The sequence below is a fragment of the Aegilops tauschii genome, chromosome 3 (assembly GCF_002575655.3).
Source record: "Aegilops tauschii subsp. strangulata cultivar AL8/78 chromosome 3, Aet v6.0, whole genome shotgun sequence".
Classification (NCBI taxonomy): Eukaryota; Viridiplantae; Streptophyta; class Magnoliopsida; order Poales; family Poaceae; genus Aegilops; species Aegilops tauschii.
In genome coordinates, this window is record NC_053037.3 from 546,684,621 (window position 1) to 546,756,709 (window position 72,089).

General features: G+C 46.5%; 1 protein-coding gene, 1 long non-coding RNA gene and 1 pseudogene across 3 annotated transcripts; 1 reads left to right on the plus strand and 2 right to left on the minus strand.

Moving 5' to 3' along the window:
• The window catches only part of LOC141020655 (uncharacterized), a 6,911-nt pseudogene extending 5,843 nt beyond the window's left edge, over positions 1 to 1,068 (plus strand).
• A 31,120-nt stretch (positions 1,069 to 32,188) lies between these two features.
• LOC141042501 (uncharacterized) lies at positions 32,189 to 32,878 on the minus strand. The gene is made up of 3 exons (XR_012205574.1): positions 32,854 to 32,878; positions 32,491 to 32,762; positions 32,189 to 32,414 (listed from the first exon to the last, which is right to left on the minus strand). It is a non-coding gene; the product is annotated as an uncharacterized lncRNA (long non-coding RNA).
• Positions 32,879 to 32,933: 55 nt separating this feature from the next.
• LOC109774189 (L10-interacting MYB domain-containing protein) lies at positions 32,934 to 35,161 on the minus strand. Of its 2 annotated transcripts, XM_040404662.2 has the most exons (4): positions 34,863 to 35,161; positions 34,168 to 34,483; positions 33,536 to 34,080; positions 32,934 to 33,262 (listed from the first exon to the last, which is right to left on the minus strand). In XM_040404662.2, the coding sequence occupies exons 2-4, from the start codon at positions 34,468 to 34,470 to the stop codon at positions 33,151 to 33,153; spliced, it is 960 nt and encodes a 319-aa protein (XP_040260596.1). In that variant the 5' UTR covers positions 34,471 to 34,483; positions 34,863 to 35,161; the 3' UTR covers positions 32,934 to 33,150. The 2 variants fall into 2 exon arrangements, with proteins under 2 accessions (XP_040260596.1, XP_020188491.2); XM_020332902.3 differs by lacking the exon at positions 32,934 to 33,262 and having other exon boundaries at positions 33,354 to 34,080; positions 34,863 to 35,158.
• Between the last annotated feature and the right edge of the window lie 36,928 nt (positions 35,162 to 72,089).

Here is a 72,089-nt window from a genome sequence, read left to right on the forward strand (position 1 = left end):
AAGTTTGCCTCGTATGGAAACAACTGCATGGTGCGGAAGCTTATTTCGCCACATTGATTATCTTCCGTTAAAATGTAGAATTAGTTTCCTAAGATAAGTTTTGCTTCCTAAAATCATGGATCTGTTCCCTCGAATCACGTGATCAGTGCACAGTTATTAGTATCCTTTAACGGACGAGACTTCCTTTAACCACGCAAGGCTATGCATAGTTATTAGCGTGGGGATCATTTCCTATCCAACAAACCATGCGTGGCCACTAGCAGATTGGACGGCTACTATTCTTCTAATCCTACGGTCTTCGACTGGTCTGATGGAAAGCAATTAGCAGTAGTCTGATCCCTAGTGCTGCCCGGTAAGTATCTATCTCGCTGCATGCACCTGCCGATTAGTTGAGCCAAAAAAGGAGTATGTATCACCTGAAGATTAGGAAATTGGAGAGATACGCGGACCAATAAGTATGTTTCCAGAGTAAATCGCTAGTTAACTGCTGGAATAATTAAGCGGGTCCCACGGAGAGAGCGGGCGAGGGAGTTCAATTTGTTGGCGCCGCTTTTCCGTGCCATCAACTCGTCCTCGCGTTGGCAAGAATCGTACTGGTCAGTCGTGGGCACGTGGGGCGAGCCAAAATTTTGGTTGCCATCCAAACGCTCGCCAATTTTCGTGGGCTTGCCAAATTTTTGGTATGGTTGCTATTGGTTGCAATCTAAACACACCCCTAGAAACCTCGCAACACCTTTTCTGGCAGTTCCCCTTTTCATCAGCAGTCTGGCAAGAACTGCTCAAGGAAATGGATGCAACTCCATGCACCCCTCAAACTGGCAGCACAAGAGCAAAGCGGTGAAAATCATAGCAGAGATGATTAACGGAGCAAGACCCGAGCACAAGAAGGGAGTCAGAACAATGATCATTTTGGTGCTGGGCGACATTTGGCAGCAGCGAAATGAGTGCACCTTCAGACACAAGGTTGCAAACCTGACCGAAGCAATGGCGAGCATCAGAAGGACTTTTGAATTGTGGCGCCAAGCAGGAGCAACCCACCTAGAGCACCCATTCCGGGACCCTCCCTGAGAGAGCAGCTTGCTGTTTCTAGCCCCGGCTAGTTTTTTGGCTTCTCTTTTTTCTTTTTTTTTCCTCCTTGATGGCTAAATCAAACACCACCTTATGTTTTCCCGCCTGCTTCCTGCTTTGAAATCAATATATGCCAGCCATCAGCTGGTCCGTTCAAAAAAAAAGTTAAATAAAATTCAGGCACCTGACACATATAGGTGCTCCCAAGAAGAACTCACATGCCACAGCCTCACATGTGATTCAAGATCGACTTGGAAAAAAAGAAACCTGCAAATGGCATGCCTATGTTAGGACTTGGTGAGAGTTATGGAGAGGAAATGGTGATTCCGTGTTGCGTTTTTTGTGATTTTTTTTGACATGCGGCGGACTTGATGATGTTTGTCTTGTCAAATGACATACAACCCTGCATATGCTTTCCTTACGTGCTTCTCTTGTTAGCGGGAACCATTGTATGTTTATGGCCTTCTCGTTCTCGACATAAAACTGAGTACTTGGATGTTGCTTTTAAGCGGCATACTTGCTTCTCGTGAGCATTATTTTTTGCCGATAATTGTAAGGGCCAATAGCTCCTGTGCGACGTTTTTCATGCGAATTGAAAGGAGTGCGACGTTGTTGGAATGAATGGCTGTGATGCGATGTTTTAGAAGCAAACAATAGCTCCAATGCAACATGGTTCTGCTTAACCATGAAATGAAAAACACGAGGGGTTAGCGATTCGAGTTATGACACGCGGGCCCTAGCAGTTACTCGCATGCGGGTGGGACCCACAACTTATCCACGCAAGCATGCCCGTGCTCATCAGCGTGCCCCGACCCAAGCCAGCCACGAGCCCGAGCCAGCCCACCCCCCCCCCCCACGCCCTCCATTGCTTGCCCTGCCCCTTTCCTTTCCCACCTTCTTCTTCCTCTGCTCTGGCAACGAAGCGCGCCGCCGGCGAGTGATGTCTAGCTCGACTTCGGCCTCCCGCCAATCATGGACGCAGTACGGTCCACTGCCGTTGACAAGATGCCCCGATTGCCCGCGCATGGAGCCTCTGAAGCGTTTGACTTGTGTGAGGGAAGAAAATGGCAATCGTGGGCGCGAGTTTGTGAAATGCTTGAGCAAGCCACAGCCGGGGCAGGTTAGATCTGTGTTCTTGACCAATCCTATGGTATAATTTCTCCCGATTTCTTTCTTTTTTTCCTCGAATTAGGGCGGTGGATCTGGGTGGTGGATCTAGGATTCATGCGCCGCCGGCCCCCTGTTTTTCAGGTTCTGAAGAAATGTGGGCATTTTGAGTGGCTCGATGACTATGTTGAAAGGTTGAAATTGGAGGGATCAACCGGAACCCAAGAGCTCAATTTTGGGGGGCGGCTTGCCGTGGAACAAGCCCCCAATTTGGCGGACAGAGCCGATCCGATGATGCACAGTGCAGAACTGAAGTGTGAATTGAAGAAAATTGGCAAGCAACTAAAGCATCTGATCGATTTGAAGCAGCAAGCAAATATGATGGCTGGAGCATTTTATGGTTGTGTCATTGCTATGGGTTTATTTTACTTGATGTTCATCAATCGCTAGAATTTGTTAGAGTTTCAGTTAGTGTGTCAACTAGTTTCAGGGGTGCCCAGTAGTTTGAGTTAGCCAGGGATCATTTGCTAGATGAATTTGAATTAGTGTGAAGCAAAACTTGCTTGAATTATTGTAATGATATTCTCAGGGGCCCTATTCAGTGTTCATGCTCCGTTTCCTCTGTTTTTGTTCTTCAGTTAACAGAGTACACACCCAAATTCAGTTTCTAGTAAAAAACAAAACTGGGCTGCCGAATAGATGTTGGGCTGTGAGAAAATGGGCCCTGAGAAAATAACCATGGCCAAGACCAGCCCACCCGCGTAGGGGCACCAGCCCACCTCTAACTTCGGCAAATAAAATGGGGCCCAATAAAATGTTACTTGTTTTTATTTTGGCCTTTTTCTTGCACTAAATTTTGTGATGGATCATTTTTTGATGCACTAAAACTAAATGTTAATTGTTTTTATGCATGTCTACGGTTCCATGAACTAAATGAGTTGCATGCTTGCATGAAGTGCCCGAAGTAAATTAGTTTGCATTTCCTAGTTGCACCCATGTCCATAGTGGATTTGCATGGGGAAATCCTAGTTGCATGTCCATGGTTTGGCCAATATTTTGAAGATGGTGTGTGTGGTGATTGGGGTGTAGCAACCCATGCCCGTAGCAACCCATAGCAATACACGAATAATAAGCAAGAACAACCCATAGCAATCCACAAATAATAACACGAAACACACAATATATATAGTAGCATAATGATTATATGGAAGCATAACGATTGCAACCCATAGTTCCACGATAGCCTTACAACTTAAAGTACTAATAAAACTTAATAATTGCAGCATAACGATTACAACTTAAAAAAACTAATACGATAGATCTATAGCAAGCTAGATAGATCGGGGGGCACCAAACGCGGGTTCTTCTTCGGGTTCTTCTTCTCCTCCTCCTCCAGGCCACCTCGCTCCTCCGGGTGCCGCCCTTCACTCCTCCCCGTTGTTGATGGGGTACGGGAGCGTGTGCATAAAGCCGTTGTTGGGGAAGATGCCGTTGAAGTCAGTGAAGATATTGTAGGTTGTGAAAGCTATGAACTCACAACCAACCCAATACGCTCGCCCGAGGAGATGGAAAGCATCGAAAGGGTTAGTGAACGTGGCGAGGAGCCCAACCACAACGCCGTTGTGGTTGACCTCCTCAAGATGGTACATCCGAGGAGAGCCGCGGGGGAGGTGGCGGAAGCCGGCCGCAAGGAAGAACTCCATTAACTCCCTTGCGCCCCTCCACCTCGAGATCGCCCAAACCCTAAGGGTTCTCTCTACATACACTCCGTCCGGGTAGAGCCTTTCCGGCACGGTTGGGGGGAAGCGGTAGGTGGGGCCGTTGTACTGCATGGTGGCGGGGTGGCTCGAGGGCTCGATCGGGTTTGATGGAGAAGAAGGAAGAAGGAGGGCAGAGGAGGCAGAGGATGGGGTGTGGATGAGGAGGGAGAGGAAGACGATAGTGCCCGGCTTAAATAGCCCAAGTGCGACGTGGTTTCACCCCGTAGAATTAATGGGCGGGCGGCGTTTGGTGGCGCCCCATGAAAGTGTGTACACGAGCGTGGGAAACGGGCTGCGATCCTTCTGTGCAACCGGTCGCGGGTCAAGGGGGACGGGCTCACGGACGCGTCTGTGCCGTCATGGGTCAAGGGGACACGCCTGTGCCGTCATGGGTCAAGGGGACACGCCTGTGCCGTCATGGGTCAAGGGGACACGCCTGCATGAAGTTCTCTGCGTGTGCCGCCCGTGCATTCATGCTGTAGCCCATTAATTTGCACATCTTGCTAGGGCCTGGCTAGAGGGCAACGTTTGGTCGATGGGAGACGTGACAATGGACGCCTTCATTTGCCCATCTTGTAACGGGCAGCACGCCGTTTGAACTGGGCATCGATACCCACATCGATACCCCATGCCAGTATTGCGTCCTCAAAGAGGAGCACGCCATGTACAGCACGCAATGCAACGTTGGATTTTTGGTTGTCTTCATCGGGCTGCTGCGTTGTGGCCGGGCGCATGCTTTCATGCGACGATGCATCAATTGTAATGGTAGGCATGTGACAGGTTACTGCGTCGACAGGGGTGGCGGAGCAGGGCTACGTCGAGGGCATGCATGCAACGCACGGGTGCAGTTCTGCGGGTGGGCATGCATGCTGCGGGTAGGCACGAGCACGCATGCAACGATGGAAAGGGCACTGCGTAGGCTTGGTCCATGCACCGCGTCAACTCTTGCCGTTGGATTCAAATGAACGGTCCTGATGCCGCAACGAGAGAGGCTGATCCAAACCCCACTGATTCAACCAATCAGCGCGTCTCATGCGGATCGATGCACATTGTAGCTAACCCTAGCGCCTGATCTCAACCGTCCACGCACAACGATCGACGACCCGGTAGTGTGCGGGGTTTTGAGAGGGGTTTTGATGGGTTTTGACTGATTAGGGTTGAGCATAACTAATTCAAAAAAAATCAAAAAAATATAAAACTTGCGCACATAGTCTTATTATGTCGTATAGTAACGAGAAAAAAATATAAATATGGTTTACATACATTTTTACGAAAAATCCTTCACAAAATTTTCATTCCTCGAACAATGTAGTATGGAGTTCAAGGGAGAGAGTAGTGGGCACCCGAGAGTAGGTGGGGTTTTGAAAATGAAAAGTGTGAAAACCTCACCAAAACTTCATTTTGGATTGACTAAGAAAGATCTTAACTTACTTTTCTCATTTTCATGTTTTAAACTTGTTTTATATATAATTTTCTATTAAACCTTGTTTTTTCAAAAAAAATAAAATAATAGAAAATTAATTCAATAAATAGTGAGACTTTAGATTTACACTATATAGGTAGAATAGATGTGTAGAAAAATTATTTGGCTGGTTTAGACAAGGTGCCAAAAAAACTTGCTTAAATATGAGGCCGTTTATCCTACCTTTGGAGGTCATTTGAGACACACTTTTCATGACTATGAGTTCAACTTACCAAAAGGGCTCGGAATGATCAGCAAGCAAACATATTTCAGTTGAGGTACTTTAGATAGCATTAAAACATCAATACCCCATTCCTAATTCAAATTTGAGTCCAAATTTGAATTTAAATTTGAATTTTATTTGGCTGGTTTAGACAAGATACCAACAAACAAGTTCGAATAGAAATACGGGGATACATAGTGACTACCAGTACGCACCAAGTTACAAATATTATTACATGCCCCAAATTTTCAAACTGTTCTCTGTTCTACCTCTTCCTACCACGTCGCGTGCCCTTCTTCGCCTTAGCACTTCTTGTTTTTGATTCTACTACACACACAAGTTCACTGATCATCTTGGTTTTCTTCACTGGTCTTTTCAACACCTCGCCAGCACCCTCGTGATCAGTGTCTTCAGTCTCAATGTTGACAGCAGTTTCAGTTTCTTCGGTGTGTACCCCAACATGGGTTTCTTCAGTCTGAACCTCGACACGCTTAGGTTCAGTTTCTTCGGTGTGTACCTCAACATGGGTTTCTTCAGTCTGAACCTCGACACGCTCAGGTTCAGTTTCAACCTCGAGAGCAGTTTCTTCAGTCTGAATGTTGACTGCAGCATGATTTTCTTCAGTCTGCTCAGGCTCAGGCACACTTCTTTTCTTTCTACCGCCATTGACTCTTGCTTTTTTTGTTGGCCAACATTGTTCAACAACAAGGGGCTGACTTACTCGCTTCCTCCTGGCCACTGGGAAAATGTTATAGATATAGTAATTGGAAGAAAGCACCAAATCAAAACATAAAAAAATACACAAGAACATACTTTGGCTTATCAGGAGTGTAACGGCATTTGACAGATCCCACTCTGTGCCCAAGTTCCTGGCACAACTTGCATCTGTTTTTGTTACCTTTTTGGGCCCTTTTTGGCTTTCCATCTTTCTTTCCCTTCTTACTACTCCCACCTTTCTCAAACCATGCCTTGAATCTACTCTGTTTAGGCCTGCCAGCCTTTCTTTTCGTCAAGGGAGGACACATGGAAAATTCAATGTCCACTTCAGGCCACTGAGACTGATCTGTAAGTGCTGGAATTGGAGTAGCATATGCAGCTTTGAATCTTGCTACCGAATAATATTCATGCAAATATGGGTGCATGTTTATCTTCCGTTGGGAAGCTAAGAAGAGAATGGCATGCTCACATGGTTTACCAGTGTGTTGCCACTCGAGGCAAGTGCAATCATGCAATTCAGTGTTAACAACATGTCTCCTTCCACTTTTGTTATCTCTAACTTCAGCACCCCAAGGTGAAGATTTTTCAACAAACAAATGTGAAAGACATCTGCTCCTATTGACCACCTGTTGTACCACTGCTGGAAGCTTATCACCTTGCAGACAATCACCTATCCTTCTTCTCAATTCCCACAACCGCATGAGCATGATCCTGATTTGGTCAACCATGTCATGCACAGGCAAATCTTTTAACTCCTTCACCTTGTTGTTGAAATTCTCTGCCAAATTGTTGTTGATGTGGTCACACTTGATGGCAGTGTTGAATGCTGACCTGTACCATAACAAAGAATGGTAGGTGTTCAGCCATGGACCAAACTCATCACATGCTGCCATTATCTTATCAAGATGATATTTGTGTGTCTGTCTAGTGTAAGATCTTGCTGCTGGCCACATGCGCCCAAATTCTTCTCTAAATTTTTTGATCAAATTCATCCACAAATGACCGAAGCACTCCCTCTGCTCAGCATGTGGGAAAACATTTTTCACTGAATTTTCAAGCCCCTTACATGCATCTGTGTGTATAGCCAAAGGTGACACTGGCCCTAGGCATCTTTTCAACTGGATCATGAACCATGTCCATGAAGCCTCTGTTTCTGATTGAAACAAGCCAACAGCAATAGGAAACATCCAGTTGTGTCCATCTAGAGCATTGCATGCTGCCAACTGACCATTCCACTTGCCTGTCAAAAATGATGAGTCTATGCTCAAATATGGACGGCACCCTGCTTTGAACCCATCGATGCAAGGCTTCAAAGCCATAAAAAACTTGGAGAACTTGACTTCACCTTCGGCTGATACCTCTGTATCTATCTCCACAACACTGCCAGGTGACCTCTTTTCCACCTCTGCTTTGAAGTTGTAAAGCATCCTAAATGTATTTGCCCAATCACCATATAAATTTTTCTTTGCCCTTTGTTTTGCCTTCCACACTGTGGTATATTTCAGTTTAATGGGGTACATCTTTTCCAAGTCTACTTTGAGTTTCTTGGCAGTAGTGTTTGGTGTTTTGGCTAAAATTAGGGTGATCTTTTCTGCAACCCAAAGTTGTGATGTCATGGTTGATACTCTCTGTGAACTTGTAATACAAGTATGTTGATTGGGGATTTGGTTAACCCTGATAGTACTTCCATCAGGTTGCAGTCTAGGAGATATGTACCACTTGCAAGGCTTCACACTACCATCAAATCCTCTGCACCTCGCATAAAACTTCTTTCTATCAGTCCAAACAGTCTTGGCATCAAACTCATGTTTCACTGCATAAGTCTTGAAACACATCCTAAACTCCTTCATGCTTGGGAACAACTTGCCTATTTCAATGACAGGGTTTTCTTTGTCATACACATGCACCAGCTCATCATCATGTGCATCATCTACTTCATCCGCAGCTTGTTCCATCAACTGTCCATCTACTTCTTCATCAGCATTAGCAGGCAAACTAGATTCGCCCCTCTCCTGCTTATCTCTGTCATCGACTGGAATGCCAAAAAGTTTGGCCATCTCAATGTCAGGCATTGGTGCAATGACCAAATCAGTAGGCTCATCTAATTCAACTACATTCCAATCAACAGTTGCTGCTGTTTCAGTTTCAGTTCCAGTCACCTGTCCCTCTTCGGCTATTACAGTAAGTTCAGTACACATGGGAATCAATGGCCTCTGTATAGCCCAATCATCATCTACCATCTGCGCAGCCAATTGTGATGGCACATATCCAACCTTCAAAAAAATGTTCAGATCAACGAGCTCAGCAAAAAATTAGCCCGTTTGCTTGTCCAGCCGTTTTGCCGATCGATTTCTTCAACAATCTGTTCACCATCTTTTATTCTCACATACTCTCCTTTCCAATCATCAAACCGCAACAGTGATACTTCTTGCTCTGGACCCCAAACTATATTCTCCCTAATTTTTTCCACCCATTTCTTCACTGCCGTCTCTCCCATGTTCTGTAGAACTTGTGGATAAATCTCTGTAAACTCAACCTCCCATTTAACAATTGTGTCTCTCTCAATGTTCTGTATGCTACCATCAACTAATTTTGCCTTTGATGGAAAGAAATTGACTATCAATTCGAAGGTCCGAGCGGCAGCATCCCCTCTGTCAGTGGCGGACAGTGTGAGCCCGTGAGAAAGAGTAGACGAGGCTACCCCCTAATTGCATGCAAAATTGGATCGGAGAGAGGCGCATTACCTATTCGAAGTTGAATCTGGCGGCTCCATCTCAGTATGCCCACGGACTGCCCTCACAACCTATCGATTCCGCAAGTGAAAACAGAGGAAACGAGCTGAGATCTACGGGCCCGAGAGAGGAACGGGAGGGCGACTAGGGTTTGAATTCACTCACCATTTTCTTATGATGAAGGCTCCGCTGCCGTTGAGAACGAGGGCTCCGCCGCCGCCACCGAGAACGCAAGATCCGCCGCCACCGGAGAAGAAGGGGGGCAGAGTGGCGGGCCCAGCACGGTCGGGCGGCAGGGCACGGTCAGCTGTTTTGAGGAACAATTAAGTTGGACCCACATGTCCTAACATAAACGGGCGGGCTTGGTTGATGACCAATTTAACCACATTTAACACCCCATGTGGCCCTGGGCTATTTACACGCTCAAATGTGTCGCACCACAGCCATTCGCTCGAACAATGTCGCATTCTTGCCAATTCACCTCAAAAACGTCGCACAGGAGCTATTGGCCCTAATTGTAAACGACGTTTGACGTGGTCATCTTCATAATCTTGGGGCTCTGTTTGCGCCCCCCCTCTTTCTTTTTGGCATTTTAAGCGATGTTTGACGTGCTCATCTCATACTGTTGGGGTCTGTTTGCCCTGCGTGCCATTATGTTATCTGTTTCGAGGTTGGTTGGAGGCAGACGGGACAGAGAGGCGCCCCTGTTGTCACACATGCAGGCTTGCCATCTCACGTGCGCATGCAACACATGGACCGATCTCGTCTAGCCTAAGAGCATCTCCAGCCACGCCCCTAACAGACCCCCCAGGACACTTTTTCGGCGCCGACGCCAAAAAAACGCCTAGTCGCGCCCCCAGGACGACGAAAAGCGCCGGTTAGGCTCTTTTTTCCGCCCGGCGACCGCAGGCCGAACCCGGCGCACTGGGGGGCGATCGGGGGCTCCGGTGCAAGGGAAAAGCGCGGCTGGCCCACATCCTCAGGTGAAAAGTCAAGATTTTCTTCCCCGACTCGCCTTCCAGCCCCCGCGCCCTCGGCCGCCACTAGCTATATCCCGGCGCCACCGGCCGCCTCCTTTCACCGCTAGATAGTCGTTCCCCGCCGGAAAAATAGCAGAGGTTCACCGAGGAAGCCCCTCCAGCAGCAGCTGGGCGTTTCCGGCCGCCATTTCCAGCCGCGGAAGGGCAGTTAGCGGCGGGTGCACGCCCACCGGGCGCAAGGTGTTCGGCGATTTGCCTGCCTCGGCGATGGACTCGGATGACGAGGAAGCGCTCGCCGCGCTGCTGGAGGAGGAAGCCGAGGCCGACGTCCAGGAAGAAGAGCATCTGATGGTGCTCGCCGCCCTCGCCCAGCTGCTGGCGAGCACTGAAAAGCCGCGGCGAGGTGGCTCGGCTTTTGGGCGGGTGAAAGCAAAAAACCGGCATCGTCTCGAAGGCTACTGCATGCTCTACTCTGACTACTTCGCCGATGCTCCACTTCACGGCGACAAAACATTTCGGTGCCGTTATCGGATGAGCCGAAAGCTCTTTCTCAGAATTGTGAATTCCATCCAGGAGTTCGACAACTACTTCAAGTGCAAGATGGATTGCACCGGCAAACTTGGATTCACCTCGATCCAGAAGTGCACGACAGCGATGAGGATGCTTGCATACGGAGCTCCCGGTGATTCACTCGACGACTATGGGCGCATGGCCGAGTCCACCAGCATAGAGTGTTTCTACAAGTTCTGTCGGGCAGTGGTGGCAGTGTTTGGACCGCAATACTTGAGAACACCCAATGCGGAAGACACTGCTCGGATCCTAGCACAAAATGCAGCAAGAGGATTTCCTGGGATGCTTGGAAGCATCGACTGCATGCATTGGAAATGGAAGAATTGCCCATTTGCTTGGCAGGGGATGTACAAAGGCGCCAAAGGCGGTTGCAGTGTGGTACTTGAGGCGGTGGCCACACAGGACCTCTGGATTTGGCACTCCTTCTTTGGTATGCCAGGAACTCACAATGACATCAACGTGCTGCAGTGCTCTCTTGTCTTTGCCAAGCTTGTTGAAGGCCATTCTCCTCCGGTGAACTTCGAGATCAATGGGCGGCACTACAACAAGGGGTACTATCTAGCTGATGGCATCTATCCGAGATGGTCAACATTTGTGAAGACGATCTCAAACCCTGTGCCAGGAGGCAAGAACGTCTGGTTTGCGAAGATTCAAGAGGCTTGCAGGAAGGATGTCGAGCGGGCATTTGGTGTACTCCAATCTCGATTTGCTGTTGTCCGATACCCCGCTCAGACCTGGTCCAAAGATCAAATGTGGGAGATTATGACTTGCTGTGTCATCTTGCACAACATGATCATCGAGAGCGAGCAAGAAGACCCAGTGTTTGACACTGAACCATACTACAGGCAGGGTCCTCTAGCCGAAGTTGATCACCAGCTACCGGCAACCTGGACTGCCTATCTCAGTATGCGTCAGGAGATCCGAGACCCACAGGTGCATCATCAACTGCAGAAAGATCTGATTGAGCACCTATGGAGGCTCAAGGGGGACGCCGGGCGCGACGTGTGATGAAATATGAGTTTTTATTTGTTGAACTATATAATTTGTATTGAACTATTTGTTGTTGTACTATTTTGTTGAAGGATTTGATTTTTCTGTGATGAAATATGTGATAAGAAAAAAATTGTGTTGATAATTGAACGCCGAGACACGGCGAACCACGCCGAATATGGGCTTATTCTCACCCATATGAGCCCTTTATTCGCCGAAATGGGGCTAAAAAGTGGGCCAATTTCGACGCCTGGGGCGACGGCTGGGCGCAAAACCGCCCCCAGCGCCGATTGTATCGCCGGCTCGCCCCAGGGACGGTTTTTATGCATCCTGGGGGGCCAACGGCTGCAGATGCTCTAACATGTTTGTCCTCCTCCCAACTAAATTATGGGCGACGTAGACGTGAGCCGGTGAGCGCAACCAGATCACTGCCAGCGCCGGGTTCTTCCAACGTGTAGCAACGGGCTGCCCTGCACCACCATACACCTGTAGTCACCGCACTGTTGGCGTCCCGGTCTCCGGCCGGGGGGCTGCACATGCCGTCGCCGGGAGGGACGGGTACCGTGTCCGTCCGTCCGGGCGTGTGGGGGCTCCAGAGTGACGGGCTTGAATTGATTGCTGCATGTTACTACTTGCATCTAATGATCTCCATGTACTGCCTGTACCGGTGTACCCCGTTCCTGGCAAATCAAGAAAAGCACTCTCACTGCCATGGATTAATGGATATGATGGTTCCTTTTTCTCGAGCTAGCCCAATCAGGAGGGTTGACAGAGGTACTAGTAACTGCAGGTACCTGTCTCCTCTCCCACGACGGGATGCACAACCGCAAACCGACTCAGCGCAAAATAAAGATCTGACTCGCACGGTGACACACTTGCGTCTTCGTCATGGTGCAGACGCCAGAGTTTCCCCTTTTCGAAACAGATATGATGAAATGAAAATCCCTTTCTCGATCTTCAGACTAGATATCTAGCGTCGTCGGCGCGAGTGCACACTTTTTTCTTATGGCCTTGCTTTAGAAGATTGGGACTCAGTGGATTATCGATATCATCTTGTGAATGGTTCCGCCATTGCCGACTACTCCCTCCGTTCCTAAATATAAGTTTTTGTAGAGACTAAAACAATGCCCGTGCGTTGCAACGGGATATAAATATTCTAGTATGTTAGCTTGTGATTTACCTGTCTATAATAATGCGATTGTGAAAATAAATGTTCATCAAATTTTGCCCGTGATTTACCTTGTATTTTGTTCAGGAGTTTGGTAAGTAAGTTAAAGTATAATTGGTTAAGAAGGTAAGTTAATTGAGGTGATTGACTATAATAGGGGTAGGTTGGACAAAGGGGGTGGTGGAAAGAAAGGTGAAACGGGAACCTTACGTTCTTTTTAAGTAGTAGAGATTTCACTATGAACCACATACGGATGTATATAGATGCATTTTAAGTGTACATTCATTCATTTTGCTCCGTATGTAGTCCACCTAGTGAAATTCCTACAAAGACTTATATTTAGGAACGGAGGGAGTACTATGTACTCTGGTTGTAATTTTATGTCATGAATTTGCTAGAGATCTTCCATAACAAATTTGTGGAATTTATGTCCTAGGATGCGGGTTTTAACCTTTCTTAAGAAAATTATGCATCGATCCAAGTCATCCAAACTACGTTAGATCGAAGGCCAAAGACCCATTGCATTTAGGTGTAGGACAATTAACTAAGCTAACAAGATGGTAGCAGGTCTCTCCTAGCTAGGGCCTAGTAGGGCCTAACTCAAGGCATGGTCCATCCACAAGATGTTTCCTTCGATAATGGGCATCCTAGACATAAGTTGATGATTCTATAAAAAATGACATGAGTTGATCCTCTTTGGTCCTTCCATGACATATGGGCTTGAATTGATTGTTACATGTTACTACAAGTATCTAATGATCTCGGTGTACCCGTTCTTGAAAAATCAAGAAAAGCCCTCCCCTCCCTACCCGGCTGCACATCCATCATGGCCACTGCTTTGGAGATCATGATTCCTTTTCTCAAGCCTACCCAATCACAAGGGTTGACAATGGTGGTAGTAACTGCAGGTACCTTGTCTCCTCTCCTAGGATGGGATGCACAACTACAACCCGACACAGTGCAAAGAAAGGTAAAACCTAAAGGAGAGGAGATAAATGGAGCTTTTCGATCTTTTCGTCAGAGTCATGCCGTGCACTTGCGTCATCCTCTGGGAGAAGACATTTCATTTGTTTCTGTTCCGTTGTCCTAGCTTTGAGTAATCAGTTGGATTGGGCATAGTGAAATAAAATGGTTGTGTGCATCACTTGATGTACAGGCCGGGGCTTTCCTTAAAAAACGAAAAGAAAATCGTTGTCCCGATCTTCAGAGACTGGATACCTAGTGACGGTGGTGTGAGCACACACTTTTCCGAAGGCGTTGCCTTAGAATATTGGGTCTTAGTGGTAGGTGTTATCAATCTCATCTTTGTAAATGGTTCTGCCATTGCTGACTACTAAGTACTCTAATTGTAGGTTTATGCCATGGATTTGCTAGAGATATTCCGTAATAAATTTGTGGAAATTTATATCCTAGGATGCGGTTTTAACCTTTCTTAAAAAAGCGCTTGTGCATCGATTCAAGCTGCCCAAACCATGCTAGATCAAATGACCAAAGATGACCAGTTGCATATATGGGCGTAAGGCAGTTAACTAAGCTAAGCAGATGGTAGCAAGCCTCTCCTAGCTAGGGGCTAACAGGACCTAACTGATGCCATGGTCCATCCACCTGATGTTTCCTTCGATAATGGGCATCCTAGGACATAAGTTGATCCACTTTGGTCGTTCCATGATATATGGGCCTGAATTGATTGTTACATGTTACTACAAGTATCGTCTAATGATCTCGGTGTATCCCGTTCTTGGAAAATCAAGAAAAGACATCCCCTCCCTACCCATCGGCCAATCCATCATGGCCACTACTTTGGAGATCATGATTCAATTTTCTCAAGCCTGCCCAATCACGAGGGGTGACAGTGGTGGTAGTAACTGCAGGTACATTGTCTCCTCTCCTAGGATGGGATGCACAACTGCAACCTAACTCAGCGCAAAGAAAGGTAAAAGCTAAAGGAAAGGAGATAAATGAAGCTTTTCGATCTTTTCGTCAGAGTCATGCCGTGCACTTGCATCATCCTGTGGGAGAAGACATTTCATTTGTTTCTGTACCGTTGTACTAGCTTTGAGTAGTCAGTTGGATTGGGCATAGTGAAATAAAATGGCTGTGTGCATCACTTGATGTAGAGGCCGAGCTTTCCCCCTTTTGATTTTTTTTAAATGAAAATCGTTGTCCCGATCTTCAGAGAATGGATACCTAGCAACGTCAGTGTGAGCGCACACTTTTTACTTCAAGGCGTTGTCTTAGAAGATCGGGACTTGGTGGTAGGTGTTATCAACCTCATATTTGTAATGGTTTTTCCATTGCTGACTACTATGTACTCTGATTGTAGGTTTATGTCATGGATTTGCTATAGATACTCCATAATAAATTTGTGGAAATTTATATCCTAGGATGAGGTTTTAACCTTTCTTTAGAAAGTTTGTGCATTGATTCAAGCCACCCAAACTGCGCTAGATCAAATGACCAAAGATGATCAATTGCATATATGGGCGTAAGGTAGTTAACTAAGCTAAGCAAATGATAGCAGGCCTCTCCTAACAAGGACCTAACTCATGGCATTATCCATCGCTAGGATGTTTCTTTCGAGAATGGGCATCCATATGATAGGATGTGCTCCCCTAGGACCCAACTAATGTCACTCATGGTGGTGCACGTAGGAAGGCCGGACAAAATTGACTTAAAGGAGGGGAGAGGTGTATCAGCTGCCGAGGGTTCTGCCAGCGCCGAGTTCTTCTAAACGTGTAGAGATGGGCTAGCATGGCGGCATCATGCATCAATTGTCACCACAATGTTGTCATAGTAGGGCACGACGCGTCCGGGTCTCCGGCCGAGGAGCTCGCAAACTATTGGAAATATGCCCTAGAGTCAATAATGAAATATTATTATGTTATTTCCATGTTCATAACTAAGTTTATATTTATGTGCTATAATTGCAAAGGTTCTTGAATGTGAGATTTAGAGGAAAACTCAGCCGCATGTGTGGAAACATAAACAGAAAATTGATAACTGTCTCGCCTCTAAGACTATCTCGTATATTGCAAATGGTCCTGTTTTCGCGACCATGGGCATTGTTAAACTAACAAGGGTGCCAACAATAATGAGACAACATTGTTGGTTGAACAATGGTTTTGAATAGACCTAATTTATTATATACTACGAGATCCCATCATAACTAATTATCGATATTACCATATTATGAGTTACGACATACTTACATCCTTACACCATGAGAATATCGTAGGCCTTCATACCGGATGGTTACATTGGGGTTGCCAAACATTTTCTGTAATTGGGAGATCATAAAGGTAGCTTGCGAGTACACCCTATGTCAATGTTCTCGATGATTCAAGACTAGGATTTGCTCCTCCAACGACGGAGAGATACTCTCCGATCCCACCCGGTACTACAACATCCATCATCATCTGGCCACACAAAAGCGTGATATTGATCGTAGGGATACCTAAATACATAAACGAGAAAAGAGAACAAAATCGTTAACGAGGATAACTTGGTATCTGATACCGACAACTGGGGTTTTATAACACATCACGAAGAAAGGGAAGCATATGCGAAAACAGAAGGTCCGGTAGATAAAGATAATCGTGAATATATGGGAATTATTAAGGGTGTCCAGATCCCACTGAAAATTATTAACAGAAATGTGTTCCGGACATGTCCACATGTTTTCAAACCAATAGGGTCACACACCACATGACTAGTGGTATTTAAGAGAACTAGGAGATAGTGGAGAATGAGAGAAGGGCTTTCAAAAGTGTTTCAGATGTGCCCAGAAGTGTTTCGGGAGGTCCCAGTGTGTCCCAGTGATGTACGCATGTGTCACAGAAGGTGACGGAAGCTTTGAGAAGGTTCTACGATGTTCTATACAGTCCCTAATGGGCCTACCCCCCCCCCCCCCAATTCCAAGGGGCAAGGCTCCCCATCGGAAACCAAGTCGACAGCCCCTTGGCAAGTCAGGAGGAGTCCTAGTTGGACTGGGACTCCCCTGCGCAGAAGGAGGAGGACTCCTCCAAGGTTTTCGTCGACTCCCCTTGGCCCTCCACCTATATATCGGTCAGGAGGGGTGCACCCAAGGACGTACTAAGCCCCTCGGCTGGACCCCTCCATGCAGTCGCACCCTCTCTCTCCCTGATCTAGATCAGAATGCCGCTAAGCTTTCTCTTTCTCTAGTTTTCTGACTTGTTCTTCATGTTGGTTCCACAAATTGCTGCAGTACCTCTATGTAAGTATGTGTGGATACCTCAGAGGTTTCAACTACTTTGACACTAGATCGACGGATCATCTAGACGATATTCTCGCACTGGGAGGTATAACCTAGCCACAGGAACCAACGGATCTTCTCCCTGATGCGGTTTCCTAGTGAGATTGATCTATTCTATCATATTCAAGTGTTCCTGGGTGCAACCGTACAGTAAAATTTTGTTGCGTGGTATGTCCCTCAACACACATGCCGTGTCGGGGATCCGGAGAGATGAGATGAGTGAGTGCTTGAATTGACTGTTGCATGTTACCACAAGCATCTATTAATCTCGGTGTACCCTGTTCCTGGCAAATCAAGAAAAGCCGTTCCGTTCCTATCCGTCCGTCATGGCCACTACTTTGGAGATTGTGATCTTTTTCTCAAGCCTACCCAATCAGGTTGGTTGACAGTGGTGGTAGTAACTCCAAGTACCTTGTCTTCTCTCCTAGGACGGGACGCACAACTGCAAACTAACTTAGTGCAAAAATAAAGATGAAAACTAAAGGAAAGGAGAGAAATGGAGCTTTTTGATCTTTTTGCCGGAGTCATGCTGCACACTTGCGTCATCCTCTTGGAGAAGAGATTGCATTTTTTGTGTGTGTTGTTGTTCTAGCTTTGGGTAGACGATTGGATTGGCATAATAAAATCAAAATGGATGTGTGCATCGCTTGATTTGGAGGCCAGGGTTTTCCCTTCTAAAAAATGTGAAATGAAGATCATTGGCTCGATCTTCAGATATTGGATACCTAGTGACGTCAGCGCGAGCACACACTTTTTCCTTGAAGGCATTGCTTTAGAAGATTGAAACGTAGTGGTAGGTGTTAACAACCTCATCTTTGTAAATGGTTCTGCCATTGCCGACTACTGTGTACTCTGATGTAAGTTTATGTCATGGATTTGCTTGAGATCTTCCATAATAAATTTGTGGAAATATATGTCCCAGGATGTGAGTTTTAACCTTTCTTAAAAAAGCTTGTGCATCGATCCAAGCCGTCCAAACCGCACTATATCAAACAGCCAAAGAGGATCAATTGCATATGTAGGCGTAAGGCAGTTAACTAATCTAGGCAGACAGTAGCAGACCTCTCCTAGCTATGGCGTAGTAGGACCTAACTCATGTCATCATCCATCCACATGATGTTTCCTTCGATAATGGGCATCCACATGATAGGATGTGCTCCCCTAGGTCCCAACTCATGTCACTCATGGTCATGCACGTAGGATGGCCGAACAAAACTGGTGGAGGGGAGAGGTGTAACAACCACTAAGGGTTCTGCCAGCGCTAGATTCTTCTTAACGTCTAGCGACAGGCTGGCATGGCGACATCATGCATCAGTAGCACCGCACTATTGGTGCAGTAGAGTACGACGCGTCCAGGTCTCCGGCTAGGGGGCTCACACTCACATAATCCGTGTGGGTGCTCTCGACAGATGAGATGAGACGAGGGCTTGAATTGATTGCTGCATGTTACCACAAACATTTAATTATGTCGGTGTAGCCAGTTCCTGGCGAATCAAGAAAAGCCCTCCCGTCCTTACTTGTCTGTGCGCCCATCATGCCCACTGCTTTGGAGATCATGCTTCCTTTCTCTCAAGCCTGCCCAATCAGGCGGTTAGACAACGTGTAGGAAGGAGAGTTGGAAGATATACCTAGATCCCCCAATAGAGAAAAGAGCGAGCAGGTTACCTACTGTTGTGGTGGTAACTGCACGTACTTTGTCTCCTCTCCTAGGACGGGACACACAACCGCAAACTGACTCAGTGCAAAAACAAAGATCAAAGCCAAAGGAGAGGAGAGAAATGGAGATTTTTGATCTTTTTGCGGAATCATGACGTGCATTTGCGTCATCCTCTTGGAGCCATGCCGTGTCATTGTTCTTACTTCGAGTAGTTGGTTGGATTGCGTATCATGAAATGAAATGGCTCTGTGCATCGCTTGATGCAGATGCCAGGTTTTCCCCTTTCCGAAAAAATATGAAATGAAAACCGCTATCTCGATCTTCCGAGACTGGACATCTAGCGACGTCAGTACAAGTGCACACGTTTTCCTTGAAGGCGTTGCTTTAGAAAATTGAGGCTTGGTGGTAGGTGTTATCAACCTCATCTTTGTAAATGGTTATGCTTTTGCTGACTACTATGTACTCTGATTGTAAGTTTGTGATGTGGATTCACTTGAGATCTTCTGGGATAAATTTGTGCATATTTATGTCCTAGGACGCAGGTTTTAACCTGTATTAGAAAAGCTTGTGCATCGATCCAAGCGCGCTAGATCAAACTGCTAAGGAGGACCAATTGCATATGTAGGCGTAACACAGTTAACTCAGCTAGGCAGATGGCAGTAGGCCTCTCCTAGCTATGGCCTAGGACCTGATTAACTCATGGCATGATGCATCCACATGATGTTTCCCTTCGTTAATGGGCGTCCATATGATAGGATGTGCTCCCTAGGACCCAACTTATGTCACTAGCTCATGTGATGCACGTAGGACGGCCAAACAAAACTGGCTTAAAGGAGGGAGGGGGCGTGGCAGCTGAGGACCCAACAAACCTCAACTCAACAGGAGGATGCTTCCTTGTCACGCCGGCCTGCGTGCGCCTGTGCCTTCGACATGCAGCAGCAGCTGCTACAGGAGCAGGCAGCCGGCCGGCCGGACCATGTCATGCAACGCATGGGAGATGGGACCTCCTCCCGCCGTGCGCTGACAATCGTTCACCCCCATCACCACCCCGTGTCGGCTTCATCATGCATCGGCTGCGTACGTTGCAAGCAGCAACTTATTGACTCGTACCACCAAAAACACACGCTTCCTCTCGGGTCTGTATGTATGCCCAACTGTCATCCGCTTTTTCTTTCTTTCTATATATTGGGTGTTCTTCGTTAACTCATAACCAAATATCAAGAGGATAAGCATACATCCGGCCTGTGCATGGCTAAGATATGCACAGTCAACATCAGCGCGCGCACATACACAAAAGATCAAGAGCGAAACCATACAAAACATAATGACCGCACAAAAGACTGTCACCCACTTAGGGCTCGACCGAGTTGACCCACCAAAAAGAAAAAAACTCGACGGAGTTAGTCGAGTTTTGGTCAACACTCTAAAAGAGTATCATGCGCGTCATAAGGCTGGTCATAGTGGGAGTAACATAGCAAGTAACATAACACATCCCAAAAACAGTTTGCTTACATGGCATGTATTTAATGAGGAGAGAGATGGTTGGAGTAACATAATATGTTACTGTAACATAACACATCCAAAGGCAAAATAAGTCTACATTTTAATAAATGATGGCTTGCATGATACTACATACTTTCTCCGTCCGAAAATACTTGTCCTCAAAATGGTTGTATCTAAACTTATTTTAGTTATAGATACATCCATTTTATTCATTTCTAGGACAAGTATTTTCGGACGGAGGGAGTACATGTTACTCCCCACTATGAAGATGGTAACATAGACTAGTAACATATGCATGTTACTAGTCTAAGTTACTCGCCACTATGACCAGCCTAAGCTAGCCACTTAGCCTTCTGCCAGACACTTGCAGTGGTTGGTTGGTGTAAACGGGGGCACTGTCGAGAGAGAACATGGTTCTGTCGAGAGGGTCCGGTCCGATCCGGTCCCGCTGCGCCTGGCGTAACGCTTGGGCATGGCGCCGGAGAGTTCCTCGGCCCCTTTTCCTGGGAGCGACGTACGCTTTATTTTCCTCGTGTTGACCCCTGACTCCGTGAGGCACATCAGAGATCGATCCACCAAACCACCATGCTAGGGCTTGTGAGGTGTGTACATAGGCAGACCGTATATATATCTAGTGTGTGTTGGTGGATGGACAGCGACGCCGTTGGTTGTACAGTACCCGCGTGAACCCGTAATTCAAACCGGGGTGGTGGCCGTCACGGCCGTGGTGCAGTGAACCCTCACCAAATCATAGATCCGTCGTTGCCTCTTCAGCTACATGTCTAAGGCACGCGCACTGTTGGAGATCGACGTGGTAGATAGGTCGAGAAAATGCAAGGACCATGTGGATGAACTTGAACGATACTACCAGTTTGTCAACGTGGACGCAATAAACTCCGACCCTTTCAAAGGAATTCGGACCCATCAACGCACTGTACATGGTCCATCGACACGCTACACGTGATCCAGCAACAAACTATGTGCATGCATGCATGCACGCATGAACGGATGATGAACTGATTAATACTCCATGATGGGCTGCCGCCTGGCCCCAAAGGCCATTCGATGGCATATGCCGGCCGGTCAGCCAACGCATGCGAGTGACCTCCCATCATCTCACCACGCTGCCTTGCACGAGATCTGAAGCTAGCTAGGTTTGCAACGATCTGCTTCCCTGGTCGACCACCATCATCATTGTCGCATTAACTTCGTTGTGTATTTTGCACTTGCAAGTTAGCAGTTAAGCCATGTTGGTGGCCCGGCCGGCCAGCACTGTAGGGGTGGCCTGCAGGCTCCCTTCGCACACACACAACACCCGGCACCACTTTTCCCCCAAGCTATGGCCAAGCTAATAAGCTAGCTGCCTTGGCTGGGTTAGCAAGGAAGATGAGTAATGGGACAGCAACTGCATCTTCTTGACTCGAGTTGATTGGGGTTGGGGCACTACCCCCCTCACCCTTCCTTCCTAGGACTAAATTTGTGGCTGGGTGGCGCCATTGGAGTACAAGACCCAACCAACCCCTCCCCACTTTTGGACTTGGCCGGCCTCACATGCACCATGCAGGCAGGCAGGCAGAGCTAGCCCCCGACATTTCATTTCTGGTACCTCCTTGGCGCCTTGCTGCGCCAGATTAATAAACTTTGTTGAGACCTTTTGCTTTTTGGGTACTAGCTGTGTGGTTGTGTTTAGCTTTTAGAAGAAGAAAAGGGTGAGAGGAAACATGAGCAAATCTGAGGCATTGCTTTAGTATCGGTCAAGAGTGGTATCGGTGCAAGTCTTGTTTTTCTAGGCGTGGAGACATGTATAGGAGTGCAATCCTTGTTTTTTCTGGCGTTGAGACATATGCAAGAGGGTAGGTCTAGTTTGGAAGCTCTTGTATATCAACTTCAAGTCACTGGCTACCAACTTTTTTTTTCATGTCATCAGATTCCTGAAAAATATAAAGTTGTACTAAAGTTGAGATACTTGTTTTGGGACAGAGGGAGTAACATTTTTGGGTGCCTAAGAATTCAAGAAAGCTTGACGGATTTCTTAACTAAATGAACATGATAAGAACCCTAAATGTTTAGACGACGGGGTTTTCGACAAACTGTCACTGGAATTTCTACTACCACTATATTTTTTCTTGATCGTCCACAATGACAAACATTCTAGGACAAGATCTAAACCGGCAACGTAAGCAACCGCGCGCCAGTGAGTGTGCTTTCTTGTGTTCTAATCCACCATAGGCCGGCGATCAGTCTGTGATTGATCATATGGCATGGTAACCCCACATTCATGTGTGTCATGGCAGAGAAGAACATTGATTTGCTAGCTAGCCGTGCAGTTCATCAGCAGCCGGCGTGGCGTGGTTAAAGGCGTTGCAGCCTTTTGGGCACTCGCACAACTCACAAGTAATAACGGGAGTACTACCCCAAGCAGCAGGCAGGCCATTGATGTGATCTGGTGTGATAGACTATGCTCTGAAGCAAACTACGATGCTAAACATACGTTTGTTGGCTCCAGCTCTACTCATGTTTTATGCATGAGTGAGCTTACAATTTTGTGATTTACATGATAGGTTAGGTGATTGTTAGCAGGTGCTAGAAATTGCACCCATGCTAAGTTGGTTGAACCATCGGAGGGAGTACATGATTTCAAAAAAAAAAAAAAACAATCATGTGTTAGTCCATTATGGAGAAAATGGGCACCTTATCCGCTTGGTTGGCCTTACTAATTGTTGGAAATATTAGCACTTTTCCGATTAGACTTATCCACGAGTAACCAGTAAGCATGGCATAAAAGGTATGCATCTCATAGCAATACCTAAGCATACTAGCACGTACAGAACATAGAATCGAACCTTCTATGAGCAGCACATATACGGCTAGCATAAGTACGAGTAAACGAGGGATGAACAGATCATACCCTCCAGTTGACCAGGCCAACGCGGCGGCGGCGGCAGCAGCCTCGGCGTCGTCCGTGGCCTTCTTCTTACCGTCGGCGTCGTCGGCCATGGTGTCGATGCAGAGGAAGTAGTAGAAGCAGAGGCGAACAGAGTTGGGGACGGATCGGGAGCAGTCGCGTCGAGACGCTCCCCAAAAACCTTATTGCCGTTCTCCCGAGCAGGATCTCGAACGACAGGGTTCCGGAGGCACCTGCTCTCCCGACCAGCCGTGCACGCGGTCGTCGGGATGGGATCGTTGGAGGCAGCACAGAGTGAGGAACAGTAGATGACGGCTAGTTCACGCGAGAGGGAGTGAGTGAACCGAACTAGGTTACTTCACTGGCCAGAGCCTTCTTATATAGTCCGTAAGGAAGAAAGTCGTGGGCCTTGCCGAGGCCCACGACCGAGTCGGCCCACTCCCGGCAAGGGAGTCGTTGTTCCCGGCAAGGGTCGCACTCCCGGCAAGGGAGTCGACGAATCCTGGCAACGCGGGTCCCGGCAAGGGTCGCACCCCCGGCAAGGGAGTCGACGAATCCCGGCAACGCAAGTCAGCCCACAGTCCAACGTCTTGGACAGTGGCCCACATGTTAGCGACTCATTAATTAATCCCTGATTAATTAATTTGTTCCTAAGCGGCAAAAATAAGCTTCGGCTCGGCTCATTCCCGCAACCCGCGGCGCGCGCGTCATGGCGAGGCGAGGCGAGGCGAGGCGGGCGGCAGAGGAGGAGGAGCGCGCGTGTACCACTCCTCTTCCCAAGCTCCCAATGGCAAGTGGTAGAGCTGCCCTTATAAAGGGGTCTCAACTCTCCTCAACTAGCAAGGTGGGACTAAACTTCCCACCACCTGCCATCTCATACATGGGCCTCAAGACTAACTAGGGATTAGTGTCTTATATGGGCCTAAGCCCATCCATAATCCAACAATCCCCCGCCAGATCTCGAGGCACATAAGTTTGTCAACTGTTCCAAACAATGTTTGATATACCAGAATTTTCAGTGAAGACTGTTAAGTTGAACTTCCACCTAGAGCAACAGGATTAGACTTCTTCACAACTGAACAATGGACTATGCCTTGAATTGTCAGTTTGGCGTGCAGAAGTTTCGCCTATTGTCAGCTGATACATGGCTGCCGTAGGCTAAACCCCACGGGTGGAGCTTATTAGTCATACTACGTACCTTCTCATGAGCTTACTAGAGATTACCCAATCTCATAGACTGTGACCAGCAGTCGGGCTCACATAGGTGTGTTCCTCCAAAGAATGCTCTGTAGGTTAGCATCTTGCTTACATAAGCTTTGGAACACATTAAGACAAAAGTCAGCCTGCCTTACAGAATTGAGAGTATTACTGCATCTCCAACGGAGTGGGTTTATTAAGGATACTCTCCTCAGTTGACCGCTGGATTGTTTTCCCAGGTCCTAATTCACGGGATCTCCGATCACATAGGTTGGGTTACCCCCATGGCAACTTACGTGGGTCTCATACACATCTCCCTCGATGCATTTTCTATCACAATCCGTGATAGCCCTTTCGTAAAAGGGCTGCCAGATTCTTAGCCGTCTGGATATAATCCAACGCTATTACTCCGGAGTTTCTTGATTTTCTGACAGATTTCTATCTTCTTCTTATGTGCTTTGTGGATTTCATGTTGTCCTTTGAAGTCTTAGCCTTGGCAATCACTGTTTGATTGTCACAGTTCATAAGGACAGCCGGCACTGGTTTATCAACCACCGACAAATCCATCAAAAGCTCTCGAAGCCATTCTGCTTCGACGCATGATGTGTCTAATGCTGTGAGTTCTGCTTCCATAGTCGATCTGGTTAAGATCGTCTGATTGCAAGACTTCCAGGAAACAGCACCACCACCAAGTGTGAAGACATGTCCACTTGTGGCTTTCATCTCATCAGCATCAGATATCCAATTCGAATCACTATACCCCTCAAGTACCGTCGGGTACCCAGAATAGTGAATCCTATAGTTCGCAGTACCTTGCAAATAACGCATCACTCGCTCAACAGCATGCCAATGCACATCTCCTGGATTGGAAACAAACCGGCTCAGTTTGCACAAAGCAAATGAGATGTCAGGACGAGTAGCACATGCTAGGTACATCAGTGAACCAACCACTTGAGAATATCTCAATTGATCTACAGTCGTGCCTTCAAACTTTCGAATCCGCACGCTAGGATCATATGGTGTTGCAGAAGGTTTGCAGTTCGAATATCCAAAACGGCTCAAAATCTTCTCAACATAGTGGGATTGCAAAAGTGTAATTCCACCATCAGAATTTCTCAGTAGCTTGATGTTCAGGATAACATCAGCCACACCCAGGTCCTTCATCTCAAAGTTGTGAGATAGAAAAGACTTGACCTCCTCAATGACCTTGAGGTGGGTCCCAAATATCAGTATGTCATCGACATACAAACACAGTATAACTCCTTCGCCCCCACCATAGCGATAGTATACACATTTGTCAGCTTCATTCACAACAAAGCCAGCAGATGTCAGAGTAGTGTTGAACTTCTCATGCCATTGCTTAGGCGCTTGTTTCAGGCCATACAAAGATTTCACTAGCTTACACACCTTTCTTTCCTGACTATTTACTACAAAGCCGTCTAGCTCTCCGTCAAGGAAAGCCGTCTTAACGTCCATCTGATGAATGAGAAGACCATGCGAGGCAGCCAAAGCGAGTAACACTCGAATGGTTGTCAGTCTAGCCACAGGTGAATAAGTGTCAAAGAAATCCTCTTCTTCTTTCTAGGTATAACCCTTGGCCACAAGCCTAGCCTTGTACTTCTCAACAGTACCATCAGGCCTAAGCTTTTTTTTAAACACCCACTTACATCCTAATGGTCGACAACCATAAGGACGATTAGTGATCTCCCATGTCCCGTTAGCCAGGATGGAATCCATCTCACTACGGACCGCATCCTTCCAGTAGTCAGCATCCGGAGATGCATAAGCTTCTGAAATGGAGCTGTGAGTATCATCATCCACGAGGTACACGAGGAAATCATCACCAAAGGACTTTGCAGTCCTCTATCTCTTTCTCCTAACAGGAGCTTCCTCGTCATCCTCCGTGGAACTCTTATCACTTTTATGTTCATAATATTCCATCGGAATAGCAGGTTCAGGAGTCTCATCAGATTCTAGTCTAGAATTGCTTTGCATATCTCTCATGGGGAAAATATCCTTAAAGAATGTAGCATCCCTAGACTCTATAATTGTACTGACCTTCTGGTCAGGTACCTCGGATTTCACCACTAGAAATCTATAGCCAACGCTATGCTTGGCATAGCCAAGAAAAACACAGTCCATGGTCTTTGGTCCCAACTTGCGCTTTTTCATTATCGGCACGTTGACTTTCGCCAAACAGCCCCAAGTGCGCAAGTAAGAGAGTGTAGTTCTTTTCTTTTCCCATTTCTCATAGGGAGTAGTCTCATTATCCTTTGTGGGAACTTTATTCAGGACATGACAAGATGTCAATACAGCCTCCCCCCACCATGCCTTGGATAAACATGATGTATCTAACATGGTGTTAACCAAATCAGTTAGAGTACGGTTTTTCCGTTCGGCAACCCCGTTTGACTGGGGTGAGTAGGGAGGCGTCCTCTCATGAATAATACCATGTTCCGCACAGGATAAATCAAACTCATTAGAAAAGTACTCTCCACCACGATCAAACCGGACTCGCTTTATTTTCTTCTCAAGTTGGTTCTCAACTTCAGCCTTATAGACTTTAAAGTAGTGTAGAGCCTCATCCTTAGTATTTAATAAATACACATAGCAGAATCTAGTGGAATCATCAATCAGAGTCATGAAGTATTTCTTTCCACCTTTAGTCAACACGCCATTCATCTCACAGAGATCTGAATGTATGAGCTCTAATGGTGCCAAGTGTCTCTCCTTCGCAGGCTTGTGAGGCTTACGAGGTTGCTTAGCTTGCACACACGCATGTCACTTAGAGCCTTTGGCTAAAGTGAAACTCGGGAGTAAATCCATCTTAGCTAGCCGCGTCATACAACCGAAATTTATGTGACAAAGACGTGCATGCCAAACCTCATATTCGTTCACATTAGAATGAATTTGGTTCACGACTTTATTACAGAAATCCTCCAGGGAAAGGCGAAACAAACCACCACAATCATATCCTTTTCCAACAAATAGTCCATACCGAGATACGACTACTTTGTTAGACTCAAATACTAACTTAAACCCTTCTTTACATAGAAGGGAGCCACTAACGAGATTCTTCTTTATGGCGGGGACATGCTGCACGTTCTTCAGTTGCACGAGCTTTTCCGAAGTAAACTTCAGATCTACCGTGCCAACACCATGAACAGAAGCATGCGAGCCATTCCCCATCAGGACGGAACAATCTCGTGCGACCTGGTAGGAAGAAAACAAAGACACATCAGCACACACATGAATATTGGCCCCAGTGTCAACTCACCAATCGGTGGACTGACAAACTGAAAGTATGGTAAACAGATTACCATACCCAGATGCCGCATCATTGTTGCTCAGAGTGACATTCACTGACTTGGAGTCCTGTGCTGGCTTCTTGTACTTGTTTGCCCAATGTTCATCTGAACCACAAGTAAAGCAGCCATCTCTCTTTTTGTCTTTCTTCTTACCCTTCTTCTTAAAGGTAGTATTCTGCTGGACAGAGTTCTTTCCCTTGAACTTGTGGAAGTTCTTCTGCACCACATTGGCGCTAGAAGAACCCTCTGCCCCTTTCACGTGTGAGTCCTTTGCTCTCGAGTTCTGCTCAACACTGAGATGACCGATGACATCCTCAACAGAGAATTCACGTCTCAAGTGCTTGAGAGAAGTAGCAAAGTTCCTCCAACTAGGAGGGAGTTTTGCAATAATGCAACCCGCGACAAACTTGTCCGGTAACTCACACTTCAGGAGCTCCAGCTCCTTAGCAATGCACTGTATCTCATGAGCCTGGTCCAATACAGAACGGTTATCAACCATCCTGTAATCATGGAACTGCTCCATGGCATACAGCTCACTGCCAGCATCAGTTGCGCCGAATTTGACTTCGAGCGCATCCCACAAGTTTTTGGAAACCCCCATATGAATATAGGCGTCAACCAACTTGTCTCCAATCACACTCAGAACTGCTCCCAGAAAGATTGTGGTTGCCTCCCTAAACGCCTTCTCCTGTTCAGGAGCAATCGTTTCTGTGAGGAACACACCACCAACCCAGAACACGTTCATCGCTGTGAGCCACAAGGTGGTCCTAGTCTGCCAACGCTTAAAATGTGTCCCGGTAAACTTTTCCGGTTTCAGAGTAGCAGCAAAGCCTTGAATCGAAAAGTGCCTAAAATAAGGTTTTTGGATTGTTGGAAATATTAGCACTTTTCCGATTAGACTTATCCACGAGTAACCAGTAAGCATGGCATAAAAGGTATGCATCTCATAGCAATACCTCAGCATACTAGCACGTACAGAACATAGAATCGAACCTTCTATGAGAAGCACATATACGGCTAGCATAAGTACGAGTAAACGAGGGATGAACAGATCATACCCTCCGGTTGGCCAGGCCAACGCGGCGGCGGCAGCAGCAGCCTCGGCGTCGTCCGTGGCCTTCTTCTTAGCGGCGGCGTCGTCGGCCATGGTGTCGATGCAGAGGAAGTAGTGGAAGCAGAGGCGAATGGAGTTGGGGACGGATCGGGAGCAGTCGTGTTGAGACGCTCCCCAAAAACCTTATTGCCATTCTCCCGGGCAGGATCTCGAACGACAGGGTTCCAGAGGCACCTGCTCTCCCGACCAGCCGTGCACGCGGTCGTCGGTATGGGATCGCCGGAGGCAGCACAGAGTGAGAAACAGTAGATGACGGCTAGGTCACGCGAGAGGGAGTGAGTGAACTGAACTAGGTTACTTCACTGGCCAGAGCCTTCTTATATAGTCCGTAAGGAAGAAAGTCGTGGGCCTTGCTGAGGCCCACGACCGAGTCGGCCCACTCCCGGCAAGGGAGTCGTTGTTCCCGGCAAGGGTCGCACTCCCGGCAAGGGAGTCGAAGAATCCTGGCAACGCGGGTCCCGGCAAGGGTCGCACCCCCGGCAAGGGAGTCGACGAATCCCGGCAACGCAAGTCAGCCCACAGTCCAACGTCTTGGACAGTGGCCCACATGTTAGCGACTCGTTAATTAATCCCTGATTAATTAATTCGTTCCTGAGCGGCAAAAATAAGCTTCGGCTCGGCTCATTCCCGCAACCCGCGGCGCGCGCGCATCGTGACGAGGCGAGGCGAGGCGTGGCGAGGCGAGGCGGGCAGCGGAGGAAGAGGAGCGCGCGTGTACCACTCCTCTTCCCAAGCTCCCAATGGCAAGTGGTAGAGCAGCCCTTATAAAGGGGTCTCAACTCTCCTCAACTAGCAAGGTGGGACTAAACTTCCCACCAGCTGCCATCTCATACATGGGCCTCAAGATTAACCAGGGATTAGTGTCTTATATGAGCCTAAGCCCATCCATAATCCAACACTAATTAGTCAGCAAACGGCCTAAGCTCCCAGAACGAAGAATTTCTTTCTCCCTCTCTCGAGGGACCCGTTCCCTTTTTGAAATGCTTTCCCCCTAGATTAAGCTAGCTCATTTTCCTCTCATGCACCGGTACTATACATCCAAAACATAAAATGGGAACAGTGGCAGCCATCTGGTACTGCCAGGAAACCTGTACACTGTCCTGATCGCCTCCATAACAATGTGCCCCCCTAACAAAAGGAGCATGGATTAGATCTTCTTTAGCTGTGGCAAAGATTGATTATTAGCAGCAGAGGTGGCAAGCCCAAGCCGCCACTCCTAGTCCACCGCCTCCAGCTCCCTCCCTCGCCGCCGCCGGCATGCGCTGCCGATCTGGTCAGCGTAGGCGGCGGCGGGGATCCCCTTCTCCTTGCACGATGCCGGGCGGCGCGGGACGACGGCTTCAGCGACGACGTCTTGTGGATCCATGGTACGGTGCATCCTGGCGGCGGCGCGGGTGGATCGGTTGGGCGTGGCGTGCCGGTCGGCTGGACGTGGCTAGAAGATGGAGGTGGGGCTAGGCGTGGCCGGTGGCGGCGTCCAGCCTAGATCCGGTCTTGGCGGTGCCGATGGTGGGGATGACGGGCCAGGTGGTGGGTCCTTGTGGTGGCGCCGGTGGCGGCGGATCTTGGGAACCCATGTCCGGGCTCATCGCCGGACACGTGTGGCGGCCGGAGCTTCCTCCGGCGTCGACGACGCTTGATTCGGGATCGCGGCGACGGTTGCCGTTGTATGGGCGACGACAGCGGCTGGCTCCCTGTAGCGCCCGGAATTGGGGCGGCGGCCCCTCTTCATCAACCACGGCGGACTCCGGGGTCGTGTGGGCGACTCGGAGTCCGGATCTCGAGATGGTGACGTCCTTCTAAGGCTGGTGGCGGTATGGGACGCCCCCTCCATGAATAGACCGAGTTCGATGCGGCTCGACAGGTGACACATGAGCCTCTCTCGGAGTTGTTGGCAGTGTGTGTTGTTGGCAGGTGAAGCTACCGGTGGATGTGCTACCGGCGGATGCTGCGCACGACGTCTTATACGGAGACGTCAAGTCATGTGCTACCGGCAGGTGATGCACGTCGGTTCTGGCGGAGGTGTCAAGTTTAGCCTGTTGTTGTGACGTCTTTGTCTTCCGTTGTCTCCTCCGGAGGTATTCAGTTATCGAGGCGTCGGTAGACGGATAAAGGCGGATGGTACAGACAACTTGAACGACGAGCTTATGCACTCCAATGGAAACACAAGATCTCTAATCGGGCTATGTCGTCGCGTGCCTGCGTCGTGTCCTCACTGAAGGTGGTGGACTGAAACTTTGCTTTGGGGATGAGAATCCGAAGTTCAACCTTGTGATGGACTCGCCATCATCGGCGCACGTGTGGCGATTCCTTCTTGAAGGGGTAGCCTAGGAGTTGTGTATTTTTCGTTTATGTTGTGTCTTATATCATAGGGTTACTGGTTATCTGGGGGAGTTACTCTCACGAGGTATATGGCCTCAAGATTTGTTTTTCGCTTGTTTTTTCCGGATCAATGGTGTTCGGCTGCTGAATTATACTCTTTTAATAATATATAGCTGCATGCACGTCCTGATGCAGAGACCGTGGTTATCCTCCTTCCAAAAAAGCAGCATTGACCATGTCATGTTGCTTTCGAACTCTATTATCTATTTGTGCTTCTTGCATGCGACAGAAGTACAGAACTTAGGGCCTGTTCTGGAACTCTCCCAGCTCCACCGAATCCACGATTTCAGCTTCTGGAGCGAGCTCCTCACTTCACCCAGTGATCAAAAAACGTTCTGGAGGGACGCTGGCTTCTCCCTTCGCTGCAGCCCAGCTGGGAGGCAAAAAGCCTGTTAGGCTCCCCATTGGGCTGGCTGGAGGCCGCCCAGATGTGCAGCAGAGTTTTTTTTTCACAGTTGTCATGCCTTGGGCTAGCTAGGCTGTACGTGGTGATACACACATTTGGCGTGTTAAAAAAAAGGATACACATATGGCTGGGCGGGGCTGTACGTGGTGCCTTGGGCTTATAGCATGCAAAGTTCTTGTTAATACAGTAGCTACTGCAGCTACTTTTGCTGTACAGGAACATGTACAGAGAGATCGCCCGTTTGGTACATGGAGCAACAAATATACAGCAATCATGTAATATTCGAAAGATCCCAAATTTTCGGAGCTAACATAAGTCATAATTTAGCAGAAAAACTTGTTGATTCCACAAAAGCTTCATTTGCCAATAAGTTTGCAAATCAATATGGTCACGCATAGAAAGTCATGAACATGATTTCTTCACCAACTAAGAGCAATGGCTGTAGCTAGTTCATGCCTAAACAAATCCATGTTAGGACCGCTTTCTGCCGTTGTTGAAGCATCCGATGCATTTGAAGGAATAGCATACTTCTTGTATCTATCAGGAATAGTTGGAACATAATCCGGATCCCTCTCACACCGAAGAAAGTGGAGATCCTCTTTGTCATGGAGGCGGACGTAGTTGTGTAGTGTCATGGTAGCCGCAACAATCATCTTTTGTGTTGCAATCGAGTAGTTTGGCATCTTGAGCAAGATTTGCCATTTCATCTTCCATACACCAAAGGTTCTCTCTATGGTATTGCGCTTGGAAGAGTGGAGCCGGTTGAACTTCTCTACAGGAGTAGTTGGGGGCGCACCTCTCTGGAAGTCGGGGACGTGATAGCGTTCTCCTTTGTAGGGTGCTAGATAGCCATCTCTGTTAGGATAACCGGCGTCTACAAGGTAATATTTGCCTACACAAAGAAACAACAAACATGATTGTGAGTTGGAGGATATGTTACATAAGTTGCAACAAAAAGATATACTAACCCTTGGGAGGATGTGGGAATATGGCCTTGTCATTTTCAATTGCATGGAATAGCACACTTGTGTCATGCATAGAACCCGGTTGTCCAATTGAAGCATAGGTGAAATGCATATCAAAGTCGCATACTGCCATCACATTTTGAGTTGTTGCACCCGTTCTTCCAATGTACCTTACTTTTGAAGGTCCTTCCGGAATAGAAGCCCTAATATGTGTCCCATCTATTGCACCAATGCAATCTTTGAGGTGAGGAAAAGCCCTTTTGTCACGCTTAATCCTATCATGCACAATGTGAAAATTTGGGTCTTGAGGCCTAATGTAGTGAGATGACATCTTGATCACACAATGTAGAACCTCATGGAACTTACGATGGACCGCATCTGCTCCATGTTTGAAACGGTTTTGGGTTCTCCTATTTGATTCACAACCCCCCAAGGTCCATAAGAACATAGCTAAAGACTCATAAGTGGTAACAAAGCATGTTTCTTTGAGGCCATACTCTGCCACCAACTTGTCATGAAGATCAAAGAACACATGTGCATTCATTCTCAACATTGTGTATGTCTCTCCGGGAGTGCCAATAGTCTCTTGCAACCATTCAAAACTAGTCAACCTAGATGTCCTAGGTTCGGCCTTCATGACCCAACTTTTACAATACTTACCAACTATGGAAGACACGCCTGAACAACGCATGTCCATATCATGTTGATATTGTAAAACCATAATTTTCTTTCTTTCATAATTAGTGTCATCATCACTTTCACTATCCGATGACATCTGCATATAAACAATCACCAACATATGAAACACAAGTTAGCATCTATTGGATCAACAACATAGACATAATGCATAGATAAATAACAAACACTAGGTTAAACAACATAGACATAAAAGATGGTTCCATAAAGCCTACATAAATAGATGGAATGGTATCAAGTAGTTCCCATACTTTAAGAAGTAGGTTCAACATAAAAGACATAAATAGTTTTGATAGCAAAGGATAATCGACCATCACACATAGATGGAATATAAACTAACTACTTCGCATACTTCAAGTCATATTTCCTACGCAACCAACCCTTCCGAGAGTCAAGAGGCATGTAAAGAAACATCTCCCTTTGCGCCCTCTTCACAAACAACTCTCTAGCCATGAAGAACTCATCCGTATCAACTGTTGCACCACAAGCAATGACTTCGTCCATGACCGAGGTGACACAGTTTGCCTCATCTTGCTTTAGGAAAGACTGAAATGACGAATGAGAAGCCTCGGCAATGTCACCAATCCTTGTAACTTGCTCACACATCACTTGTGCGGTCTTGGGTTTCTTGTTCTTTTCTAGAATGATGATTCCAAGCCTCACTTTAGATGAAGTAGGTGTTGCCTGAGATGCTTGTTCTTCCATATCATCCAGATCAAGGTCCTCGATCTCGTCAACATTGATGGATTCTTTCACTGCCGCACTAGAGGGGGGAGGTATGCCAGAAGAGGGATTCCAATGGTTTGTACCATCAGTTGTGATATCTCCAAAAATAACCCGCAACTTTTCTTCATTAGCAACTCCTTTCTTCTTGAACTTACCACAACCTTTAATATCCTGTAATGCAACAAGTGAAACACATTATTAGTAAATAAAGAGATATGGCTAAATTAAGATACATGATATAACAGCAAAAGAACTCACAATTTTAGCCTTCTTCCACCACTCATCATCTTGTGACACGGTGTTGTTCACATAATCCCATCCGGCTCCGGTCTCCCGAAACTTGAGTTTCTTGAACAAGGTGAAATCAGCTTTAAGCTTGTCCCATTTGTTTTTCAATTGGGTATGTGTGTAGTCAAGCCCGGTTCTCATCTTAAATTGTCTTGTCACCTCATCAAATGCATTTGGGGTCAAATAATTGCATGGCCTATTTCCAGCGTCCACTTGCTCGGCGAACAACTCGCACACAATCCGAGTGTTTTCAACACTCCATTCAGCAGTCATGCTTGACACTTATCTACGAAAATGCATGTCACATTGGTCCTCACATGTACTAGCATAATATGTAAACAGAAGTTTTTTGCAAAGCCAAAATCATGTCATATCTGAACAACACTTCACAAAGCAACTAATATCTTAGCAGTACAGCTAATATCTTAGCACTACGTACACAATTCAAACTGTTAATATGCTACCAGTAGTACACTTCAAAAATTACATTCAACCAATTAGGCAGGCACTAGTTCATACTGTATATATCTTAGCAGTACACATACAACACTGCACAAAAATTCAGTTTCCATTAACAGTACAGGGGCACCAAGTCTGACATAGGAGCTCAAAATTTCAGTTTTCATTAACAGTTCAGGGGCACCAAGTCTAACATAGGAGCTCACCTTGTGGTTTGGGCGAGGGGGCTCGGCCTCCGGGCTGCTGCTGCTCCTGGCTCCGGCGTCAATGGCGACCTGCTGAGTTCGCCATTATCAAGGGCTCGCTGCTCCAACCTGGTGCCGGGACGAGCGCCGCTGAGCAGGGGATCCGCCGGGAAAGAGGCCGGGGTGGCCGGATCTGTATGCGCAGGAGGGGATTCGGCCGGCGACGGGGGCAGCGGGTCTGGCGGCGCGACTGGCGGCGGCGAGGGTTCGAGGAGGGAGCAGAGGAGCGAGAACGGTTCGAGTATGGGCTTCTCTGTTCTGTACGCGAGCCGTGCAAGGAGAGTGTGCGCGCCAATCGTTTTCCTGGGCGGTGGCAAAGCGCTGTAAATACAAGGAACACCAGATTCTGTCGATTCGTGAAGCTGGGTTTTCCTCGCTCCGCAAAAATGCACTACGGCCCATCCCAGCATCGCTATTTCAGCTTCTCGGAGCTAATGCGTTCTGCTTCGTTTTTCACGTGGAGTTTGGGAAGCTCAGAGTGGGAGAGTTCCAGAACAGGCCCTTAACCCCGGGTTTTCTCACATGCCCAGCTTTCTCTTTTAGTATTTGTTGCTGACTGTTCGGTCTATAGCCGTCCGGCTGACCGGCTGCTGGTAAGGGCATCTATAATCGAGAGTCTCAAATCCTTTATATACGTCCGAGCCGGCTGGTCATTGACCGGTCGAAAAAACCCGACCAGACGGGCTTCTTATACCCTGTCCTAAACGTCCGGGCTAACCGGCACCCTTCATATCCAATCCAAATTTGGGGAGGCTCGGGCGCGCCCAGGCACGTCCATCACGTCGGATCCGGCCCATGTTGGGCCATCCCGACACCACATATATTTGTCCCTACCGCTACACGAAGCAAACCCTAGCCACTCCACTCCAGTCAACTCCGCTCTGCCCCATGCTCCCTTCTGGAGATCTCCAGCCCTTTTCGGCATGTCGGCCAGCGGAACTGACTTTGACCACTCTGGATCCGTCGACTGGGGTATCGTCCCATGTGGAATGGAGGAGGCTATGGTTGTGCATTGTCCTTCGCCACTCTCGGGAGGACAGTGCCCGCAGGGCGGAGCCTAATGGGCCAACTCGGTGGCACATGCTACAGGATCCAAAACTATTTTTAGTGCTAATTATCAGCAATTTGGCCTAAGGCATCAGGGTGGCCCATCAAGCATGCCACAGGGCCGATGGAAGAAGCTCACACGGCCGCACCAGGCTCTTGGCTTTGCTTCCAGCAGCCCACTGCCCACGTCACGTATACGCTCGATCTCGGAACCTCATATTTGGCGTTGTATGCCCCAGGGAACCTGGGAGCACCCCCCCCCCCCCCGCTCCCCCGCGTGCCCACATGGGCCGACCCATGTGCGGGGTGGGAAAGCCAGAAGCACCTTAGTTTTTGTTTGCCTTTTTCTATTTTAACTTTTTTTTCCTTTTTGAAGATAATTCAGGCCGAAAAGTTGCAAATTGTGAAATGTTCGTGAATTCAAAAATTGTTCATGATTTGAAAACATGTTCAGGAAATGATAAATGCTCAAGGATTCAAAAAATGTTCACCGAAAAATGCTCAAAAATAGGTTAATAGAAAATGTTCAAAAATAGGTTAACAAATTTGGAATGTTAAAAAATGTTCAAAAATGATAAATGCTCAAGTTATTATTTTCAAAAAATGTTCGTAATTGCAAAAGAATGATTTTTTAATTTTAATGTTTTTATATTTTAATGAACAATTTTTATCAGCATTTTCTAATAATGATGAACAATTTTTGAACTTGATGAACAAAAATTGTATTCAAGAACATTGTTTTTGAAAAATTGATGAACAAAGTTTGAATTCAATGAACAAAACTTGAACTTGATGATTTTTTTCAAAAATAGGTTAACAAATTTGGAATTTGATGAATATTTTTAATTCGATGAACGAATTTGGAATTTTTATGAATATTTTTTAAATCTGATGAACAAAAAATGTCCACGAATTTGAGAAGAAAATTCGCAAAAAGGTGAAAATTACTCAATTTCAAAAAATGTACATCAATTTGAAAAATGTTTACAAATTAAAAAAATGTTCCTAATTTCAACAACTATTCATGATTTAAAAAATGTGCACAAATTTGAAAGATTTTTTAAAATTAAATACATAAAAGAAAAATAAACAAAATATAAATTAAGATGCAAAACGAAGAAAGAAGGAGAAAGAAAAAGAAGAAGGAAAAACCTAAAGGAAAGAAAACCAGTTTAGGGAAGGTTCTAGTACCTTCCCAATACCGAGGGAAGAAATTTGTTAATGGATCGGCCCAAAGGAGGATCGAACGTTGGAGGGGCTACACGCTACGTCGCTAGGGTGCACCCTGCGCGCCAAATAGGAAACACATTCGATCTCATCGATACCTTCACACACGTGCGTGATCAGCGATAGATGAACCGATCCATCTCCCTTTTCTCTTTGTAAAAAACTTGTAAAAAAGATGTCCACTTCGCACATTATTTGCAACAAGGACGTGCGTTGGAGGTTATCAATGCTTCCGCCGCCACAGCTGCCTAGGTCAAACTAGGTTGCTTGTGCGTACGCATCAAGCTGGTGGATCTACGGGGCATACCTATATTAACTTGACGATTTGACGAGGAGGCTTCTCTACAGACTTGTTGTCCCTTAGCACTATCACCGAGAGTTTTTTCCTTCGCAGTTCCTCGTTGCACCTACTGTTGACGATAATGAAAGTCCTTTCTTGGAATTGTCGCGACATGCTGTCAACAAGGCAGTACGTGAGCTATTGGATCTTCAAGGGCGGGTGAGAGCAGATGTGATCCTTTTGTCTGAATCTTATCTAAACGAAGTTAAGGTAGTTGAGTTGAGGATTAAGTTTGGGTTCCATTCCCTTCATGTTATTGAAAGCGGTGGCCGCTCTGGTGGCCTCGTTTTGTTTTATAATAATGAGAAGGAAGTGGTTCTGAACTATATGACACCAAATTTATTGAGTGTTAGTAGGACGGGAGTGATGCGAAATATTTGTGAAATTGTTTCATTAATATTCGGGATAGTTTCGAGAGGATCCGGAAGCGTTTTGGGGTCACCAGAACGGTTTCGGTGAATATCGGGTAATACCGGGTATTACTGATTATATATATATATATATATAGGTGGAAAATGTTTCCGGGGTTGTTAAATTATATATATAATATTCTGAAAATATTTAGAACTAATTTATATTTAATTTAATATCAACGCGCCTAAAAAGGCCAAGTAGTGGAAGGCAACTTGGGCCAAAAAGGCCCATGTGGGAAAGTGGCTGAATAGGGGAAGGGGAGGAGTCAGACTCCTCTCGCCTAGGCCGACGCACCAAGGGGGACTCCTTGCCCCTTGGAGGCAGCCCTCCCTCTCCCTCCAACCTATATATACTAGGGGATTTTGCTCTTTTGTATATACAAGTTTTGGAGCCTCCTCTAGTTCTTCTAGTTCTTGTTTTAGTTGGTCTTACTTGACTACTTAGAGCTTGGCTAATCCTCTTGTCCTCATAATAAGCCCTGTGTGGTTTTAATCTCCTCCCTCTAATTCTCTGACAATGATTAGCTCTGGACGATGAAGCGCCGCCGGATCATGAAGGCTGCGAGCTTGCAACCAAGTAGAGAGGTTGTGCTTTCGGTCTTCAGTTCGAGGGCTGTTCGTGGGCGGTATGAGGGATCGTTCATTGACAGTTCGAGGGACACCAAGTATGATCTATAACGACACATTCTTCTTCCGCTGCAACTCGGTGACGGTACGTGATACCAACCCGTTATGCATCTTCATATTGATCTTGGGTGATCGTAGGTGCGAATTTTTTTGTTTTCCACTACATTTCCCAACAAGTGGAGGAACCAGATCAGGAAGTATGGAACAAGGTGATCCCTAAGGGTCAAATTCAATGAATGATAGATTGCTGAAGCCTTATTCTGTCGACGAAATGAAGAAGACGCTCTTTTCCATTGGGGACATGAAAGCTCCTGGTTCTGATGTGCTTCATGCAATTTTCTTTAAGAAGTGTTGGCATTTTTTGGGCGATTCTTTGACTTTACAAGTTTTATATGCAATAGACAGTAAGGTGATTCCGGAAGGGTGGAATGACACGGTGATTGTTTCGATACCGAAAGTTGAAAACCCAAAGCTAACTACGCATTATAGACCAATCATTTTATGCAATGTCCTTTATAAGGTGATCTCCAAAGTGATTGCCATACATTTGAAATTTGTCCTAGAAGATATTATTCTCCAATCCTGAGTGTCTTTATACCTAGAACGCTATTCACTGATAATATCTTACTAGCTTATGAGAGTATGCATTCAATTAAAAATAAGAAGAAGGGCAAGTGGAGTAATTGTGCAGTTAAGTTGGACATGCATAAAGGCTATGATCATGTTGACTGGTGATTTCTACGTGGTATGCGGACTAATTTGGCTTTCTATGTTGAGTTTGTGTATTTGTTGATGGCATGTGTTCAATGAATCATATGTAATGTGATATTCGATAATCAAGAGACAAAATTTTTATTCCTGAAAAGGGGACTCTAGCAGGGAGATCCCCTCTCCCCTTATTTGTTCTGGATTTGTGCAGAAGGTCAGTCTAGTCTTCTGGCTCATAGAGAGGAGGTTCGTGGCATTGAAGGTGTCGGGTTTTGCATAACTACACCATCAGTTTCTCACTTGTTATTTTGCTGATGATTGCCTGATCCTTATGAAAGCTAATATGACTAATGCAACCTCATTGAGATAAGTTCTAGATCAATATTGTGCAAGTTCTGGCCAATTGGTGAGTGAAGCAAACTGCAATATCTTAGTTTGACATTTCACTTTTGGAACTTCTGCGTCAGCCGAGCAACAAGTCACCTGTTCTTTTCTTCTTGGTCATGTCAAATTGAAATAATTTATCATTGTGGGAGCTTGGTACATTTGGTGGCAGAGAGTTGGTGAAAGGAGAAGTTTGTAGCTTTCGCCGCCACGAACAGCTTTTGCAATACAAGCTCTGGCAAGCAATTGCGGGGGGAGCTCACGTGAGTGCAAAGGTACTTGAAATAACATGGTGTAAACCTCCAAAGAACACATACAAGCTTAATTATGGGCGATGGTTGGTGCAACTACGGTACACCACAGCAACCTGGAAGTGAAATATGTGGCGCACAAGAGAGATGCTATTCTAACGTACGAGTTTTACGTAAATCGTACGTACTTAGTTCACCTGGTTGACGGTTGTTAGCACTTTTTTCTCTAGGTAGTTATTCCTTCCCTCACAGTATGTAAGACTTAAGTAAAACTCTTACGCAGGAATAGGATTTCTGGGCGCATAATTTGGCTAGACATGCTTTCAATTTGAATTCTTCCATTTTTTAGGATGATATTCCTCCTAACTTTATTTTTTTTTATGTATCCATATTAGAGTTAAAATAATGTGCGCCATAAAGGCTTTCCCTTAAAAAGACCTCACATGCCACAGCCTCACATGTGATTCAAGATCGACTTGGAAAAAGGAAACCTGCAAATGGCATGCCTATGTTAGGACTTAAATGGTGTTTCCGTGTTATGGTTTTTGTGAATTTTTTCTTGTCCATATTACCACTAACAAGACGAGCACACAAAAGTGCAAGGAAAGCATATCCAGCGTCCTTAACCACATCAAGGACGTTGCACATGCTTTCCTTACGTGCTTCTCTTGCTTCTCTACATTTTTTTTCCGATGGGCTTCTCTACATAATATCGAGGAGTACTTAGATTTTCTTTTTAAGCGGCATACTTGCTTCTCTTTATCAATTTTTTGCCAATGATTGTAAACGTCGTTTGACCTGCCCATCTCATACTCTTTGGGGTTCTCTTTGCCTGTATCATTTTGGCATCTTCAACCTTCGAATGCGTGCCTGTTATCTGTTTCGAGGTTGGTTGGAGCCAGACGGGACAGAGAAGCGGCCCTGTTGTCACACATGCAGGACTGCCATCTCACGTGTACACGGAACAAATGGATCCATCTGACCTAACATGCTTGTCCTCCTTCCAATTAAATTATGGGCAACGTAGACGTGAGCGCAACCAGATTTCTGCCAGCGCTGAGCTCCTCTAACGTGTAGCGACGGGCTGGCCTTAATACCATGCACCAGTAGTCACCGGACTGTTGGCGTCCGGGTCTCCGGCCGGGGGGCTCGCACATGCCGTCGCCGGGAGGGACCGGGACTGTGTCCGTCCGTGTGGGGGCTCCAGAGAGACGTGCTGAGATGAGGGCTTGAATTGATTGCTGCATGTTACTACTAGCATCTAATGATCTCCATGTACCTGTACCCCGTTCCTGGCAAATCAAGAAAAGCGAAGCCCTACCGGTCCGTCCGTCCATCATGGCTACTGCTATGCTATGGAGATCATGGTTCATTTTTCTCAGGTTGGCAGCAGTGCTAGTAACTGTAGGCGTCTTCTCTCCCAGGACGGAGTGCACGCACAACCGCAAACCGAACCCTACGAAAAGAAAGAGAGATCCTGTGTTAGGGTTTGCTCCGGATTTTCATTTCTGGAAACTGATAATCCAAACAACAGCCTGAAGAACTAGAAATTTTAGCCTGCCGTTGTTTAGTTGCAGCGCAAGGCTGAAGCAAAAGCAAATTCATGGTTTCCAGATGAAGCCTAAAAACACGGCAGCGGCTGGACTTCCAACCGGGAGTCGCGTTTTGTCGTAGTGCTGTGTGCGTTGCCAGAATCATGTGTATGCTTCGTCGGACCTGGCCGCGACACACCTGCGTCGTTCACTTGGTAAAGACATTGCATTTTTTTTTCTTGTCGATGATCTAACCTTAATTGGTTGGTTCGACCTGACATCAAGAAATGAGAAAATAATAATATCCTAATCATGAACTTCAAAGACTAGATCTGGCGATGTCTGCTTGAGCACACACTTGTTGAAGGGGTTGCTTTGGACGATTGAGACCTGGTGGTTTTGTTATTGCCGACTACTTTGTACTCTGGTTGTATGTTCATGTCATATAGGATGCTGAGGTCGGCGTGTTTTAACCTTTAATTTCAATAAAGAAAAATGATGCATGCCTTGATCCGAGCCGTCCGATCTGCGCTCGATCGAGCGGCCAATGAGGATTTCACGTAAGGCAGTTAAGCTAGGCAAGATGGTAGCCGGCCTCTCCTAGCTAGGGCCTAGCTAGGACCCTAACCCATGTCATGATCCATCCACGGGATGTTCCCTTCGATAATGGGCATCCATATGATAGGATGTGCTCCCCTAGGACCCAACTTATATGCCACTCATGTGATCGATGCACGTAGGATGGCCGGACAAAACCGGCCTAAAGGAGGGGAGAGGTGTAGCAGCCGAGGGCGATGTGGGAGATGTATCCAATCCAACACAACACATCTCAACAGGAGGATGCTTCCTTCTCACGCCGGCCTGTGACGAGCAGCAGCTGCCGCTACAGGAGCAGCCGGCCCGCCGGCTGGACCATGGCATGCATGGGAGGTGGGACCTCCTCCCGCCTTGCGCTGACAATCGGTCACCCCTCATCACCACCCTGTGTCGGCTCCATCATCGATCGGCTGCGTAGGTTGCAAGCACCAAGCAAGCAGCAACTTATTAACTCACTCGCACAGTCACACCACCACAACAACACGCTTCCGGTCAAGAGCTTTGCTCGGAGATGTGCAGCTAGTCAAGATTTCGTCAACACTCTGAAAGAGGATCATGTGCGTCATAGCCACTTAAAGCATCTACAACCGCACTCTCCATACCCATCCCAAACCTGGACGGACGCCATCCAGTCGGGCGCCCCATATCCGGCTCAAACGTCCGGATTGATCGGCATTCCTCATATCTAGCTCATATGGGGCGTGGGTATGGGATGCCCGGACGTACCTGGACACGCCTGCCACATCGGGTCCGGTCCACGCTGACCCATCCAACCCCACATAAATTGGACCATATCCGCACTCTGGATGAAACCGTAGACGCATTCCTCTCCACTCCACTCCCCTCCAGTCCACTCCTCTCCGCCCACAAGCTCCCGTCCGGCGAGCTCCCACCGTCTCCGGCATGGCGGGCGACGGATCCGAGTCCTACACCTCCAGATCCGTTGACCTGGAGCTCGTCCCACGCGGCTTCCAGGAGGAGATGGCCGTCCGCCTAGCTTTGCACCGCTCCCGGAAGGAGGCTGCCCGACTGCAGCGGCCGGACTCCTTTCGCCGGGAATCCATTGCGTACGCCGAAATGGCGCATGGATCCAGCGCGAGGTGTGCCGCCGGTGCCTCACCGGAGGCGGTGCGGTCCATCTGGTGTCCTAATGCGTTGGCAGATGCGCAACCCTTACGTTGGCGCGCCGAGGCGGGCGTGAAGGCATGAGCGTCATCCGATGCAAGTATGACGCGGCGTGCCTGCCGTACTAGGCAGCGGGCGCGAGAGGCGGTAGAAGTGATGAAAGGAGGAAGACAGGGATTTAACACAATTCGATTAGCTCTCTGGCTGAGTCTATATACAGTTTACAGAGAGGTCGTGTGCCACTACCAGGACAGATCGTGGGCGGCCTATGTGCCCACTACTCACGTACATGCGCTGACTAGGTTTACAAGGCGCGTACACTATCCATACAAGAGGTTACTACGTATACTCTAACAAGAAGCCCCTTGCAGTGGACATTGACGAGGCGGAGTCGCACTCTCCGGTGCCGTATATGGTGCAAGGCTATCCCGGGGCGCCGCAACCGCATCATGCTGGACATCGCCGGCTCCTGCCATGACGGATTCATCATCGATCTCACGTCCAACATGAAGGCTCCGGACTCCGACGAGGAAGAGTAGGGCATGAGAAACGGTGGCGCCTTCAGTCCCATGAGCCTGTTTGTGTCCCATGTCCTACTCTATCTCGCAGCGACCGGAGCAACACTTCGAAGGATGCAGCCGACCGCCGGACATGGGCATGGCAGAGCCGGACGAGCTTCGCTTAGATTAGGTTTCACGTTACATGTAATAATATGGATTTGATAATTTAGAAATGATGTTTGTGGTTCTGGAATCATTTTTTAGGGAAAAAGTCCATTTTAAACGTTGAATTTGCAGAGGTCGGGCGAAACAAACCCTCAAGTCGAAATCCCGGTCGATTGCACCCTGAACTCTGCATTCAAAGTCTAAATCAAACCTTCGGGTCATTTTTCAAACAGGGATTGTTGACGTGGCAAAGAATGACTGGGATTGGGGAGGAAACGCCCGCAGCGCCCGTGGGTGGGCCGGCCCAGTTCACGGCAGCCCATGCCGCGCCTTGTTGCTTCTTTTTTTTGTTCGTTATCTGTTTTTTTTCGGCTTTTCTTTCCTGGTTCTTTTTTCTTTTAATTTTCATTTTTCTTTTATTTTTATATTTATATTTATAATATTTTACTTTTTCTTTTTTATGATTTCTTTTTTTATGTTTACTGTTTCTTTTCCCTATAGTGTTACAAAAATGTTCATTGTATATTTAGGAATGTTCACGGTATATTACAAAAAAGTTCATCATGCATTATAAAATGTTCATCGTATATTAGAAATTGCTCAATGAATATAAATTGTACCCTATGTTCTTAAAATTTGTTCAGTGTATATTACACAATTTTTAATGTGTATTCAAAAATTCTTCAACGTATATTACAAATGTTCAATGCATATTCGAAAATTGTTCAACACATATATTTATAGTTTTCCCAAAATGTTCATTGTGTATAATTTAAAATGTTCATCGTACACTAAGAAAATGTTCAATGGATATTACAAAATCTAAAGTTCAAAATATTCGCAACTGTTCAAAAGAAGTTCGATAAATAACGTTTCGTGCCATGAAACTATCAGTTGAATTCACTAGTTCGAATGGCAAGTTCCAGCAGTTAACAAGATTGAGGTCGCGAGTTTGAGTCGCTCCTGCAGAACTTTTCCAGATTTTTTGCGCGCCTGCTATTCAATAGCTTCAAATGGGCCGGTTTTTATATACTTTAAAATAATTTGAGCATTCAAAAAAATTGTTAGTAATTTTCGAAAAATGATCATTCTTCAAATTATTTTTATTTTTTAAAATCATTGTGTTTTATTGTTTTCCATTTTGGGGGTTCAAATGGGCTTGTTTGATGCTATGGCTAGCCCAGCGCGCGCAGCAACGTGAACTTACTAGTTCGAATCCCAGCGCCAGCGTTTTATCGCTCTTGTATTTTTCTTTTTTCGCGTTTTACATCTCGCGAAACGCATGCGAACCCTCGACTCTTCCACGCAAGCAGCGTCCTCGCGAAAGCCAAATGGACCGGCCCAGTTGCCCTACTCATGCATACCCTTGACTGAAAAAAAGAGCTCCCGGTGTGCGCCCTTTCGAATTTTTTGTTTTTGAACAAAAAAAACTCTAACGGGCCGGCCCACCAGACGAATCCCAGTTCAAACAATGTCAGGGTTTGATTTAGACCGGGATTGTATAGTTCAGGGTGCAATCGACCGGAATTTCAACTTGAGGGTTCATTTCGTCCGACCTCTACAAGTTCAAGGTTTAAAATGGATTTTTTCCTTTTTTGTGTGATGTCCGGTCACTGTCCACGGACGCGTCGAACACGTTCACGGACGTTGGTGCGATGGATGTTGGTGTTTGTTGTTGTAGACGCTCTTAGCCCGTTAGCAAGACACTTGCAGTGGTCGGTTAGTGTAAACGGGGGCACTGGCATCTTCTCGGCCGAGAGGAAAATTCGTCAGCAAGGTTGAAACTCAGGAGCTCAGCTGAGCGCGAACATGGTTCTGTCGTGTCGACAGTCGAGAGATGTCCTATCCGGTCCATCTGCGCCTGACGTAACGCTTGGGCATGGCGCCGGAGCGTTCCGGGTCCCCTTTTCCGGAAGCGACGTACCCTTTATTTTCCTCGTGTTGACCCGTGAGGTACAGGGATCGATCGACCAAACCACCAGGGCAGGACTTGCGGTGTATATAGGTAGATATATCTAGTGTGTGTTGGTCGATGGACAGCGACGCCCTTGTACCCGCGTGAACCCGTAATTCAAAGCGGGGTGGTGGCCGACTCCACCGTGGTGCAGTGCACCCTCACCAAATTATAGATCCGCCGTTACCTCTTCAGCTAGCGTACGTACGTCCAGCAGGACGACTACATGTCGCACGCACGAGCACTGTCGAAAAAATGCAGAGATCATGTACAATTAACTTGAATGATCGTAGACGGAAAAGGCAGTTTGTCAACGTAGAAGAATCAGTGCAATAAACCCGGGACCTTTTCAAAAGAATTCGGATCATACAAGATCCATCAACCCACTGTATGCCTGCATGCATGCATCAAGGAATGATGAACTGATTAATAAGCTAATACACTGTGGTGCCGCAAGGCCTGGCCCCAATGCCTTCGATGGCATATGCCGGTCGGTCAGCCAACGCATGTGACCTCCCATCATCCCACCACCACGCTGCCTTGCACGAGATGTGAAGCTAGCTAGGTTTCTATAGGACCGGAACTTGGTGCTCTCGGGTACCCGCACACCCTATATGCGCCAAAAAATTTAGTAATTCAAAAAAAATTCAAAAAATTCCAAATCTATTTTAGAATAAAACATGGTCAGGTATTGTACTTGTATAAAAAGTTTGGACAAGAAATGATTTCTATTGACTTCAGGACAAAAAAGACAAGTTTATAACCACAATATAGTGTGTATAGTACTTGTATATAGCGTTTTTTGCCGAATCTTCGACACTGGATGCAACGAAAGTCATTCTCCGGCGAATCTTTTATACGACTACAATACTTAATCATGTCTGGTATAAAAAAAGATTCAGAACTTTTTGAACTTTTTTTCAATTACTAATTTTTTTTTTTGCATATAGGGTGCGCTGGCACCCAGGTTCTCCTTCGTATTTTCCGGTTTCTATAACGCTTTCTTCAATCGATCTGCTTCCCTGATATAGGATCATCATGGCACCATTAAGTTCCTTCTGTATTCTCCACTTGCAAGTTAGCAGTTAAGCCATGTTGGTGGCCCGGCCGGCCAGCACTGGTAGTGGTTTGCTTGCTCCCTTCGCCCACACCAAACACCCAGCACCACCTTTCCCCCAAGCTAGAGTTAAGCTGACATATCTAGCTGCTTCGGCTGGGTTACCAAGGAAGATGAGTAATTGGAAAGCAACTGCTGGTACATACTTCTTGCATGTTCTTGACTCGAGTTGATTAGGGTTGGGGCCCTGCCTCCCTCACTCACTCTTCCTTCGTAGGACTAAAAAATGTGGTTGGGTGGCGCCGTTGGAGTACAAAACCCAACCAACCCCTCCGCACTTTTGGACTTCATGCGTGTCCTTGGCCGGCCTCACATGCACCATGCAGGCAGGAGGACCTTGCCCACCATTTCATTTCTGGTACCTCCTTGGCACCTTGCTGCCCCAGATTAATATACTTTGTTGAGACTTGAATAAAAGGGTTAGAGAAAACATGAGCAAATCTGAGACGTTGCTTTACTATCGGTGCAAGTGTAGGCCTAGTTTGGAAACCCTTGTATATCAACTTAACGTCACTTGATTCTTTGAAAATACTAATATCATAATATTTTGGTCCCCCAAGAATTCAAGGAAGCTCAAGGCATTTCCTGAGTTTATTATGTACTCAAAACCCTTATCGGTTCGATGACGAGGTTTACGACAATGGGAATATGCACTGTGTTTTCTTGAGTCGAAGTTGTCTATCTACGTTCTAGGACAAGATCTAAACCTGCAACCTAAGAAACCACGCGCCAGTGAGTGTGCTTTCGTGAGTTCTAATCCACCATCAGCCGGCGATCAGTCTATGATTGATCATGGCATGGTAACCCCACATTCATGTGTGCCATGGCAGAGAAGCAGAACCCTTTTGGGCATTCGCACCAACTCACAAGTAATAACTGAGATACTACCCCAAGCAGCAGGCATGCATGCAATTGATGTGATCTGGTGTGATAGCCAGCAGCAGCTCTTACTAGCTAGATATAGTTCTCACCTACTGTGTAGACGGTGCTCGGAAGCAAACCAATATGCTTTGCGCGCATACATTTGTTGGATCCAGCTGCACTCTTGTTTCATGCATGAGCGAGCTTACAAAAATTGGCAATTTACATGAAACTAGGTTAGGTGATTGTTAGCAGGTGCTGCAAATTGCACCGCTGCTAAGTTGGTTGAGCCACTCCCAATTTTCTTACATGATTTCAGAGGAATAAAACAAAAACTTCCTTATCCGCTTGGTTGGCCTTACTAATTAATCAGCAAACAGCCTAGGCTCCCAGGAAGAAGAATTTCTTTCTCACTCTCTCGACCAATTCTTCCCTCTTTGAAATGCTTTCCCCCTAGATTAAGCTAGCTCATTTTCCTCTCATGCACCGGCACTGTACACCCACAACATAAAACGGGAACAGTGGCAGCCATCTGGTACTGCCAAGAAACCGCTACACTGTCCTGATCGCCCCCATAACGAAGTGTCTCCATAACAAAAGCAGCGTGCATCAGATCCTCTTTGGCCGTAGCAAAGATTGATTATTAGTAGCATTGATTCTGTCATGTTGCTTTCAAACCCTTAGATCTATTCGTGCTCTTGCATGCGACAGAAGTACAGATCTTGACATCTCCTTAACTTAACCCTGAGTTTTCTCACATGCGCTGCTTTCTCTTTCACTGTTTGCTACTGGCTGTTAGTGTTAGGTCTAGCCGGCCGGCCGGCCGGCCAGCTGCTGGTAAGTCAGTAAGTGGTCCTTGGCGAAGCATGCAGACGGAGTAAATGCCCACTTACTTGTGGCTTTGACAACACGCTTGTTGGTACATCAGAGGGGTCGGTCATCTCATCTCTTTCCATGCATGAGTAAATAATAGCTTGGATATATCGGCAGCACGGGTGGATGAAAAAACAAGCCATTATTATCACCATTTCTTCGCAGTGTTTGGATGATCATTGTAATAGACCTTTTTGGGCCAGCATAACTGCAAATGAAGTATTGCAATGTCGCGAGAACTGCAAATTTTCGGTGCAGAGGTATTCATGCGAGTTGGAAAACTCTACCGCTTCAATTTGTCTTGCTTTCTCTAGATTCTCTAAAAAAATGATTGAGCTCCAGAAGCTTCTGAATAGTGGGTGATTTCTCAGAAAGTCTTGACTTCTAATTTGCAAATCTTGTATCCTTCCACTTGGATCAAATTGAATTTTACCTATCAAAACTACATTTTTCTCTCGAATACGCACGACGTGCGTATCAGATTATATAGAAAGAAGGGTGGGGGACTAGGCCCCAAATCCAGCATGTGGTGATGCAAAATAGACGGGTACATGTAGATCATTGAAACCCTTTTGGCTCATCTTATCTTACTTTCCTAGTTGTTCTAAGTAATGTGTCTGGTCATTCGATTCGAGCGTTACTAATGGGCTAGGCTCATTGGTGGTGGTTGCGGAGACACATGGGAGGTGCTAAATTCGATCTTCGATCTGTCTCACATTCACCTCAAGATCTATCACTAATGGATGAGAATCACATTTGTTGTGATATCTCAAGGAGAATAGGGTGAGTCTTCGTGGTGTTTGTGTGCCTTTGTGATAACAACAATCCCTTCAACGGAAGCTACCTTCCCTCCAAGAAAGTGAACATCGGGTTACATTCTCATCTATCCCTAACCTTAGCTCTTTTCTTGAGGTTTACTTTGGTCCTTTGACCTTACATTTACTACAGCTTGTTGACCACATTATATTATATTGTTTATCACCATAGCAATTGTGTAGGCTAACCTTTATATTCCACATTGCCTAAAATTTGGAATTGTACGTACCCCCCCCCCCCCCCCCCACTGCCACTAGTATATAAAACAGTATGAAGCTCCTAAAAATTTCTACTTTATTAATGCATGAACTGGTGTTACTTCGAAGGACTTATGATTCTGCTTAAGTGGGTGCTATTTTGAAGGACTTCTTTGGTGTATACTAAAAAGGAAAAATGACGCCTCTCTCTCTCTCTCTCTCTCTCTCTCTCTCTCTCTCTCTCTCTTTGTGTGTGTGTCTCCTTGATACATATTTGTTAATTCTCTCATGTAGTTGCAACACCTTACAGTGATTATCAACACACATCACTTACTTCAATTGAATGTAAACATAACTCAAACTATATATCAATTTGTCCATGGGGTTCTTATCATCGAACATGTATAGGTACTTGACCGTTTAGTATCATGCTGTTGGGTAACGTAGTATTTCAAAAAAATTACCTACGATCACGCAAGATCTATCTAGGAGAAGCATAGCAGCGAGCGGGGAGAGTGTGTCCACGTACCCTCGTAGACCGAAAGCGGAAGCGTTTAGTAACGCCGTTGATGTAGTCGAACGTCTTCGCGATCCAACCGATCCAAGTACCGAACGTACGGCACCTCCGCGATCTGCACACGTTCAGCTCGGTGACGTCCCTCGAACTCTTGATCCAGTTGAGGCCGAGGGAGAGTTCCGTCCGCACGACGGCATGGTGCAGGTGATGAAGATGGTACCGGCGCAGGGCTTCGCCTAAGCACTACGACGATATGACCAAGGTGTGTATCTGTGGAGGGGGGCACCGCACACGGCTAAAAGATCAACTTGTGTGTTCTAGGGTGCCCCCCTGCCCCCGTATATAAAGGAGGGAGAGGGAGAGGTAGCCGGCCCAAGGGGGCGCGCCAAGGTGTGGAGTCCTACTAGGACTCCCTAGTCCTAGTAGGATTCCACCTCCCATATGGAGTAGGAAAGGGGCAAGGGAGAAGGAGAAGGAAACGGGGGGCCGACCCCTTCTCCTAGTCCTAATCGGCCTCCTGCCCAAGAGGGGGCGCACCAGCCCAATGGGCTGGTGTGCTTTGATACGTCTCCAACGTATCTACTTTTTTTTTCTTGTTTTGGACTCTAATTTGCATGATTTGAATGAAACTAACCCCGGGCTGACGCTGTTTTCATCAGAACTACCATGGTGTTGTTTTTGTGCAGAAATAAAAGTTCTCGGAATGGAACAAAACTTTGGGAGGATTTTTTATATCAATAATAAGAATTTCTGGAGCCAAGACCTGCCGGAGAGGGGCACCTAGGTGGGCACAACCCACCAGGGCGCGCCCCCCTCTCCTGGCACACCCAAGTGGGTTGTCCCCACCTGGTGGCCCCGCACACCCTGATTCCGACGCTATAAAATCACATTATTTCAAAAAAAACCAGGGAGAAAGAATTATCGCGTTCCACGAGACGGAGCCGCCGCCAAGCCCTGTTCTTCCTTGGGAGGGCAGATCTGGAGTCCGTTTGGGGCTCCGGAGAGGGGATCTTCGTTCTTCGTCATCACCAAACCTTCTTCATCGCCAATTCCATGATGCTCCCCACCGGGAGTGAGTAATTCCTTCGTAGGCTCCCTGGTCGGTGAGGAGTTGGATGAGATTCATCATGTAATCGAGTTAGTTTTGTTAGGGCTTGATCCCTAATATCCACTATGTTCCTAGATTGATGTTGCTATGACTTTGCTATGCTTAATGCTTGTCACTTTGGGTCCGGGTGCCATGAACTCATATCTGAACCGTTTATGTTATCATCATCATATCCATGTTTTAGATCCGATCTTGCAAGTTATAGTCACCTACTACGTGTTATGATCCGGCAACCCCGGAGTGACAACAACCGGGCCCACTCCCGGTGATGACCGTAGTTTGAGGAGTTCATGTATTCACTATGTGTTAATGCTTTGTTCCGGTTCTCTATTAAAAGGAGGCCTTAATATCCCTTAGTTTCCAATATGGACCCCGCTGCCACGGGAGGATAGGACAAAAGATGTCATGCAAGTTCTTTTAATAAAGCACGTATGACTATTTATGGAATACATGCCTACATTATATCGATGAACTGGAGCTAGTGCCGTATCGCCCTAGGTTATAACTGTCACATGATGAATATCATCCAACAAGTCACCGATCCAATGCCTACGAATTTATCTTATATTGTTTCTGCTAAGTTACTACTGCTGTCATCACTGTTACACTTGCTACAAAATTACTGCTATCACTGTTACCGTTACCGTTACTGCTGCTACTACTATCAAAACTATCAAACTACTTTGCTACTGATCACTTTGCTGCAGATAATTAATCTCCAGGTGTGGTTGAATTGACAACTCAGCTGCTAATACCTTCAAATATTCTTTGGCTCCCCTTGGGTCAAATCTATAAATTTGGGTTGAATACTCTACCCTCGAAAATTGTTGCGATCCCCTATACTTGTGGGTTATGAAGACCTTTTTCTGGCACCGTTGCCGGGGACCATAGCTATATTTGTTGAGTCACTTGGGATTATTATCAATTTATCACTATGAAGAATCTGAAGGATCCAAAGACTACGATATTTCCCTCAAGGGCGAGGGGAGGTAAGGAACTGCCATCCAATTCTGCTTTAGATTCACCTTCTGTTATGAGTAAAAGAAAATGAATATGGCTGTGAATCACACCTCATCAAGGGCGCATGTATTAACAATATATAGGAGTACAAGCCTTGGGAAACAAGGAAGATCAGAGACATGCCTAACCAAATTTATACACAAGATATTCGGTAGGATATCTAGTTACTTTCCTATACATTGGCTAATGACAGAAAGGAATACTTTAACATCCCCCCTCAGCTTGTGCGCATATGGAAGTAAGCATAAGCTGGAACGAAACTCAGTAAAGAGCTGCGAAGATAATCCTTTCGTCATAATGTCGGCGTATTGATGTGAGGATGGCACATGAAGAACTCGGACCTCACCAAGAGACACCTTTTCTCGAACGAAGTGAATGTCGATCTCGATGTGCTTGGTGCGATGATGTTGGACCGGGTAAGAGGCCATGTAGACACTGCTCACATTATCACAAAAAACGACAGTGGCAGTCGTTAGAGGATGATGAAGCTCACCAAGCAGCTGACGAATCCAACAACACTCAGCAACCACATGAGCAACAGCATGGTACTCCGCCTCGGCACTAGAACGAGACACTGTAGTCTGTCGTTTGGATGACTAGGAGACAAGGTTATCACAAAGATAGACACAGTACCTGGATGTAGAGCTCCGCGTGTCAGGGCATCCGGCCCAATCAGTGTCAGAGTAAGCTGTGAGAGCCACTAAAGGTGAGCGAGAAATGTGCAGACTGAGGACAAGGGTGCCCTTGATGTAGCGAAGAATATGCTTGACCAAGTGCATATGAGGCTCGCGGGGAGCATGCATGTACAAGCAGGCCTGCTGAACAGCATGTGGAATGTCCGGACGAGTGAGCATCAAATACTGTAGCGCACTAGCATAGCTCCGATATTCCGTGGGATCGGAAAGAAGAAGTCCATCCTGAGTAGAGAGCTTGCACTTGGTGTCTATCGGTGTGTCCGAGGGATTGCAATCAATCATACCAGCCCATTGAAGGAGCTCCAGTGCGTACTGTCGCTGAGAGAGGACCATGCCTGAAGAGGTCCGGGTGACGGAGATGCCGAGGAAGAAGGACAGTGCGCCGAGGTCTGCCATGGCAAGCTCGGCATGAAGCCGTTGTGTGAGATGTCGAAGGAGCGGTTGAGGGAGTCCTGGATTAGGGGGTCCTCGGACAGCCGGACTATATACTTCTGCCGGACTGTTGGACTACGAAGATACAAGACTCAAGACTTCGACCCGTGTCCGGATGGGACTCTCCTTGGCGTGGAAGGCAAGCTTCGCAATACGGATATGTAGATCTCCTCCCTTGTAATCGACTCTGTGTAACCCTAGCCCCCTCCGGTGTCTATATAAACCAGAGGGTTTAGTCCGTAGGACAACAACAATCATACCATAGGCTAGCTTCTAGGGTTTAGCCTCGTGGTAGATCAACTCTTGTAATACTCATATCATCAAGATCAATCAAGCAGGAAGTAGGGTATTACCTCCATCGAGAGGGCCCGAACCTGGGTAAACATCGTGTCCCCCGCCTCCTGTTACCATCCGCCTTAGACGCACAGTTCGGGACCCCCTACCCGAGATCCGCCGGTTTTGACACCGACATTGGTGCTTTCATTGAGAGTTCCATTGTGCCGTCACCATAAGGCTAGATGGCTCGCCTTGTTGTCAAGAACAACATCACCTCTGGGGGAGCCCTGGCTGTAGGCCAAACTCTCCGACTAGGCGGTTTTGTCATGACCGCCTGTTCGGCCGCTGCGCCGACGATGACTTCTCGGGTCATCGAAAACAACCTCCACGTCGGCTCGGGACTCGCCGAGCAGTTGGATCCAATAGATCTCTCTTCCTTGAACGAGCTCTTGGATCGCATCGCCGCTTTGGGAGTCGCTACAGACTATGATCAGATCGGGCTTAAACCCAACCAAAGGGAGATTAACTCCCCACCGGTCACCCATCAGATAGCGGTGGTGGAGGAGCAATGCGGCGATTCTTCCTCTATCTCGAGGACAAACTATGTCCGGATTCCCGAGCTCTCCGAGCCGGATACCCGTCTACAGGAGGACATCGCCCGAATCCTGAACCTAGAATCAGGCAGCGGGCCAGACCTATTGGGCAACATCCCGGAGCCCGAACTGCCAAGATCGGAAACTCCTCTGCCCCTGGGTCTCAGATCGGGTCAAGGTTCGGACTTAAATCCACCCACCCACCCAGATATAAACGATCTTTCCCACATTAGACAAGAGCCCCAGGAAACAGTACACCACTATTGGGCCAGATTCCTCCTTGTAATGAACAAGGTCAAGGACTATCGCGAGGAAGACGCAATTTCATTCTTTTGCAATAATTGCACGGACAAGGGAATCCTCAACGCCATAAGTTGGCGTGACATAGCACACTTCACTGACTTGGCGGCCATAGTACGGAAGTACTGTGCAATGGAAAGCGCCTGGAAAACCCAAACAAAATTTTGGGACCCTCTGGCTCTAACAAAACCCCCAGTCCGAACTAAAAGGGTGCACTCTCGTAAGTCGCCCGACCCAATTACAAAGAAACAAAAGCCCACTACAGGGCGTGGAACCGTATTGGAGGGATGGATTAATGGGCCATGCAAAATTCACAGTACAGCGGATACCATACCAACACACAGCCTTAGAGCATGTTGGGTACTCCGGCAAGTGGCCAAGAGCGGTGAGGATCTCCTCATCAACAATACCGCAGAGCACCATCCCGTGGAGAACAACAATACAGTATTGACAGTCTTCGAGACCTTCGTCTCAAATAATAGGCGTAAGCGAGCACTTCGCAGCCTTGCCGAAGTCTGCCACGTGGCAGCAATAAATCCATGGAGCGATACGGCTATCACCTTCAATGCCAGTGACGAACCTAGATTCCGAACAGCCCGAGCACCAGCCGCCTTGGTCCTTAGTCCAATTGTGGACGGCTTCCAGCTTACTAAAGTGCTCATGGACGATGGCAGCGGATTAAACCTCATCTATGAGGAGACTCTTCAAATAATGGAAATAGACAGAAGCCGCATTGAGCAAAGCAGCATGACCTTCAGAGGAATCATCCCTAGTCGGGAGGCACGATGTGCGGGGAAAATCACACTAGATGTGGTATTCGGCACGCCGGAGAATCATAGGTCCGAAGAAATCACATTCCAAGTGGCCCCGTTCAATAGCGGATACCACGCCCTTCTAGGGCGGGAGGCATTCACGATCTTCCAAGCTATACCCCATTACGGGTACATGAAGCTCAAAATGCCTGAGCCCAATGGAATCATCACTCTAGCTAGTGATCCGGACATAGCACTCCACGCCAAAAACAAAACAGCCGCACAGGCCCTTGAGGCGTTATCCGAAGCCCTCGCGGCCGAGGAATTAACTGCGCTGCGCTCCACAGTGGACATGGACCACGTGATACTCGACAAAAGATCCAAGTCCATCTCTTTTAAACCAGCGGATGAAATAGTCAAATTCCAAGTCCACCCAACGGACCCTACAAAAACAGCATCCATCGGGGCACTGTTAAACCCCACTGTATACGCCGCACTACGGGAGTTCTTGCGCGAGAATTGGGACATATTCGCCTGGCATCCTTCAGACATGCCAGGAATCCCACGCAGGCTGGCCGAGCATAGCCTTAACATCCTAAAGGGATTCAAGCCGGTCAAGCAGACTCTTCGGCGTTTCTCCGAACCTAAGCGACAAGCCATGGGAGAGGAGCTAGCCAAGTTACTGGAGGCCGGATTCATTAGAGACATAAAACATCCGGACTGGCTAGCAAACCTGGTGATGGTACCAAAGAAGGATAAACCTGGCGCCTATGTGTCGATTTCAAGGACCTTAACAAGGCTTGCCCCAAGGATCCCTTCCCCCTCCCCCGCATCGATCAAATTATCGACGCTACTGCAGGACACGACTCATTGTGTTTCCTCGACGCATACTCCGGATACCATCAAATCAAGATGGCGGAGTCCGATCAAGCCGCAACGGCATTTATCACCCCATACGGCCCCTTCTGTTTTAACACCATGCCTTTCGGGCTTAAGAACGCCGGTGCAACCTATCAGCGCATGATTCAGACATGCCTGGAAACACAGATCGGCAAAACAGTGGAGGCATACGTAGATGATGTGGTCGTTAAAACCAGACACGTCGAATCCTTAATAGACGACTTGAGGCTCACGTTCGACAATCTCCGAACATACGACATCAAGCTCAATCTGGAAAAATGCGTCGTCGGCGTGCCCGCTGGAAAGCTCTTAGGCTTCATCGTCTCCAACAGAGGAATCGAAGCGAATCCGGCTAAAATCCGAGCTCTGTCATAGTTGGCCATCCCAACAGACCTCAAGCAGATCCAGAAATTAACTGGATGCGTGGCTGCTTTAAGCCGCTTTATCTCCCGATTAGGAGAAAAGGCACTGCCTCTTTATCGCCTTCTTCGACGCACCGAACACTTCGAGTGGACGGACGCAGCCACGACCGGATTAGAAGAAATAAAGGCCGTTTTGGCCACAAACCCAATCTTGGCCGCACCTAACGTCGGTGAACCAATGATGCTGTATATAGCGGCAACACACCAAGTTGTAAGCGCAGTGCTCGTCGTCGAACGAGAGATGGACGGACATAAGTTCCCGCTTCAAAAGCCGGTATACTATGTATCCACTTTCCTCACTCCATGCAAATCACGGTACCCACATTATCAAAAGATAGCATACACGGTCTTCATGGCATCCCGGAAGCTACGACACTACTTTCAAGAGTGTTCAATTACGGTGGCCTCAGAAGTACCACTCAATGACATAATAAATAACCGCGATGCCACGGGCCGGATTGCTAAATGTGCTATCGAGCTCCTCCCGTTCGACATAACATACAAACCACGGCGAGCCATTAAGTCGCAAGTACTGGCCGATTTCGTCGCCGAATGGACGGAAGCCAAACTCCCTAAAGAGTACGGCGCGTACTCCAATTGGATCATGCACTTTGACGCCTCAAAGATGCTGGCGGGTCTGGGGGCAGGCGTCGTCCTGAAATCCCCCACCGGAGATACAGTCCAGTATGTACTCCAAATATTATACACAGACTCCAACAATGCAACAGAATATGAGGCCCTGTTACACGGTCTCCGGATGGCAGTCTCCATGGGCATTCAACGCCTAGAGGTGCATGGGGACTCGAACCTCGCAATATCTCAGATAAATGGAGACTTTGACGCCAAGGATCCAAAAATGGCGGCTTAGCGCAACGCCGTCCTCAAAATGTCAGCTCGGTTCGAGGGGCTCGAATTCCACCATGTTGTCCGAGAAAACAATCAAGCGGCGGACATCCTCGCCCGCATCGGCGCTAAGCGCAACCCTGTCCCACCCAATATCTTCTTGGAAAGGCTGTTTAAGCCATCCGTGGTATGGGAAGGAGAGACCGGCAACAACAGTCCGGACTTGGCCACAAAACCAGATACCGAACACTCTGACGTAATCGGAGGCTCCGCCACCGAAATAACACTTTCCGCCCACGTGATTATGGTTGTCATTGCCCCGTGGACGGAACCCTTCCTGGCCTACCTAACTAGGCAGGAACTAGCTGAGGACCCAAACGAGGCACGTTGCATTGTGCGGCGGTCTAAAGCCTACAAGGTCCACGAGGGAGAGCTTTATAACAAAAGCGCTACCGGAGTCCTTCAAAGGTGCATCTCCGAAGAGGAAGTGCGGAAACTTTTGGTAGAAATTCATGCTAGACTTGGCGGCCACCACGCCGCAGCTCGGGCCCTTGTAAGCAAGGCCTTCCGTATAGGTTTCTACTGGCCGACGGCCCGAGCAGACGCACAGGACCTTGTCCAACGTTGCGTCGGTTGCCAGCTTTTTGCAAACCAAAGCCATATGCCGCCTACCGCTCTCCAAACAATCCCCATTACTTGGCCCTTTGCGGTCTAGGGGCTTGATATGGTCGGACCCCTCAAAGGGGGAAGCCATAAGAAAAAAAATACTTATTGGTCATGGTGGATAAATTCACCAAATGGATAGAAGCCAAACCAGTTAAAACGGCCGAATTCGGACTAGTGATAGACTTCATATCTGGGGTTGTACACCGTTATGGCGTCCCCCATAGCATCATCACCGATAACGGCTCGAACTTTACCGTCGACGAGGTAAAACTTTGGTGCAGCAACATGGGCATCAAGCTCGATTATGCTTCTGTCTATCACCCGCAAACTAACGGTCAAGTCGAGCGAGCAAATGTTCTTATCATTAGCGGCATTAAACCCAGATTAGTGCGGTCCTTAAAGGAATAAAACTCGCACTGGGTAGAGGAGCTCGACTCCGTACTATGGGGGTTGCGGACCACGCCGAATCGCACTACCGGATACACACCGTTTTTATGGTGTATGGCGCAGAGGCGGTACTGCCCTGCGACATAATTCATGACTCACCTCGAGTGCGCATGTATGAAGAGAAAGAAGCTGAGCTTGATCAGCAGGACAGTTTGGACGCCCTGGAGGAGGAGCGTGACGTGGCAAAAGCCCGTTCCACATTCTATCAGCAACAGGCTCGAAGGTATCAAAGCAGAGAAGTACGGGCCAAAACCTATAACGTTGGCGAACTCGTTCTACGCCTACCGGAGAAGAAAAAGAACAAGCTCAAGCCCAAATGGGAAGGTCCCTTCATTATTGACCAAGTTCTGACCGGTGGAGCGTACTGTCTGCGGGATGCATCGGACAATCGACTCGAGCCAAACCCATGGAACGCAGCCAGACTCCGAAGGTTCTACGCCTAGTGCCAGACTCTATGTTCGTCTCCTTACCTCCGTCAATTTTTTACATATCCGCTATCTGTCTTTTATCTCTTTCTTTTTTCCTTCTTCTTCAAGGCCTTAAAAGGCTAAATTGTGTCTTGACTACACAATCTTGACGCGCTAACCGCGCTCATTATACCTAGGGTCTTCTTATACAGAAGCTTAATATAACTATTTTCCGGGCTCTATGCCCCACACATGTGTTATTCTTCCACATGTACCTTTTTTCGCCATTATATGCATCGATATGCCTTAAGTTTTGGCCAAGCTGGGTTGCCTGGCTCTTGTGTTTATGCCCTACATTCCCGTTAATTCGGCTAGGGCATAAGGGGAGCACCTCTGTGATTGTTACTGCCGGGTCAGCCGGATGTGTACCTCAGACTGGGTGAAGCCGAAAGCTAGCGTTCTTAAGGGAATACTCGGTTGGTGAACAAAAGATGACTTTTATTTATTTTAATACATGCCCCCAGATGTTTATAGCCTGCATCTCTTTTCACAGTTCGGACATGCACATTAGGGCATGCGTACCCAGGGAAAGGAACCCTTAACGGAACTATTCTCCCTGGAAGATGTTTCTTACTATCCATGTAATATAACATAGCTAGTTGGGTACTTGTCTGTTCAAGCACTTATGACCCCTACGCCTGGTTTCCACGCATACCCTGGTTTTTACATAACTGAGCGGGTATTCGGATACACTCCAGACTGTCGGGTCCAGAGGTTGAAGCGAAAAGGTCTGCCATGACAAATGATTTACAATCCGGCTAGGGACAATACATGTCACTTGAAGTACACAGTCACTTAGACTGACTAAATTCTTCCTATACCATCCAACAGGCTGTCTAGCCTACAATCCTGTTGGGAATACTTTGTGGCTAATTCTACTTGGTAATACACCAAACTGACGGGGATCTCTTTCGCATCAGGCCCCACAGGTCCGACCTCGGCCATGTGGTTAGGGTCAGCCTTGGTATACCGCGTCTTCACCATTGCCCAGGCTTCCCTCGCACCTTGTCGGCAGGCTGATATCTTTCATAATCGGAAGTGCCGCCGCGCTCCCTTGAGCTTCTCTACAAGCTCCCCCATGCCTCCTGGCAGGGAGACAGATGGCCACAAGGCTTGGGCAATGCCCTGCATCACCTGCCGAACTTGTTCGTACAGTTGTGAGAGCTCGGGCAGAAGATCACCCGTAGACCCGGGCATCTCCTCCTCGGGGCGACCCGTCAGCATACCTGCAGATATAACTCTGTTAGCCGGTTTCTTCGCCGAACCCTTTAAAAGTTCGTTCAAGCACTTACTGAAAATGCCGCGTCGAAGCCTCTTATTCTCCTTTACGGAGTCAGCAAGCTGGGCTCGAACATCTTTCAGTTCCACGCCCAGCTGGATATTGGCATCTTGGAGATTGTTTTTCTCATGCCTAACCTTTTTAAGCACGCGCTCACCAGCCTTTAGCTGTCGTTGGGCATGTGGCTCATTCCCTATCACGACCTCCGGATTCACTCCGGAGTCATCTGCAGAATCTATTGTTAGATTTGCATGCATGCCACATACTATCTGGTACCTATCATTCTTTGCAATAGAGACAAGTGTTACCAGAGGGGGCCTTCTCGGACTCCTTCAGCGCGGCAACTGCGGCCCGTAGCTGGGCTTTGCACTCTTCCAGCTCTTGAGACAATTGGGTATTCTTCTCTGTAAGAACCTGCACAAATAATGATCCTTAAATCAGTTGTGTCAACTGTTTCAAGTCTCAGGGGCTACCGATATATATAATTATCAGATTTTCTTACCCGTCTATCCTTTACATACTGGTCCGTGGCTCTGGCAAGACCATTTTTAGCAGCTCGGATGTACGCGTCTCCTGAGTTGAAGGCATCGAATGCCTCTTGGGAGAAACAAGCGTCACGGAGTACGGCCCAGTGACGCCTGTGATTCATAGCGCTCTCCACTTCGGAATTTCTAGCGGATAGCCTATCCGCATCCTTTGTAGAGGAACATCCAGCGTTCGCCCCATGTTAGCGTCCGCCTCTATGTCCGGCTCTGGAGCCCGACTGGTGCAGGCGTGACCGGCAGCCTTTCCGGATATAGTCCGGCGAGTGTTTTTCCTACTAGGAAACATGGGCGTTATTATATTTTAAAAGACGACAACCGCGGAGCGGGGTTCTGTTTCATACCTCTACAACGGCGTCTCAGTCCTGACCGCCTTACTTTTAAGCCTACCCGGCTTTGGTGCCCCTTATTGGTGAGTCACTGGGGGTTCGGCATGGCGTCCCGAGGGCCTTCCCTGTAAGACACCATATGTGTGCAATAGGTGAAGTGCAGAAAAAGGGGATCCTTCTCGGAAGTTGGGACTCCGGTTTTACTTACATGCGACGTAGGGAGTAGTCCACCATGGCATCATTGCAGCTCAATTGATAGAACGTCCTATCAATCAGCTCCACAAATATGTCCGGATCCTCTTCGAGTCCGGGGTCGAGGGCCCGGTCAGGGTCCTCTGGTTGTGGAGGCGGGCTGTGGACCTCCCTCACAGCTTTTCGCAGCTCCTGCTATGAAATAGCAAGGTAAATATTTTTGACAAAGAATGCGGGAAGGTCTGGAGTAAAAAGTGGCGGCTCACCCAGCTTGGAGGGTTGTACATGGAGAATCCATCTCGTGGCTTAATGCGGATGAACTCCTCTTCCTCCCCCTTATATAAATCGGACATATCTTCGCTAGAGCAGCGACGGAGTCCGGCCGCTTACGACCGCAGCGGGTAGCATCGTCTTCTCCATTGAAGTGCCACACGGGATGTCCCCGGTATTGAAGTGGCTGCACCCCCCGCATTATACATATTGACATAACCTCGATTATTGCCAGTCCTGATTGAGCCAGCATTTTTATCCGGCCCATCAGGTAAAGTATTTCTCCGTTATCTTCCTCCTGGGGGCTCCGAGGGCGCCAGCTGCGGCGTTTCATCAGGGGAGCGTTGTTGAACTCAGGAAGGCCCATCCGAATAGGGTCCGGAAGGGGGACGTCCTCCATATAAAACCACTCCGAAGGCCAGTCCTCGGATGTCTTCTTCGGAGTACCGAACATGTATCCGGTCCCGGCGATGCGCCATATTTTGGCTCCGCCCACTTGGTATATTGACCCATCCTGTGTACGGGGTACGAGGCAGAATAGCCTCTTCCATAGCTCGAAATGAGCTTCCCAGCCCAGAAACAGCTCGCAAAGGGCGACATAGCCAGCAATGTGTAATATGGAGGCGGTAGTAAAATTATGCAGCTGGAGGCCATAGAACTCTAGGAGCCCGCGGAGGAATGGATGAATTGGAAATCCAAGCCCTCTTAATAAGTAAGGGACAAGGCATACCCGCTCCCCCATGGATGGGTTGGGAAAGCTCTCCACTTGCTCCCCGCCATTATAGGTGGCGAGCCCGGCTTGAACGGGGACCATATACGCTGGAGGGAGAAATCCCTGGGTCTGTAACTCTACTAATTGGCTGTGGGGGACGGAACACTTCTTCCAATTGCCGGGCTTAGGGCTACGGGTGCGAGAGGAGGAGCTGCGACGGCCGGCCATGTTGGAATGGATTTTTTCTGGGCGCGCTCCGATGGATACTCGCTGTGGGAGGATGGTGTGATCCAGATCTGAGGATCCCCGTCTCTTTAATAGACGATTTACTCGCATGGCTAGGGTGGCAAATGTAAAAATGCCCCGGCTTCTCGCATTCGCTCGACACGTGGAAGATATCCATTATTAGGCGCGGAAGCCAAGGAGTGCAACATTTATGGGAAGCCGGACACTACTCAACAGGTATTCAAAATTTGGAGAAGAACCCGCCTTGCAATGCCGAAGACAATCTACGCGCCCGACTCGTCGTCATTGAAGCCTGGTTCAGGGGCTACTGAGGGAGTCCTGGATTAGGGGGTCCTCGGACAACCGGACTATATACTTCTGCCGGACTGTTGGACTATGAAGATACAAGACTCAAGACTTCGACCCGTGTCCGGATGGGACTCTCCTTGGCGTGGAAGGCAAGCTTGGCAATACAGATAAAATATGTAGATCTCCTCCCTTGTAACCGACTCTGTGTAACCCTAGCCCCCTCCGGTGGCTATATAAACCGGAGGGTTTAGTCCATAGGACAACAACAATCATACCATAGGCTAGCTTCTAGGGTTTAGCCTCTACGATCTCGTGGTAGATCAACTCTTGTAATACTCATATCATCAAGATCAATCAAGCAGGAAGTAGGGTATTACCTCCATCGAGAGGGCCCGAACCTGGGTAAACATCGTGTCCCCCGCCTCCTGTTACCATCCGCCTTAGACGCACAGTTCGGGACCCCCTACCCGAGATCCGTCAGTTTTGACACCGACAACGGTGCCGAGGATGCGGTGATGACTGCTACCTCTTGAGCACTGCGTTGGTTTTCCCTTGAAGAGGAAAGGGTGATGCAGCAAAGTAGCGTAAGTATTTCCCTCAGTTTTTGAGAACCAAGGTATCAATCCAGTAGGAGGCTACGCGCGAGTCCATCGCACCTACACAAACAAATAAATCCTCGCAACCAACACGATAAGGGGTTGTCAATCCCTACACGGTCACTTACGAGAGTGAGATCTGATAGATATGATAAGATAATATTTTTGGTATTTTTATGATAAAGATGCAAAGTAAAATAAAAGCAACGGAAATAACTAAGTGTTGGAAGATAAATATGATGGAAAATAGACCCGGGGGCCATAGGTTTCACTAGTGGCTTCTCTCAAGAGCATAAGTATTTTACGGTGGGTGAACAAATTACTGTTGAGCAATTGACAGAATTGAGCATAGTTATGAGAATATCTAGGTATGATCATGTATATAGGCATCATGTCCGAGACAAGTAGACCGACTCCTGCCTGCATCTACTACTATTACTCCACACATCGACCGCTATCCAGCATGCATATAGAGTATTAAGTTCATAAGAACAGAGTAACGCTTTAAGCAAAATGACATGATGTAGAGGGATAAATTCATGCAATATGATAAGAACCCCATCTTGTTATCCTCGATGGCAACAATACAATACGTGCCTTGCTGCCCCTACTGTCACTGGGAAAGGACACCGCAAGATTGAACCCAAAGCTAAGCACTTCTCCCATTGCAAGAAAAATCAATCTAGTAGGCCAAACCAAACTGATAATTCAAAGAGACTAGCAAAGATAACCAATCATACATAAAAGAATTCAGAGAAGATTCAAATATTGTTCATAGATAAACTTGATCATAAACCCACAATTTATCGGTCTCAACAAACACACCGCAAAAGAAGATTACATCGAATAGATGTCCATGGGAGAGGGGGAGAACATTGTATTGAGATCCAAAAAGAGAGAAGAAGCCATCTAGCTAATAACTATGGACCCAAAGGTCTGAGGTAAACTACTCACACTTCATCGGAGAGGCTATGGTGTTGATGTAGAAGCCCTCCGTGATTGATGCCCCCTCCAGCGGAGCTCCGGAACAGGCCCCAAGATGGGATCTCATGGGTACAGAAGGTTGCGGCGGTGGAATTAGGTTTTTGGTTCCGTATCTGATCGTTTGGGGGTACCTAGGTATATATAGGAGGAAGGAGTACGTCGGTGGAGCAACGTGGGGCCCACGAGGGTGGAGGGTGCGCCCAGGGGGGTAGGCACGCCCCTACCTCGTGGCTTCCTGGAAGCTTCCTTGACGTAGGGTCCAACTCTCCTGGATCATGTTCGTTCCAAAAATCACGTTCCCGAAGGTTTCATTCCGTTTGGACTCTGTTTGATATTCTTTTTCTGTGAAACTCTGAAATAGGCAAAAAAACAACAATTCTGAACTGGGCCTCCGGTTAATAGGTTAGTCCCAAAATAATAATATAAAAGTTAATAATAAAGCCCAATAATGTCCAAAATAGAAGATAATATAGCATGGAGCAATATTAAATTATAGATACGTTGGAGACGTATCAAGCATCCCCAAGCTTAATTCCTGCTCGTCCTCAAGTAGGTAAATGATAAAAACAGAATTTTTGATGCGGAATGCTACTTGGCATAATTTCAATGTAATTCTTCTTATTGTGGCATGAATGTTCAGATTTGATATGATTCACGATAAAAGTTTAATGTTGACATAAAAACAATAATATTTCAAGCATACTAACTAAGCAATTATGTCTTATCAAAATAACATAGCCAAAGCAAGTTATCCCTACAAAGTCATATAGTCTGGCTATGCTCCATCTTCCGAACACAAAAAATTCATATCATGTACGACCCCGGTTTTAGCCAAGCAATTGGTTCATACTTTTAACGCGCTTCAGCCTTTTCAAATCTTACGCAATACATGAGCGCAAGCCATGGATATAGCACTATGGTGGAATAAGGTATAATGGTAGGGGTTATGTGGGAAGACAAAAGAGGAGAAAGTATCACATCAACGAGGCTAATCAATGGGCTATGGAGATGCCCATCAATTGATGTTAATGCGAGGAGTAGGCATTGCCATGCAACGGATGCACTAGAGCTATAAGTGTATGAAAGCTCAAAAAGAAACTAAGTGGGTGTGCATCCAACTTGCTTGCTCACGAAGACCTCGGGCATTTGAGGAAGCCCATCATTGGAATATACAAGCCAAGTTCTATAATGAAATTTCCCACTAGTATATGAAAATGAGAGACTCTCTATTATGAAGATCACGGTGCTACTTTGAGGCACAAGTGTGGTAAAAAGATAGTAACATTGTCCCTTCTCTCTTTTTCTCTCATTTTTTTATTTGGGCCTTTTCTCTTTTTTATGGCCTCTTTTTTTTAGTCCGGAGTCTCATCCCGACTTGTGGGGGAATCATAGTCTCCATCATCCTTTCCTCACTTGGGACAATGCTCTAATAATGGTGATCATCACACTTTTATTTACTTACGACTCATGAATTACAACTCAATACTTAGAACAAAATATGACTCTATATGAATGCCTCCGGCGGTGTACCGGGATATGCAATGAATCAAGAGCGACATGTATGGAAGAATTATGAACGGTGGCTTTGCCACAAATACAATGTCAACTACATGATCATGCAAAGCAATATGACAATGATGGAGTATGTCATGATAAATGAAACGGTGGAAAGTTGCATGGCAATATATCTCGGAATGGCTATGGAAGTGCCATGATAGGTAGGTATGGTGGCTGTTTTGAGGAATATATAAGGAGGTTTATGTGTGATAGAGCGTATCATATCACGGGGTTTGGATGCACCCGCGAAGTTTGCACCAACTCTCAATGTGAGAAAGGGCAATGCGTGGTACCGAAGAGGCTAGAAAATTGCGGAAAGGTAAGCGTGCGTATAATCCATGGACTCACATTAGTCATAAAGAACTCATATACTTATTGCAAAAATTTATTAGCCCTCGAAGCAAAGTACTACTATGCATACTCCTAGGGGAAGGGTTGGTAGGAGTTAACCATCGCGCGATCCCGACCGCCACACAAAGGAAGACAATCAACAAATACTTCATGCTCCGACTTCGTTACATAACGGTTCACCATACGTGCATGCTACGGGAATCACAAACTCCAACACATGTATTTTTCAATTCCACAATTACTCAACTAGCACAACTATGATATTACCACCTTTATATCTCAAAACAATTATCAAGCATCAAATTTCTCATGATATTAATTAAAGAAAATTGCCATGCTATTTTAAGGCTCTCAAAATAATATAAGTGAAGCATGAGAGATCTATAGTTTCTATAAAACAAATCCACCACCGTACTCTAAAAGATATAAGTGAAGTACTAGAGCAAAACTATATAACTCAAAAGATATAAGTGAAGCACATAGAGTATTCTAATAATTTCCGAATCATGTGTGTCTATCTCAAAAGGTGTGTACAGCAAGGATGATTGTGGTAAACTAACAAAAAAAGACTCAAATCATACAAGACACTTCAAGCAAAACACATATCATGTGGTGAATAAAAATATAGCTCCAAGTAAAGTTACCGATGGAAGTAGACGAAAGAGGGGATGCCTTCCGGGGCATCCCCAAGCTTTGGCTTTTTGGTGTCCTTAGATTATCTTTGGGGTACCATGGGCATCCCCAAGCTTAGGCTCTTGCCACTCCTTGGTCCATAATCCATCAAATCTTTCACCCAAAACTTGAAAACTTCACAACACAAAACTCAGCAGAAAATCTCGTGAGCTCCGCTAGCGAAAGAAAACAAAAGACCACTTCAAGGTACTGTAATGAACTGATTCTTTATTTATATTGGTGTTAAACCTGCTGTATTACAACTTCTCTATGGTTTATAAACTCTTTTACAGGCCATAGATTCATCAAAATAAGCAAACAACACACGAAAAACAGAATCTGTCAAAAACAGAACAGTCTGTAGTAATCTGTAACTAACACAAACTTCTGGAAGTCAAAAAAATCAGCCAAAATAGGACGACCTAGACAATTTGTTTATTGATCAGAAGCAATTGGAATCAATATTTTATCACGTTCGGGTGATTTTTCAGAACTATTTTCGTGAACAGAAAGTTTCTGGAATTTTCTGCAAGATCAAATAACTATCATCCAAGAAGATCCTATAGGCTTAACTTGGCACAAACACTAATTAAAACATAAAAACATATCTAACCAGAGGCTAGAACAAATATTTATTGAATAACAGCAAGGAAAAATATTGGGTTGTCTCCCAACAAGCGCTTTTCTTTAAAGCCTTTTAGCTAGGCATTGATAATTTTAATGATGCTCACATGAAAGACAAGAATTGAAGAACAAAGAGAGCGTCATAAAACACGTGACAAACACATCTAAGTCTAACATAATTCCTATGCATAGGCATCTTATAGAAAAACAAATTATCATAGCAAGCAAAAACTAGCATATGCAAGGAAGCGGAAAGGAACAATAGCAATCTCAACATAACGAGAGGTAATTTACTAACATGAAAATTTCTATAACCATATTTCCCTCTCTCATAATAATTGCATGTAGGATCATAAGAAAATTCAACAATATAGCTATCACATAACATATTCTCAACACGATCCACATGCATGCGAAGTTGACACTCTTCCAAAATAGTGGGATTATCATTAACTAAAGTCATGATTTCTCCAAGCCCACTTTTATCAAAAATTTCATAAGATTGAATATTATCCAAATATGTGGGATCTAAAGTTGGCACTCTTCCAAACCCACTTTCAATATTATTGCAAACACTATTATCAATCTTATATTCATCATGGGGCTTAAATAAATTTTCAAGATCATAAGAAGAATCTCCCCAATCATGATTATTGCAACAGGTAGTGGACATAGCAAAACTAGCATCCCCAAGCTTAGGGTTTTGCATATTATTAGCAAAATTTGCACCAATAGAATTTATAATAAAATCATTGCAATCATGCTTTTTATTCAAAGATCTATCGTGAATTACTTCATAAAGCACTTCATCACAATTTTCAGATTCACGGATTTCAAGCAAGACCTTATAAAGATAATCTAATGCATCCAAATCACTAGGAATTGGTTCATCATAATTGGATCTCTTAAAAAGATTGGCAAGCGGATGAGGATCCATAGATATTAGCTTCTCTGTTTAGGAATAAATACTCAACTATTTCAACCAAACGAGCAAAGGAGCCAAGTAAGACATCAAGGCAAACGAAAAGACGAACGGAAAAAGGGCGAATAAAACGGCAAGGGTGAAGTGGGGGAGAGGAAAACGAGAGGCAAATGGCAAATAATGTAATGCGGGAGATAAGGGTTTGTGATGGGTACTTGGTATGTTGACTTTTGCGTAGACCTCCCCGGCAACGGCGCCAGAAATCCTTCTTGCTACCTCTTGAGCACTGCGTTGGTTTCCCTTGAAGAGGAAAGGGTGATACAGCAAAGTAGCGTAAGTATTTCCCTCAGTTTTTGAGAACCAATGTATCAATCCAGTAGGAGGCTACGCGCGAGTCCCTCGCACCTACACAAACAAATAAATCCTCGCAACCAACGCGAGAAGGGGTTGTCAATCCCTACACGGTCACTTACGAGAGTGAGATCTGATAGATATGATAAGATAATATTTTTGGTATTTTTATGATAAAGATGCAAAGTAAAATAAAAGCAACGGAAATAACTAAGTGTTGGAAGATTAATATGATGGAAAATAGACCCGGGGGCCATAGGATTCACTAGTGGCTTCTCTCAAGAGCATAAGTATTTTACGGTGGGTGAACAAATTACTGTTGAGCAATTGACATAATTGAGCATAGTTATGAGAATATCTAGGTATGATAATGTATATAGGCATCACGTCCGAGACAAGTAGACCGACTCCTGCCTGCATCTACTACTATTACTCCACACATCGACCGCTATCCAGCATGCATCTAGAGTATTAAGTTCATAAGAACAGAGTAACGCTTTAAGCAAAATGACATGATGTAGAGGGATAAATTCATGCAATATGATAAAAACCCCATCTTGTTATCCTCGATGGCAACAATACAATATGTGCCTTGCTGCCCGTACTGTCACTAGGAAAGGACACCGCAGGATTGAACCCAAAGCTAAGCACTTCTCCCATTGCAAGAAAGATCAATCTAGTAGGCCAAACCAAACTGATAATTCGAAGAGACTTGCAAAGATAACCAATCATACATAAAAGAATTCAGAGAAGATTCAAATATCGTTCATAGATAAACTTGATCATAAACCCACAATTCATCGATCTCAACAAACACACCGCAAAAGAAGATTACATCGAATAGATCTCCACGAGAGAGGGGGAGAACATTGTATTGAGATCCAAAAATAGAGAAGAAGCCATCTAGCTAATAAATATGGACCCGAAGGTCTGAGGTAAACTACTCACACTTCATCGGAGCGGCTATGGTGTTGATGTAGAAACCCTCCGTGATTGATGCCCCCTCCGGCGGAGCTCCGGAACAGGCCCCAAGATGGGATCTCGTGGGTACAGAACGTTGCGGCGGTGGAATTAGGTTTTTGGCTCCGTATCTGATCGTTTGGGGGTACGTAGGTATATATAGGAGGAAGGAGTACGTCGGTGGAGCAACATGGGGCCCACGAGGGTGGAGGGTGCGCCCCCTACCTCGTGGCTTCGTGGAAGCTTCCTTGACGTAGGGTCCAAGTCTCCTGGATCATGTTTGTTCCAAAAATCACGTTCCCGAAGGTTTCATTCCGTTTGGACTCCGTTTGATATTCTTTTTCTGCGAACTCTGAAATAGGCAAAAAACAACAATTCTGGGCTGGGCTCCGGTTAATAGGTTAGTCCCAAAAAATAATATAAAAGTGAATAATAAAGCCCAATAATGTCCAAAATAGAAGATAATATAGCATGGAGCAATCATAAATTATAGATACGTTGGAGGCGTATCAAGCATCCCCAAGCTTAATTCCTGCTCGTCCTCGAGTAGGTAAATGATAAAAACAGAAGTTTTCATGCGGAATGCTACTTGGCATAATTTCAATGTAATTCTTCTTATTGTGGCATGAATGTTCAGATTTGATATGATTCAAGAGAAAAGTTTAATGTTGACATAAAAACAATAATATTTCAAGCATACTAAGTAAGCAATTATGTCTTATCAAAATAACATAGCCAAAGCAAGTTATCCCTACAAAATCATATAGTCTGGCTATGCTCCATCTTCCCCACACAAAATATTCATATCATGTACGACCCCGGTTTTAGCCAAGCAATTGGTTCATACTTTTAACCGGGGTTGGAAAAAGCGGTAGGCGTAAGCGAGGCGGTTGGCCTTCGCCTAGTGCCTAGGCGGTGCCTAAGCTCCCTAGGCGCGACCTAGGCGATAATATAGTTTTTACTCGTAGTGTATTTTTGATTATTATATGGGTGTTGATAGTAGTTTAGGGCATATAAATAAGTTAATTTCCGTCTACTACCATTGGAATATAACCCGTTTGGCATATTAGTGTAGTATGTGGCATGATTTCTTGCTTGGGTAGGCAATTCCTTGCTTGCCCTGCCTAGACCTCCATTTATGCCCTAGACGAGGCGTTTGGCCATTGCCTAGCGCCTAGGCGTGCCTAAGCGCCTTCTAGGCACTGCCTTTTCCAACAGAGCTTTTAACGCGCTTCAGCCTTTTCAACTCTTACGCAATACATGAGCGCAAGCCATGGATATAGCACTATGGTGGAATAAGGTATAATGGTAGGGGTTATGTGGGAAGACAAAAGAGGAGAAAGTCTCACATCAACGAGGCTATGGAGATGCCCATCAATTGATGTTAATGCGAGGAGTAGGCATTGCCATGCAACGGATGCACTAGAGCTATAAGTGTATGAAAGCTCAAAAAGAAACTAAGTGGGTGTGCATCCAACTTGCTTGCTCACGAAGACCTCGGGCATTTGAGGAAGCCCATCATTCGAATATACAAGCCAAGTTCTATAATGAAATTTCCCACTAGTATATGAAAATGAGAGACTCTCTATTATGAAGATCACGGTGCTACTTTGAGGCACAAGTGTGGTAAAAGGATAGTAACATTGTCCCTTCTCTCTTTTTCTCTCATTTTTTTATTTGGGCCTTTTCTCTTTTTTTATGGCCTCTTTTTTTTAGTCCGGAGTCTCATCCCGACTTGTGGGGGAATCATAGTCTCCATCATCCTTTCCTCACTTGGGACAATGCTCTAATAATGGTGATCATCACACTTTTATTTACTTACAACTCATGAATTACAACTCAATACTTAGAACAAAATATGACTCTATATGAATGCCTCCGGCGGTGTACCGGGATATGCAATGAATCAAGAGCGACATGTATGGAAGAATTATGAACGGTGGCTTTGCCACAAATACAATGTCAACTACATGATCATGCAAAGCAATATGACAATGATGGAGTATGTCATGATAAATGAAACGGTGGAAAGTTGCATGGCAATATATCTCGGAATGGCTATGGAAGTGCCATGATAGGTAGGTATGGTGGCTGTTTTGAGGAATATATAAGGAGGTTTATGTGTGATAGAGTGTATCATA

Excerpts from the sequence above, each read along its gene's own strand:
- LOC109774189 (XM_040404662.2), bottom strand. The coding sequence starts at position 34,470 with ATGACTGCTGAATGGAGTGTTGAAAACACTCGGATTGTGTGCGAGTTG. Across the intron at positions 34,081-34,167 it reads GGTGGAAGAAGGCTAAAATT|GATATTAAAGGTTGTGGTAA; the intron begins GTGAGTTCTTTT and ends GTTGCATTACAG. Across the intron at positions 33,263-33,535 it reads CGTAGGAAATATGACTTGAA|ATGTCATCGGATAGTGAAAG; the intron begins GTATGCGAAGTA and ends GTTTATATGCAG.